The sequence below is a fragment of the Nicotiana tabacum genome, chromosome 19 (genome assembly GCF_000715075.1).
Source record: "Nicotiana tabacum cultivar K326 chromosome 19, ASM71507v2, whole genome shotgun sequence".
Lineage (NCBI taxonomy): Eukaryota > Viridiplantae > Streptophyta > Magnoliopsida > Solanales > Solanaceae > Nicotiana > Nicotiana tabacum.
This window is the reverse complement of record NC_134098.1, coordinates 84,797,366-84,869,454: the sequence shown is the minus strand read 5'-3', so window position 1 is coordinate 84,869,454 and position 72,089 is coordinate 84,797,366. Positions and strand designations below refer to the sequence as shown.

Sequence of the window (72,089 nt, the reverse complement as noted above, 5' to 3'; positions counted from 1 at the left end):
TATATCCCTCAATCACAGAGGGATATTTGTTATAATGCAGAGCATAGTCTTGAGTATGTTTCAGATATCCCAAAACTCATTTCATTACCATCCAATGTATTTGATTGGGATTACTTGTAAACCGACTCAGTTTACTAATAGCACATGTTATATTTGGTCGCGTACAATTCATGATATACATCAAACTTTCCAATACTCTTGCATAGTCCAGTTGTGAGTCACTTTCACCTTCATTCTTTTGAAGTGCATAACTCATATCAACTGGAGTCTTGGCAATCTTGAAATCCAAATACTTGACCTTATAGAGTCTTGTGAATTCTGATTCCTAAGATCACATCAGCAACTCCTAAATCTTTCATATCGAATTTGCTAGTCAGCATGCACTTAGTAGCATATATATCCGCCATATCTTTGCTCATTATCAACATGTCATCAACATATAAACAAACAATGACTTCATGACTTGGAGTGTTTTTAATATAAACACACTTGTCATACTCGTTGATTTTAAAACCATTTTGCCAATATTGTTTGGTCAAATTTAGCATGCCATTGTTTGGGTGCTTCTTTAAGTCCATAAAGCGATTTAACTAGTTTGCACACTTTCTTTTCTTTACCAGGAACCACAAAACCCTCAAGTTATTCCATATAAATTTCTTCCTCCAATTCTCCATTTAAGAAAGCTGTTTTAACATCCATTTGATGGATTTCAAGACCATACACGGCCGCCAGTGCCACTAAGACCCTAATAGATATTATCCTAGTTACTGGCGAGTAAGTGTCAAAGTAATCAAGGCCTTCCTTTTGTCTATAACCTTTAATAATAAGTCTTGCCTTATATTTGTCAATAATGCCATCAACTTTCATTTTTCTCTTAAAGATCCATTTCGAACCTAAAGGCTTATTTCCTGGAGGAAGATCAATCAATTCCCATGTATGGTTATCCAAAATTGATTAAATCTCACTATTGACTGCCTCTTTCCAAAATGTTGAGTCAGAAGATAATATAGCTGCTTTGAAAGTTTGAGGCTCATTTTCAAGCAAGAATGTCACAAAATTTAGTCCAAAGGAAGTAGATGTTCTTTGACGTTTGCTACGCCTTGGATCCTCTTCACTTAGAGTATTTTTCCTTTGGTTCTTCCCGTGGTCGTTTATTTCTTTCACTTGACGACTCACATTCAGTTTTATAAAAATAAATATTTTTAAAGAATTCAACATTATCTGATTCAATTACCGTATTAACATGAATTTCGAGATTATCAGATTTATGAACCAAAAACCAACATGCTTTACTAATTGTAGCATATCCAATAAAAATACAATCCACAGTTTTTGGTCCGATTTTTACCCTTTTGGGTAAAGGTAATTGTACCTTTGCTAAACACCCCCACACTTTGAAATATTTCAAGTTGAATTTTCTTCCTTTCCATTTTTCATATGGAATAGATTGCGTTTTGTTATGGGGTACTCTGTTGAGTATTCAGTTAGCTGTAAGGATAGCTTCCCCCCACAAGCTCTGTGGTAAGACAGAACTTATTAATAAAGCATTCATCATTTCCTTTAATGTCTGATTTTTTCTTTCCTCAATTCTATTGGATTGAGTTGTGTAGGGGGGCAGTAGTTTAATGGATAATTTCATATTCCGAACATATCTTTGCAAAAGGAGATTCATATTCTCCACCCTTATCACTTCTAATTATTTTAATATTTTTATTCAATTGATTCTCCACTTCATTCTTATATTCCTTAAATGCTTCAATTGCTTCATCCTTACTGTTAAGAAAATAAACATAACAATATCGAGTACAATCATCAATAAAAGTTATAAAATATGTTTTCCCACCACGAGATGGTCATGACTTCATATCACAAATGTCAGTATGAATTAAGTCTAAGGAATTTGAATTCCTTTTAACACGCCTTATAAGGATGTTTGACAAACTTAGATTCAACACATATTTGACATTTTGATTTATTATACTCGAATTTAGGCAATAGTTCTAAATTAATTAACTTCCACAAGGTTTTGTAATTGACATGTCCTAAACGAACATGCCATGAATCATTTGACCCCAATAAATAAGAAGAAGCTGAAATTTTATTAATACTGTCAACAACCATTACATTGAGTTTGAGAAGGTCCTCTGTGAGGTAGCCCTTTCCAACATAGATATCATTCTTGCTTACAACAACTTTGTCAGATACAAATACATATTTGAATCCATTCTTAACAAGTAGAGAAGTTGGAACTAAATTTTTCCTAATAGTAGGAACATGAAAAATGTTGTTGAACATTAACACCTTGCCGAAAGTCATCTTCAGGAATATCTTCTCATAACCCTCAATCTTGGTTGTTGCAGTATTTCTTATGGGAAGCTCTTCATCGGGACCATCAACAGAGTAAGTCGCAAATACTTCTTTGATAGCACAAACATGTCGAGTGGCTCCAGAGTCAATCCATCACTCCTTCAGATTTCCAACTAAGTTACATTTCAAAAGTATTACACACAGATCATCAATATCATCATTCTTCTCCACTATGTTGGCATGTCCCTTTTACTTGTCCTTTTTTGGGAGACGACAGTCAGGGTCTTTATGACCAGCTTATCCACAATTATAGCAGTTGCCCTTGAATTGTTTCTTGTTTTTCTCCTTAATCCGTCCAGAATCTTCCTCTTCTTACTTTTGTTGAAGATATTGATAAGGATCATGGATAGAGTTAGTGATTGATAGTGATCGAGTCTATTCTATTACTTGTAGTAGTTATACTAGGACTCTTTACTTGTGTGTATTGTAGCTTAGATAGGACTCCTAAATGTATAGAACTCCTCAAGTGTAATCTGTATAAATTGGTGCACAAGTGTGCAGATGACACATCAACAAAGCAGTCTCTTTCTTTTCGACTTCTACTGTGTTTCTCTGCATGGTATCCGCGCAGTAGTAAGCTACGCTACACAACAACCTTCCCATATACTTCTACTAAAAAACAATGGCCCCAAACTCATCCTCTACTGTCCCTTTGTCACTATCAATATCTTCACTACATCACCTTATTACTGCATGCCCAATCAAACTTAAGCCCACTAATTATCTCATATGGAGAACACAAATGTTACAACTCATGTAGGTCATAAAAGTGACCAAGTTGATCAAGGAAAGCATGTCTGAAGTAAGTAATTCCGCTACTGTAGAGGACAGTGCACTGGATGCTAAAGCCAGTAGTGGAAAAGCAGTTGATGTTGACTGGAAAGAGAAGGATGTATTGCTAAGGACTTGGATTTCAGGAACCATGACTGAAGAAATCATGTATCTTGTTGTAGGATGCTCAATAGCCAAGGAGATGTGGAAATGCTTGGAGGAAGCCTACCTTCAAGCAACTAAGGACAAAGAGGTCCAACTTAAGCAACAACTGCAAAATATTAAGTTGGGAACCAAAAAGCTTGATGAATATCTGAAGGAATTTAAGGGCACCTGTGATGATCTTGCAGCCATACACAAGCCAGTTGATGAAGACAGTAAAGTTACCAACTTTGCCATAGGTTTAGGTCCTAAATACAGAACTTTTAGGACAGTGATGCTGGAAAAGGCTCCATATCCCACATTGAATCAGTTTGTCAATAAACTTAGAGGCTTTGACATGAGAGAAGAAGAAGAAGAAATGCCTCAACAGAACTACAACATGGCATTTACGGTACAAAAAGGTAGAGGTCGAGGAAACTTTAATCAGAAGAGAGGCAGTAACAACTTCAATTCAAGGGGTAGACGTTTTAGGCCTGCTGGTCAAGGCAACACTAACCAGAATAATCAAACTGTGCAATCTGTAAATTCTAAAAAGGGAAAGGTTTTCACCGATGCTTGTCAAATTTGTGGTAGAAATAACCACATTATTTTGAAATATTTTTACATGTGGGACTATTTCTATCAGGCTGCAAAAGATCTGCCACAAGCTTTAGCAGATGTTAATCTACAAAACACTGCTGGGGAGGATGATACAATGTATGTGGATTATGGTGAAACTTTCCATATGACCAACTCAGTAGGTAATTATTTAACCTTTAGACTTACAATGGAACAAACAAAATAGTCGTCGGGGATGGCTCACAATTAGCAATCCTGGGAAATACTGTTAAGTTAGGATCGAAAGTTAAAGAAATTCTTGTTGTTCCTAATATGAAAAAGAATCTTTTGTCAGTTAGCAAACTTGTAAAGGACAATTTATGTACTCTTGAGTTTGATGATTCTGGTTTTCTTGTTAAGGACAAGAAGTCAGGGAAACCAATATCCAAAGGAGCTAAAAGAGGAGGATTATATGCACGGGAGGATAACAACCCATATGCCTTGACTGCATCACAAGATTGGAAGAAGACAGATAGTATTTGGCATTTTAGATTAGGACACCCTAGTTTGAAGTCTTTAAAGCTTTTGAGTAGCAATAAATCTATTGATGTTAGAAGTTGGAATAAATTTCCTACTATCTGTACTAGTTGCAAGTTAGGAAAGAGTTGTAAGCTTCTTTTTGAATTGAGAAATAAAATTGAGAAGGAAACTTTGCATAAATTTTATTGTGATCTATGGGGTCCAGCTCCTGTTCAATCTTCTCAGCATATGAGATATTATGTGATATTTGTGGATGATAATACAAGATACACCTGGCTTTATCCCATGAATAAGAAATCTGAGTTCTTTGAAAACTTCCTTAAATTCCAGAAAATGGTAGAAAGACAGTTTTCAAAGACTATTAAAAAATTTCAAAGTGATGGAGGTGGTGAATTCACCAGTACTGAGTTTATTAAACATCTGGAAAGATGTGGAATTATTAGGCAGATGTCTTGTCCTAATACCCCTGAACAGAGTGGAATTTTCGAGAGTAAACACAAACATATAGTGGAAACTGAGTTGACAATGCTGTTTCATGCTAAGCTGCCTCAGTTTTTGTGGGTTGAAGCTTTTCTATCGGCTGTATTTTTAATAAATAGGCTACCCTCATCAGTTCTAAAAAATGAGATCCCTTTTGTAAATTTGTATGATGCTTCCCCAGATTATAACAGCTTGAAGGTCTTTGGTTGCAGATGCTATCCTTATATAAAGGGACATAATAAGTTCTCACTAAAAACATATCCATGTGTGTTTATTGGTTACAACAACCTACACCAAGGATATAGGTATTTTCATCCACCAACTAAGAGGGTCTTTATATCGAGGCATATGGTATTTGATGAACTTACATTGCCCTATGTGCAGCCTGAACCATCTCACACTAATACTTCAACTCACTTAGCCACTTTTCTTGAATTTTTTCCTAAAGTGCAGGACAATGTTGAGACAACAGGGGAGACCATTGCTTCAGGGAAAGTGTTACACACAAATACAGAACATGATCATGTTGTTCTTGATGATGCAGCTAATGTCCACACTCCTCATGACAGTCAGCCTTCTAATCAAGACTAGTCTATAGACTTGAACAATACAATTAGTAAGGACAATGGTAGTGTTGAACAGAATGAAGACCTGGAAAGTGAGTCCATAACAAGTGCAGATACTGAGAGCTCACATAGTGAAATGCAAGAACCTATCTCAGTGTATGATCCACAAGATGAAAATGACCTCATACATGAACAGGTTTGTGCACTAGATAACACAGAAGGCCATCATATGGTCACAAGATATAAGTCAAGGAAGATGCCTATAACTCATACCTCATTAGTAGCAGTCAAGAATACAATGGACATAGAACCAAGGAATGTGAGCCAAGCACTTAGAAGTCCTCATTGGTTTGAAACAATGCATGAGGAAATTGATACATTACACAGGAACAAGACTTGGATTTTAGTCTCAAAAACTGCAGACATGAATATAGTTGGCTCGAAGTGGGTTTTCAAAACAAAACCGAAGCCTGATGGCACTATAGATAGGTACAAAGCCAGGATTATTGCAAAGGGATACTCTCAACAAGAAGGAGTTGACTTTGAAGAGACATTCAGTCCTGTGATCAATGCAACTACCATAAGAGTGATCCTATCAGTTGCAGTCAGTTTACACTGGCCTATCAGACAACTTGATGTCAAAAATGCATTTCTACATGGGCATCTTCAGGAGGAAGTTTTCATGAGCCAACCCCCAGATTTTTTGATTCAAATAACCCAAATCATGTTTTCCTTCTAAAAAGGGCACTGTATGGCCTTAAGCAGGCACCTAGGGCCTGGTTTGACAGGTTTAGTTTCTATCTACTCCACCTTGGTTTTAAGTGTAGTAGAGCAGACTCATCACTATTTGTACTGCAATGCAAAAGAGGAATAATCTTGTTGCTTCTGTATGTGGATGACATAGTAATTATAGGAAACTCTTCTGAGTTCATTGCAGAGATAGTCACAAGTCTTGGAAAGGAGTTTGCCATGAAAGACCTTGGACCTTTGCATTTCTTTCTAGGTATAGAAGTGAGATACTTCAATGGAGGTATTCATCTGAATCAAGGAAAGTGATGTTGGGCATATTTCGATATGTGTTGATGTTACTTTACCCATATTTTAACCGCTTTTTGATGCTATTTGATCTTTAAAATGCCCAACATAGTTTAATTATTGGTTTTATGACTAATTGAGTTGTGTGTGATGATTTAGGGTGTTTGGAGTGCAAAAATATGAAGAAAAGGTGCTCTAGCTAGAGGAAGAGGGGTTGGATGCGTCGCATCCAATCTAGAAAAAAATCAGATTTCGTGCACCCTTAGCAGTGAAGTCAGCCCATAGCATCTGCCTTAGCATCCGCACACGGGCAAAGCTGAGATGGAGGAACAAAGGGTGGATGCGAAGCATCCACCCTAGCATGCGAAGCTGAGAAGAGGAGGACGAGGTGGATGCGACACATCCACCCTAGCATCAATCCCTGAAGCTGATTTGGATTAGAAATAGGAGAACTTTGGCCCACGACTTTTGTACGCAATATATAAGCCAAAAACGCCTCTTTTAGGTCATCTAACATATTGGGAAGAGGGAAAAAGCCACGACAAAGCTGTGGAGGCCGGAATTCATCAAGTTTCATCTTTTTCCCACCAAACTTAGTAATCTTTATGTTTCTTTGTATGATTTGTTGTTTGGCTACCATGTCTATGTGGAGCTAAACTTCACGTTCTAGGGTTGTGGTTCTTTCATGACTATTATTATTCTGATATTGATTTTGCCTTCTTGATTTATCATATTGGTTTATTTATTCAATCTTGCGCTTAATTATTTAATTGCTTGATCACCAATTGAATACTATCTACGAATCTAGAATTGAACTCAAAAGTGGGAATTCTAGATTGCATATAGGATTGAGTATAACAAGTTCTTGAACTCGGGCATCGGGGAACGGATTCGTGGTTAGGATAGACATATACCTAATTGCCTTATTTGGTTGATTTACAGGAATTATACATGCGTTCTTGTTGATTCTAACTCCATAGACATATAGGCGTTAGGTTAGCTTGAATAGGCGAGTAAGAACTCGACAGATTCTTATGAGCAATATTAACCCTATCAACCAATAAGCTAGATAAATTAGCTGGTCAATTCAATTTAAGAATACAATATGATTGTTAGATAGCCCATAACCCTATATCGTTTTCATTACATTGATATCATAAAAAAAATATGCTCTTTCTCTGTTCAAAGTTTATTATTTATATTTTTTTATTTAATTAGTTTAGAATAAAATATTTTTAGGTTTAATTCTTGTTTAGATAATTAGGATAGTCTAATTTAGTTAATAGTTAATCATAAGTCCTCGTGGGTTCGACATCCGACTTTTAGTCACTTTATTACTTGATGACCGCGTATACTTACGTGAGTGTGTTTGGTCGCAACAGAAAGTATGCTGCATAATTGCTGAGAAAGACTGACATGGCTCCTACTAAGGCAGTCAGTACACCATTGGCACAAAAACATGGACTACAATAGTCTACAGGGAATCCAGTTGATGCCTCTGCATACAGAAGTATTGTAGGAAGCCTTCAATACCTCACACTAACTAGGCCTGACATATCACATGCTGTGAACCTGGAAAGTCAGTTCATGTAAAATCCAAACAGTGAACATCTTCAAGCTGTAAGAAGGATTCTCAGGTATGTAAAGGGAACCACTCAGTATGGGCTTAGGCAGCTTGCAAGGTCACCTCTAAGGTTATATGCCTTCTCTGATACAGATTGGGGAGGATGTGCCACAACAAGGAGGTCAACTACAGGGTATACAATTTATCTAGGTGCAAATTGTATATCTTGGGCATATAAGAAGCAACATACAATGGCAAGGTCCTATGCTGAGGCTGAATATAGGGCACTAGCCTCGACTGCAGATGAAGTTACTTGGATCACTTATATTTTTAGAGATATTGGTGTGCCCTTAAAGACAACTCCAGTCTTGTTTTGTGATAATCTCAGTGCATTGTATATGACAGTAAATTCAGTCATACATGCCAGAACAAAACATGTATAGATGGATTATCATTTTGTGAGAGAAAAGGTGGCTAGTGGATAGCTTGTCACACACTTTGTTCGATCAAAGGATCAGCTGGCTGACATTCATACCAAGGCACTGTCTAAGGAACATTTTGTAATTTTTCGGAGAAAGCTAGGAGTGGGTATTCCCCCCACACTAGCTTGAGGGAAAGTGTTGAATATATTGATAAGGATTATGGATAGAGTTAATGATTGATAGTGATCGAGTCTATCTATTACTTGTAGTAGTTACACTAAGACTCTTTACTTATGTGTATTGTAGCTTAGATAGGACTCCTAAATGTATAGAACTCCTCAAGTGTAATAGGTAAAAATTGGTGCACAAGTTTGCAGATGACACATCAACAAAGCAGTCTCTTTCTTCTCGACTTCTAATGTGTTTCTCTGTAACTTTTTGGAGCAGCCTCTTCAACAATATTCGCTCCCATAATCGTTGTATTTCCACGCGACTTCTTCTCGGCTGTTTTGTTATCTTCTTTAATTTTGAGATGAATCACAAGATCTTCCAATTTCATTTCTTTACGCTTGTGCTTTAGATAATTTTTGAAATTTCTCCACGAAGGAGGCAACTTTTCAATCATTGCAACTACTTAAAATGCTTCATTCACTACCATACCTTCAGCAATAAGGTCGTGAAAATTAAGTTGAAGCTCTTGAACTTGGGTTCCAACAGTTTTGCTGTCTAACATTTTATAGTCTAGAAACTTGGAAACCAAAGGTTTTTTCAAGCACGCATCTTCAGTCTTGTTGTCACGACCCAAAATCCCACCACAGGCGTCGTGATGTCACTTAGTCTCTAAGACTAGGTAAGCCGACTATTAATTACATTTCAAGCCCCTTTTGTTTTTGAATATGAATTGAATAGGTAATCAAAACTAACAGCGGAAACAAATATGAAAACCTCCCAAGACTGGTAGTACTGTGTCACGAACTCTAACTGAATACATAAAATGATCTCTAGGATCGAATACTCTATATTGTTTGAATAATAATTAACAGTACAATAAAATGGAAAGACTCCAAGGAACTGCGATGACCAAGCAACTCTACCTTGAATCCTTGCGATCACACTTTAACTCTGTCTGAGTCCGATAGATCCAATACATGGCTCTGCACAAAAATATGCAGAAGTGTAGTATGAGTATACCACGGTTGGTACCTAGTAAGTATCAAGACTAACCTCAGTGGAGTAGAGACGAGGTACAGTCAAGACACTCACTAGTCTAATAGCATGTGCAATAAGATATACAAAATAATAGGAAACAAATAACAATAAGTGCAACAAGAACACCATTAATAACGCTCAACAATTTATAAATATAAGTACACCCAATTAAATCAAGTATTTCAAATAAATATCTTTCACATATAATTCTTCCGAATAAATCTCTTTCAAATATAATTCCTTCAAATAAATATCTTTCAAATATACTTCCTTTAAATAAATCTCTCTCAAATATAATTTCTTCAAATAAATACCTTTCGAATGTAATTCTTTCAAATAAATCTTTTTGAATAAAAATCCTTTCAAATAAATATTTTGAATATAATTCTTTCAATTAAAAAGTCACTATGTGACACTTCATTTCATAATCATACAGCTACGGATCTTAGCCCATTTTTATTTTTTTCATAAATACGGGTCTCAACCCACTTTCATATTTTCACGGCACTTCGTGCCTATAATTAAATCATCATATTTTTCCGGTACCTCGTGCCCTCATTTCATATCATAACTGCACGAACAATTGACGTGCCAATATCATCATTATTTACTCACGACACCTCGTGCCCATATTTTCATATCATAAATTCGTCTGGCAATGGCCACAGACCCCAATTTCAAAATAAATCAGACTATTACCAATTTACCAACAACAAGACCAATTACACAAGATATAAAAATAAACACATTGAAAATCACAACATCACATAAAAATTTCCAACGCAACAACCCCACATCATCACATATCATCCCTGACAATAGCCACCCTTATCTCTCCTATAGCCACCCTTATCACTCCTATAATAGCCTCTCTTATCCTTCCGCCCTGACAATATCAATAGCCACCCTTATCGCTCTTATAGTCACCCTTATCGCTCCGCCCAGACAATACCCCAACACACATAACAACAGTGAAATGTCCCCCTTATGATCACATAATATCAACAGTGAGATGCCACCATTATATCCTCAATATGATAACTCAATTAACACAATAATTTACACGAAATATTATCACGACAACGTAACAAAAATCAATTCATATCATAATTTGCACAATGGCCACAACCAATTTCAAGATATAACAAAATCAATTAATTTCACAAAAAATAGCCCAAGGCTCCACACAATGTATATAAAACCTCAAAAACAATCAACATAGATATAATAATAATTAACATAGGGCACACCTTCATTAATCCAAATTTAGATAATTATATTAACACTTATTCTTAAGCTTGCTTAATTAATTATTTGCATAGGGAAAATTCATAATGAAATCAAATTCTAAGAAATATCAAACCATAAAACTCACGGAAATCACATAACTATACAAGTAATAATTACATCAAATTGTCATATAAAAACAAGTTCAATAATTATGATTTGAGGCATGACAATTAGATGATTAAATATATAACAACAATTATTCAATTTACTACACAATATGCCCAAGACTTACACAATAAATTTTGCACATATAAGCCCGAGTACATACTCATGACCTCGCGTAAATGGCTTTTCACATTTCACAAATGGCACATAAGAATCGATGCCTAAGGGGTAATTCCCCCACTCGAGGTTAAGTAAGACACTTACCTTTTTGAAGTTAGGCCGATATTCCAAAATGGCCTTCTTGCTTGAATTGACCTCCGGATAGCTCAAATCTATCCAAATTAATTGTATAACTTCATTAAAATTTATAAAAAATAATTTCGGATAATAAAACGTCAACTTAAAAATTTATTTTAAAAAGTCAACAAAAGTCAACACGGGGCCCGCCTCTCGGAACCCGATATAATTTTTACAAAATTCGAACACCCATTCCGATACGAGTTCAACCATACCAATTTTATCAAATTCCGATAACAACTCGACCTCCAAATCTTAAATTTAATCTTGATTTTTCTTCCATAAATTCACGGATTCATGATGTAAATGAGTATGGAATCATGAAATATAATCAATATAGGATAAGGACCACTTACCCCAATGTTTTCTCTAGAAAATTGCCCAAAAATCGCCCAAGAACCGTGCTCCAAAAATCCAAAACGAAATGAAGGAAATGACCATTTTTGGTCCTTAAGTTTATGCCCATCCGTCACTAAAAGTCCACACCAGAACTTACTTGCACCATCCTTCATTCAATCGATCATAACTTTATGTACAAATGTCCAAATAATAAATGGTTTAATTTTCTGGAAACTAGAATCAAAAGACTACAACTTTTATGTTTTGATAATTTTAATGGTTTATGAATTGCGAGATATAAGCTTCCAAAGTCGGCTCCACGCATCAGAAATTTTTTGCGAAACTATTCTACCAGCCTTCATTCAATACATCATAACTTTCTCTACAAATATCCAAAAAATGAATGGTTTAACTTTATGAAAACTAGAATGAAAAGACTACAACTTTCATGTTTTGATAATATTCCGATTCCTTATTAATTGTGAGATATAAGCTTCCAAAATCGGCTCCACGCATCAGAAATTTCTGGCGAAACTGCTCTACCAGCCTTATTCAATCCATCATAACTTTCTGTACAAATGTCCAAATAATGAATGGTTTAACTTTCTGGAAATTAGAATCAAAGGATTTCAACTTTGACGTTTTAAATATTTTTAGATTCCTTATAGCTTGCAAGATATAAGCTTCCAAATTTGGCTCCACGCACCAAAAATTTCCGGCGAACAACCCTGCAACAGAAATTTCCAGCAACCCTCTTTGGCCGAAATCCATTCCGTTTACCTTCCGAAATCCACCTGAGGCCCTCGGGACCTTAACCAATTATACCAACATGTCCCAAAATACAATACAAACTTAGTCGAGGCTTCAAACCACATCAAACAACATCAAAACGACGAATCACACCTCAAATCAAAATCTATGAACTTTGAACTTTCAAATTCTATATCTTGTGCCAAAACACATCAAATCAATTCAGAATGACTTCAAATTTTGTACACAAGTCATAAATGACATAACGGACCTATTCCAATTTCTATAATCAGATTTCAACCTCGATATCAAAAAGTCAACCCCCCATCAAACTTCCCAAAAATTTAACTTTCGGCATTTCAAGCCTAATTCTACTACGGACCTCCAAATAATTTTTCGGATACGCTTCTAAGTCCAAAATCACCATACGGAGATATTGACATCATCAGAATTTTATTCCGGAGTTGTTTGCTCAAAAGTCAACTCTCCGATCAACTCTTTCCATTTAAGCTTCAAATTAAGGATTGTTTCTTTTAATTAATTCTGAATCTTCCGAAAAATCAAACTCGACCACACATGCGGGTCATAATACTTACTACGAAGTTGCTCGAGATCTTAAGTCACTGAACAGGGCGTTAATTCTTAAAACGATAAGTCGGGTCGTTACATGCTCCACCTCTTAAACAAACGTTCGTCCTCGAACGTGCTAAGAATTATTCTGAGGTTACCAAATTGATGATTTTAGTTTTACACATATACTTACGGTTGATCCCACGTTACCGTATTTGAGATAAGCCCGACAACACCGTCTCAGTTGAGATTATTTTTTGATTTACACTTATAAGCCTAAAAACCAATTTCTTACACTCCAAACATTTTCAAAAGGCCTGATTTTCACATCAACGCACTATATTAGTCTCAACTGGCTATAGCCACTCGTGTCTACACACACATCAACTTTCTTGATAGTGTTGAAGTACTTCAAAATTATTCTGGAGTGTTACATTCTCCCCTGCTTAGGATCATTCGCCCTCAAATACATAACATAACTATCTCTTCTTTTGCACGTCTCAATCCCCCAAATTTTTACTAACTCACAAATTTTTCGGAGATTTCGGCAGAGTCTCCCCTGTAAATAGGTCTATCCACCTGCCATAGTAACACCAAAACAACTCCTAACAACACATCCACAACCCAACAAAGCACCATAATGTATATATCAATAACACTAATCTCAGCATTACATGCACCGCATTATCATAATGATATCAGGACATTAAGTACATCATATGTATGCCCATCACCACATCTCTGGTCTTAATAGTTGTTCATAATCGATTATAACATCGCCGATTAACCTCATATTAACCAAAACCTCATTTTAAATTTTTCACAACACTGACAGCAAAATGTGAGGCATGAAGACCTCATAACTATTTACCCGACTTAACGAGTCACATTTAACGCCACCTGGGTACTTACCTTGTAGGCTAAAACTCAATAACTACGGCACAATTATGGTACAAAAATACATAAAAGAATTATCACATAAGACTATCAGGCATAACTCCCTATTAGTACTTTAGTACAAATTAAACTTCACAAAGGGAGAATTTAAACTCATAAATATTTTACCACAAGGACCTCATCCTTATATAATTTCCACTACGGCTTGTAGCCCGGTTTAAATATTTCACATCATATAAAAATGCGAGAATCTCGTCCTCAACTCCGAATCACAAGTATTTTGCACATTGTGCCAACTGAAATTTCAATTTCCTTTCTTTCTTCTTTTCAATAAATTTCGTAAACATTTTTCATAACACATAATGAACCCTCATACCGGTAGGGCATATAATTCATAAAATTGGAATCAGTTATTTCGAAACACATCAAACCCACTGTAATGAATAATAAAAATTACTTTTGGACTTATAGCCCTCAATGGTGCCCAAAAATAAAATGATAGACACGGGCTAACATCTTCAAACCTCCCAACAGGGATAAACATATACGTGGTTCACAAAATTACAATGCTCACCCATAAGCGGAGCATAATAGGAGGACTCGCCTCAATATTCAGAACCGAACCAAAGTAAGGAAAAATATCCTTTTATAATAAATCAGGATCATACCTGTAACGACACCATATGGTATATCAGCCTCAGCCAAATCATAGCGATTATATCAATGGGTCGGGCCTCCACCTCTTAGGCACCCTCTACCCGTCTGTCCTCCACCCCTAACTGGCTGTGCACGTGGGGTAGTAGCTGCACTGGGGGCCAGAGTTTGAGTGTTCTGATAAAATTCACCCCTCCCAAATCTGGGATAATCTCTCATAATGTGCCCCTCTGATGTCGCGGCTGCTCGTACTGAGTCTGTGCCAGATAACTGGAATAACCACTGAAAAAATCTCGTGTCGGTTGTGCACTATAAGAACTTACTGGGGCACCCCGAGTAATCTGATGTGCGGACTGAGCTGGCTGACTGCTCGAACCTCCGCCATAATGGGTCATAGCTGAAGAGTAAAATCCATTGAACCCTCCAGAGCTTCGAGACCTTTTGGCCTCCTTATACTCCCTTTCCTCGCCAAGAACACCCTCAATCCTCTTCGCAATCTCTACTACTTGCTGAAATGGAGTATCAGTTTGCAACTCTCGAGCCATACATATTTTAAGATCATAATCGAGACCCTCAATGAATCTGCAGACTATCTCTCTTACTGTAGGAACCAAGATAGGTGCATAACGGGCTAACTCACTAAACCTGATAGTATATTCTAACACTGTCATAGTACCCTGACGCAACCATTCAAACTCTGTGCGCCACGCATCTTGGAGAGTCTGGGGAACAAACTCTTTCAAAAATATTTTCGAAAATTGAGCCCAAGTTGGTGGTATTGCATCGGCTGGTCTACCTTCTTTATAAACTTGCCACCACTGATATGCTGTGCCTGACAGCTAAAATATAGTAAAGGCTACTCCGCTCACTTCCACAATACCCATGGTGCAGAGAATACGATGACACTTTTCTAGAAATCCTTGGGCATCCTCTGAAGTTGTACCACTGAAAATAGGTGGACTATACCTTTTAAATCTCTTAAGTCTCTTTTGTTCTTCTTCTGATGCCTTTGGCCTGACTTCAGGATGAGCCGGAATAACGGGTTGTACCGGTACTACACTCAAAACCTAACCAATGTGAACTCGCTGCTCTGGAATATGGGTGGTAGGAGTCTGAGTTACTCCCCCAATCTGTGAAATATTTGGTGCAACAAAGATCAATCCCGCTTGAGTTAACGTACCAAACATAATCAAGAACTGTGCTAAAGTCTCTTGAAGTCCGGGGGTAACAATAGGTGCTTCTAGTACCTGTCCCCCAACTGGAGCTACTGGCGGCTCCTCAACTGCTGTTCTGACAGGTGCTCTAGTCGCGGCACGTACCCTTCCTCGGCCTCTACCTCGGCCTCGAACTCAACCTCGGCCCCGGCCTCTTGCGCCCTAGCAGAATGCGTGAGTGCATGCTCAGATGACTCGGTAGTGCGTGTCCTCACCATATGTGAGAGAATAGAGATACAAAGGCTCAAATTCCACAATCAACAAATCCGCACGACGGGAATAAAAGAAGTGGAAATTTCCTAACAGTTCTGTAGCCTCTCGAAGATAAGTACAGATGTCTCCGTACCGATCCGCAAGACTCTACTAGACTTGTTCGTGACTCACAGAGCCTATGAACCTAGAGCTATGCTACCAACTTGTCACGACCCAAAAGCCCACCACAGGCGCCGTGATGGCACTTAGTCTCTAAGACTAGGTAAGCCAAGTACAATTACATTTCAAGCCCTTTTTTTAAATATGAATTGATTGGGTAATCAAAACCAACAGCGGAAACAAATATGAAAACCTTCCAAGACTGGTAATACTGAGTCACGAACTCTAACTGAATACATGAAATGATCTCAAGGATCGAATACTCTATACTGTTTGAATAATAATTAACAGTACAATAAAATGAAAAGACTCCAAGGAACTGCGACGACCAAACAGCTCTACCCTGAATCCTTGCGATCACACTTTAACTCTGTCCGAGTCCGATAGCTCCAATACCTGGCTCTGCACAAAAATGTACAAAAGTGTAGTATGAGTACACCACGGTCGGTACCCAGTAAGTATCAAGACTAACCTCAGTGGAGTAGAGACAAGGTACAGTCAAGACACTCACTAGTCTAATATAAAAAATAATAGGAAACAAATAACAATAAGTGCAACAAGAACACCATTAATAACGCTCAACAATTTATAAATATAAGTACACCCAATTAAATCAAGTATTTTAAATAAATATCTTTCACATATAATTCTTCCGAATAAATCTCTTTCAAATATAATTCCTTCAAATAACTATCTTTCAAATATACTTCCTTTAAATAAATCTCTCTCAAATATAATTTCTTCAAATAAATACCTTTCGAATGTAATTCTTTCAAATAAATCTTTTTGAATAAAAGTCCTTCCAAATAAATATTTTGAATATAATTTCAATTAAAAAGTCACCATGTGACACTTCATTTCATAATCATACAACTACGGGTCTCAGTCTATTTTTATATTTTTCATAAACACGGGTCTTAGCCCACTTTTATATTTTCACGGCACTTCGTGCCTATAATTAAATCATCATATTTTACCGGCACCTCGTACCCTCATTTCATATCACAACTGCACGGACAATTAATGTGCCAATATCATCATTATTTACTCACGACACCTCGTGCCTACATTTCATATCATAATCTGCCTGGCAATGGCCACAGACCCCAATTTCAACATAAATCAGACTATTACCAATTTACCAACAACAAGACCAATTGCACAAGATATAAAAATAAACACAATGAAAATCACAACATCACATAAAAATTTCCAACGCAACAATCCCACATCATCACATATCATCCATGACAATAGCCACCCCTATCGCTCCTATAGCCACCCTTATCACTCCTATAATAGCCTCTCTTATTCCTCTACCCTAACAATATCAATAGCCACCCTTATCGCTCATATAGCCACCCTTATCGCTTCTCCCAGACAATACCCCAACATACATAACAACAGTGAAATGCCTCCCTTATGCCCACATAATATCAATAATGAGATGACACCCTTATATCCTCAAAATGATAACTCAATTAACACAACAATTTACACAGAATATTATTACGGCAACGTAACAAAAATCAATTCATATCACAATTTGCACAATGGCCACAACCAATTCCAAGGATATAACAAAATCAATTAATTTCACAACAAATAGCTCAAGGCTCCACACAATGTATATAAAACCTCAAAAATAATCAACAAAGATAGAAAAATAATCAACATAGGGCACACTTTCATTAATTTAAATTTAGATAATTATATTAACACCTCATCTTAAGCTTGCTTAATTAATTATTTGCACACCGTTTGGCTTGACGAGGCTATTGTCGTTGCCGCAACAGTCGCAGAAGGATGTCCATTTTCAAATGTCATTTCTCACTATCAACAACATAACAGTTCAATTAATGGCAGAAAATAAAACAGTAAACAATACTGTAATTATTAATAAACAGTACGTTTAATAAACAAAAACTGAAGTATTTATATATTGTTTCACAAGAAAACGATAAAGTTTTTATGTTCTTCAAATCGTTTCTGAATATTAATACTTTGATGAAGATTTTATATCTTCAAATCAGAAATAGAAAAATTCAGAAGGAGTAGAAAATCACAAAAGTTTTAATCTCTAGAAAACAGAATACAGATTAAAGTATAAAAAATAATTTCCTTAAGATTGTTATTAATGTGTATTTACTATAATATTATGAAACAGTAAATTTTCTGTAACAGAAAACAGAAACAGAAAATCAGAAGTAAAGCAGAATCTCAAAATAATCAAAGCAGAATCTGAAAAATAAATTTTGGAATGAAATCGAGCTCACTGAATGCACAGTGTGTCCTTAAAGAAATTATTTCACTCAAGTACCTGAGGTGTTAGAATACTATCCTCCAAGGATAAAACGATTTAACTCACCAAAGTACCGGTACCTAAAACGCTGGTGAACTGCGAACCACTTAATGGTTGTAAATCACACTATAATTTATTTGTGCAGAAGAAGAAGAAGAAGTTCAGAAAATTTCGTAAGGAAAAATTCTGGGATCAAGGCAAATTTATAGCCATTTTCTGGCACTGTTTTTAAAAATTTACAACCTTTCAGAAACAAGCATGGCTGTTAGAACAGGGGGAACGTTTAAAATATTCCTAGAAAAGAATTTAAAATAATCCGGGAAAAGAAACGGACTGGGTCGCGTCGCGCGTGGGTCCTGGGTTATTCCGAGTTGACTTTTCGATAATTAATTAAATTAATTAATTAAATAATTAAAAGAAATTTTTTCCAAAAAGATTAATCAATCAATCTGAAGCCGAAGCCGAAGCCGAATCCGAGCGACGACGACGGCGCGAGGCTTACCTTCTTTCCAACCCATTTAACACCAAGAGAAGTGCTTTCTTAATATAAGCACATTCCATTTTCTTTCCACTACCAATGAAGGACAATTACTCTTTCCAAAGCATAAGGGAACAACTCACTTTCCCTTCACATTTCTTCCCTCCATTTCCCATTCACCAACTTCCAATCCCAACATCTACATCAGCCTCTTGCTTATAAGCCATTGAAGTACTCATTTTTTTCAACACTAACTACTTTTTTAATAACTAGTTTTAGTGTATGTGCATTGCACGTGTACATCACGTCAATTAGTATAAAACGTGTAAAAAAGAATAAATTATTGAAAAATAGCAACTGATTTTAAACTAAATGCGATATTTGTTTAAATGATTAAAATAAATATTATTATATTAATATAATAATTGAATTCAATATCTTCAAAATATATAAAGATGATGAATTTAGTTGAATTAGTTGTATAGTATTTGGAGTTTTGAGATTTTATTAATTATTATATAGATATATGTTATGTTGTTATATCTCACGCAACATATCTTTTATTAATGTTATATTCATAATACTATAATACATGAGACAAACATGTTTTTTCCACGCAACTAAGCACACAGTCTTTCCGTTGGTATAAATGAAGTATAAAAACTTTATGATAATCATCGTGTAAGGAATAAATTAGTTTTCTATTTTATTAGACAACACAAAAATAAAATCTAATTTTAATTAATCAAGATTCTAAAAAAATATTTTATGTAGAAAAATGAGGTTAAGTTACTTTATAACAAAAAATATTAAAAGGTTAAAAATGTGTTATGCTCTTTTTTTTTTTTTTTTTTCTGAGGAGGGTCTGGACCAACTCTGCACCGCATCTATCTTCTTCGGATCCACCTGAATACCCTCACTGGACACCACGTGCCCCAAGAACGCCACTGAACTGAGCCAAAACTCACACTTGGAGAACTTTGCATAAAGCTTCTCCTCCCTCAATCGCTGTAACACAATCCTCAGATGTTGAGCATGCTCCTCCTGGCTACGAGAGTACACCAGGATGTCGTCAATGAATACAATAACGAACGAGTCGAGATAAGGCCGAAACACACTGTTCATCAAATGCATGAACGCTGCTGGGACGTTGGTCAACCCCAAAGACATCACAAGGAACTTATAATGGCCATATCGGGTCCTGAAAGCTGTCTTAAGAATATCTGAGTCCCGAATCTTCAGCTGGTGATACCCTGACCTCAAATCAATCTTGGAGAACACCATCACTCCTTGAAGCTGGTCAAACAAATCATCAATACGCGGCAAAGGATACTTGTTCTTGATTGTGACCTTGTTCAACTGTCTGTAATCAATGAACATTCTCATAGTACCATCCTTCTTCTTCATAAATAGAACTGGTGCACCCCAAGGTAACACGCTAGACCGAATAAACCCCTTATCAAGGAGTTCCTGAAGTTGCTCCTTCAACTCATTCAACTCAGCCGGTTCCATACGGTACGGTGGAATAGAAATGGGATGAGTGCCCGTCACCAAATCAATACTGAAATCAATATCTCTGTCGGGCGGCATGCCCGGCAGGTCTGCAGGAAACACATTCGGGAAATCTCGCACCACCAGAATAGAATCAATAGCAGGGGCCTCTGCACTAACATCCCTCAGTAAGGCCAGATAAGATAGACAACCTTTCTCAACCATCAGCTAAGCTTTCAAGTATGAAATCACTCTACTAGGAACATAATCTATAGAGACGCTCCACTTAACCCTCGGCAACCCCGGCATCGCCAACGTCACGGTCTTAACGTGACAATCTAGAACAGCATGACATGGAGACAGCCAATCCATACCCAAAATTACGTCAAAATCGACCATACTAAGCAACAAGAGATCTACTCTGGTCTCCAGACTCCCAATAGTCACCACACATGACCGATATACATGGTCCACAATGATAGTATCGCCCAGTGGAGTGGATACATGAATAGATGAAACTAGAGACTCACGGGGCATATCCAGATAATGAGCGAAATACGATGACACATATGAATAAGTGGAACCAGGGTCAAATAATACAGAGGCATCTCTATGACATACTGAGACAATACCTGTAATCACAGCATCCGAAGCAATGGCATCTGGACTGGAAGGAAGAGCATAGAAATGGGCATGGCCGCCCCCTGATCGGCCTCCCCTTGTCGGGCGACCCCTAGCTGACTGGGCTCCACCCCGAGCTATCTGAGTGGGTGGTAAAGAAAATGGTGCTGATGTCATAGATTGGCTCCTCTGCTGAGCCGGACCTCCCGTAAGGCGGGGACAATGTCTCCTGATGTGGCCAAACTCTCCACACTCATAGCAAATCCCCAGTGCTGGTGTTGGGGACTGAAGAGAGCCCCGAGCACCGGGATAACCGGTAGAAGGACCTGGCATAGATGAGCCCTGACCCGATGGAGCACGGGATGAACTCTGAGCTGGGAGGGCACTGAGAGATGAATGGCTCTGCTGATAACTGTGTGAACCATAGCTAGATGATGCACCACGATGAACTGGGCGAGCCGTCTGAGCATGTTTGAAAGGACGACCCCTATCGTGGTAGAACTGCCCCCAGAAAGAACACCACTAAATCCACCCTGTCCATGAGGCCTCTTGGACTCTCTCTCAACCCGCTCCTGGCTGCGAACCATCTCAATCTGAAGAGCAATGTCGACAACCTCATCAAAAGTAGCACCAAACACTCTCTCTCTAGTCATAAGCAATCGCAGCTGAAAAGTGAGGCCATCTATGAACCTCCTGATCCTCTCTCTGTCTATGGGAACCAACCAGATAGCATGACGGGCCAACTCAGAAAATCTCATCTCATACTGCGTCACAAACATATCACCCTGACGAAGCTGCTTGAACTGCATGCGCAGCTCCTCTCTGCGGGACTGAGGCACAAACTTCTCCGGGAAAAGAATAGAGAACTGCTGCCATGTAAGAGGTGCTGCGCCGACCGGCCTACGCCTCTCGTAAGCCTCCTACCAACTGAAGGCAACCCCATAGAACTGAAAAGTAGTGAACGAGACCCCATTGGTCTCCAGAATACCTGCCGTACAGAGTATCCTCTGACACCTGTCCAAACAACCCTGTGCATCCTCTCCCTCTGCACCACTAAAAGATGGAGGCTGGAGTCTCCCAAACCTCTCCAATCGACGCTGATCATCATCAGGAATGACAGGAACCATATAGTCCTGAGCAACTGCAATCGGCTGGGCTGGTGGTGCCCCTGGTGTCTGGAATCCCTGTACCACCTGCTCTGGTGTGTGGGCGGCGGGAGTCTGAGCACCTCCCCCAGCCTGAGAAGTGGATGTTGTGGCCGGAACAGAGACCGCCTGAGCAAGACTGGTATACGCGGTCAGAATCTGAGCTAAGGCCACATGAAGGCCTGGAATCACAATAGGCACAGGTGGTGCCTGAGCTGGTCCCACAAGCTCATCCACAACTGGTTGCCTGCTCCTGAACTGGGGCAACTGGTGGGTCTGCAGGTACTGCCCCAACTGTTGTGCGGGCTGCACCTCTGCCCCTACTGCGACCTCGGCCTCTCGCGGCCCTGACTGGTGGTACTGGTGGCTGTCCATCCTGCCTCGTAGTATGCGTCCTCACCATCTGTGAGAGAATTAGAACAACAAAAATTTAGTTACCAGAATCAAAAGATTCGCACGACAAGAATTCAAGAATGTGAAGTTTCCTAATGGTTCGGCAGCCTCTCGAAGATAAGTACAGACATCTCCGTACCGATCCGCAAGATTCTACTAAACCTGCTCATGACTCGTGAGACCTATATAACATAGGATCTGATACAAACTTGTCACGACCCAAAACTTAACCCGTCGTGATGGCGCCTATCGTGATACTATGCAAGCCGACATCTCCAAAATACTTTTAACATTTAACAGAAATGAATTAATATATTTAAAAATAACCGGAGTCTTTCATAAAAACGGGGTAAAACCCAAAGCATAAGTGCGAAAACAAAAAAATAGCCCGACATCGGGGTATCACTGAGTCATGAGCATCTAGATATCCAGTCTAATACAAACAGTGTTTAAGTATCAATACAGAAAAGAAAGAAAAGATAGAAGGAGAGACAGGGTCTACGGACGCCCGGCGGCTACCTCGTAGCCTCCGGTACTTGATCGCGCACGAACTCAACGACCTCCGTGATCAAACACACCTGGATCTGCACATGAAGTGCAGGGTGTAGCATGAGTACAACCAACTCAGCAAGTAACAGAAATAAATAAGGAACTGAGAAGGTAGTGACGAGCTATACTATACAGTTCATTTTCAATAATTTCAGCAAGGAATAGACATGCTTTCAAATCCGGCGGTTCAAATCAAATCAATTATATTAAGTTAAAGTGCAGGTAAATCCGGATATGGAATCTTTCAGAAATTTCACGACAATGACAGATAGCAGCTAAGTGCATCAACAAATGAAAAAGCAAGTACAGCCTCTCAGGGCAACAATCACTCAACTCGTTACAACAGCTTAATCACTCGGCTCTCAGCCCTCAGTACTCACACTCAATAGGTACCTGCGCTCACTGGGGGTGTGCAGACTCCGGAGGGGCTCCTTCAGCCCAAGCACTATATCGCTGCGGCGTGCTGTCCGATCCCATATAAATAGCCATAAGACTCGTTGCGGCATGCAGCCCGATCCCATATAAATAGCCATAAGGCTCGTTGCGGCATGCAGCCCGATCCATATATACAGCCCTAAGGCTCGTTGCGGCGTGCAACCCGATCCATATACATACATATAGCTCACAGCTCGTCACTCAGGCCCTAACTCAGTCACCAACCTCTCCGGTCTTTCGAGCTCTCAGAAATCATAAAAATCAGCCCAAACAAAGATAATATAATGTATCAGCAAAAACAAGAAGAGACTGAGATATGATATACAAGTAAACCGTGACTGAGTACAAAACAACAATTAGCAATTAATTCAACGAGTACACGACATCTGCGGTTCCCAACAGTGTATCCCATAGCCTAAGCATGATTTCTAACATGATTGCAGTCAAATTTCTATAACACATAGACAACATGTAATTAACGATAGCTATTTGACTTTACAGTCTCACGGGACGGACCAAGTCACAATCCCCCAGGGTGCACGCCCACGCGCCCGTCACCTAGCATGTGCGTCACCTCTAAAATAGTCACATCATACCAAAAATCTGGGGTTTCATATCCTCAGGACCAGATTTAAAACTGTTACTTACCTCAAACCACGTAAAATCCTACTCTGCAATGCCCTTGCCCCTCGAATCAATCACCAAACGCCCCGAATCTAGCCACAAGAAGTACGATGTAATTAATATAAGCTAAAAGAATCAATTCACAAGAAAAATACGAAATTATAAGCCAAAAATCCGAAATCGGCCGGAACCCGGCCCCCGAGCCCACGTCTCGAAATCCGATAAAAGTCACAAAACTCGAAAGTCCATTCACCCACGAGCCTAACCATACCAAAATTACTCAAATCCGATAACAAAATCTCATTCAAAACCTCAAAATTCTAACTCAAGAGTTCTTCCTATTTTTCCCCAATTTCTCACCCCAAATCACAAATTAGATGATAAAATTAAAGTTGAAATCATGGGATTTAACCAAAATCAAGTAGGAATCACTTACCCCAATCAACTCCACAAAAATCCCTTCAAGAATCGCCCAATTCCGTGTTCTCTAGCTCAAAATATGTAAAATGGGTTCAAACCCTCATTTTTTAAATTATTACTGTCTGCCCAGATTTCCTTCTTCGCGAACGCGGTCATCCTCTCGCATTCGCGTAGGCCAACTCAGACTGCCTCCCAGTTTACTCTTCGCGAACACGATCAACGCTTCGTGAACGCGAAGCTTTACAGCTCAACTCATCGCGAACGTGGCCCGTACCTCGCGAACGCGTAGACCAAAGACCTGGGGTCCCCAGCTGCCTCACTTCTCTTTGCGAACGCAACACCACTCACGCGTTCGCGATGCACACGCAGACCACACCTTCGCATTCGCGTCCTCTTCTTCGCGAACGCGAAGAACAAAATCTTCCCAGCTCCCATTAACCCTTAGCGAACGCGTAAGAGGAAACCAGAAAATATACACCATCAGATATCAACCATCAACCAAAGTCCAAAAATGATCTGTTAACCACTCGAAACTCACCCGAGGCCCCCGGGACCTCAACCAAACATACCATCAAGTCCTAAAACACTATACGAACTTAGTCGAATCCTCAAACCATCTCAAATAACATCAAAAACACGAATCACTCTCCAATCCAAACTTAATGAACTTCGAAATTTTCAAATTCTACAAACGATGCCGAATCATATCAAACCACATCCGATTGACCTCAAATTTTGCACACAAGTCATATTCAACATTACGAACTTATTTCAACTTCCGGAATCGGAATCCGACCCCGATATCAAAAAGTCAACCCCCCGGCCAAACTCCCCAAAAGTTCGACTTTCGCCATTTCAAGCCTAAATTAGCTACAGACTTCAAATTCACAGTCCAGACACGCTCCTAAGTCCAAAATCACCCAACGAATCTAACAGAACCGACAGAACTCCATTCCGGAGTCGGCTTCACACAATTCCGACTACGGTCAAAATCTTAAGACTTAAGCTTCTATTTTAGGGACTAAGTGTCCCAAATCACTCCGAAACCAAAAACAAGACCTCCCGGCAAGTCACATAAGCAGAAATAGATACGGGAAAAATAGTAAATAGGGGATCAGGGCTAATACACTCAAAACGACAGGTCGGGTCGTTACAACTAACTCACACATAAATCATGGTGGTCGAAAAATAAATTTTCCGGTAGTATTTTCTTATTTTATGTTTTTTATTATTTTTTTATTTTCAGTCTAATAAATAATTACCCAATTAAAATAGAAGAAATATGAGTATTTTTTAGCCGCTCCTAAAAACAATAGCCGATAAAATATTTTTTATATATATGTGTATTATACACATATAACATACGCATTATATATATATTTTTTGACTAGCAAATGTAATTAGTTTCGGACGGCCGGTTAATTTTATATTTTTCTCTTAAAATAGGAACGACCCAACCCAACCCGACCAAATACACATATACGTAAGTTAAAATAAAACTAAAAATGAATTCTTCCCCCATAAAAAATTTAGTTCGGAATGCATGAAATTCTGACAAAAAAATAAATAAATAAAAGGTATAATTAAAGAACACTTGAAATAAAAATGCTATCAATTTGAATAAAAATCTTGAAAAAAAAATAGAAGTGTCATATTTTGAAGGATTTACCATTCACTTTTAGTATTATTTTAATTTATATATATGAGTATTGGATCGGGTGGGCCAGATCGGTTGAGTCATTCCTATTTTAATTGGATTATTATTTATTAGATTGAAAATAAAAAATAACAAAATCACAAAATAAGAAAATACTACTAAAAAATTATATTTTTCGATCCTCATGATTTTTGTGTAAGTTAGTAAAAGTTTTATGATTTTTGTGTGAGAAAATATAGTTATGTGACTTTGATGAAAAAAAGTTATAGTTATATGATTTTTGTATGAGAAAACAAAGTTATATGACTTTAGTAAAAACAAGTCATATTTATATGAATTCCTTTAAGCCACAGAATTATGTTAACCTCAACGCAGTAAAGATTGTTTCATAGATATCAAATCAAGAAAAGAGTCTTAGAAATCAGAGTTTATGTGTAAAACGTGTGTCCTAATTATAGCAAATCAAGTAATCCATATAGACAAATGAGTGATACATGATAGCCTTGCTATCAACTCCTTTCCAAGCTTGAAATAGACATCTCCAAGTCTAAAATTTCCAATAATCTGGCATATGTTGATCATTTCAACAGTCCAAGCTCACAGCTTTGAAACAGGTAAGCCTGCAATAGTGAACCAATTCTATTTAGTGAAACCCCTCAAGCATATTGGATCAAATTTTGCAGCTCTAAGGAATTTGCATATACGCGTTACCTAAAGTTTTCGAGTTAACAATGCTTGGACATGCAGCAGGAGGTTGAGAATTCTCATTTAAGAATGCATCTACACTGTTTGGATTACCCCAAACTGGGTAGCCTTTAATTTTTCCCTGTGACATCAAGAAACATACGCATCACTAAAAATCGAAAGCACCTATTTTGTATAGCCTGAAGCCCTAACACTCACTATCAGTAGTTCATGCATTTTAGCAAAATAATATCTTTAAGTTCAACGTGATACGTGGAAAACGATCTCTCTTAAAAATTGCATACCAGGACATTCAGAGCAGCTAGTGTAGCCATTCCCTCACGAGTCCACTGCATTAAGAATCAGGAGAGTTAAAACTATTTTAAACAAGACGGCAACCCCATGTAAAAGAGAATTGGTGAATTAGATGGGAAATAGCTGTCGCAGCAGGAACATTGCTTCTTAGATTACAGGTTAAGGACAGATAATATACAATTAAGTGCATGATTACCTTAGATGCAGAAGCTATGTGGGGTACCACAACGGCGTTCTTCATGTCCGCAAGACCAGGTTTCATGTAGGGCTCATCCTAACACAACATAATAATTAAAGAAGGGCATTACTTGAATGTATAAGACAAAGGAAGCATCCTATACTCTACAAGAATAGATTATTTGCTAGCTTTTCCTTTGCTAGAAATGGTGCATAATACACCAGTTTCTCATTGACCATCGGATACGCCTTTTACATGTTCATAGCGGGAGAAGGGAATCACCAAAATAAATATACTACTATTGTGATTACCTCAAAGACATCAAGGCCAACACGGAACATGGGATTTTCCCTCAGATGCTCAACAAGAGCTACCTCATCAACCACAGGCCCCCTACTACAGTTCACAAGTATTGCTTCCTACAGGATCAGATGGAGTAATATCAAGATGTCGCATTTGTATAAATCAGCAAGCATAATAGATATTCTTGCAACTGATTTTACCTTCTTCATCATTGCAAGCCGTTCTTTGTTTACAAGGTGGTACGTTGTTTTATCAAGGATTGGATGTAGACTTATCTAGAGAAACATTTTGGCCAGAGATTAGATCTTGAATGAGAAATCCACTACTATGTCCAGATAGGTGAATAAGAGATCTAAAAATGCACTCTTGACGTAGAAAATAATTACCACATCAGCCTCTCGGAGCACCTCCTCCATGGATGCAGCTCTTTTCCATGTCACAGGCTGTTCACCACTGGCTTTAAGGAACTGACCATAGGCTGCAAAGGCAAAAGAACATAAGCAGATGAAAATGTGCTTGAGAAGTTTGTCAATGTAGTAGACTGATCAAAACATGCCTGTCACAAATTTTTCTAGACGAGTAGCTTGGTACAGGTCGTAGTAGATCAAGTTCATCTTGAAGCCTTCAATCTGTTCCAACAAAAAAACAAAGTTGCTCAAATTAACATAGCAAATGTACATACATTTATTTGATCTTGATTTCCGGTGAAGATGAAGTTTGAAAGTGAAGCTCGTCCTAAAATAAACATGTAGAGCAGAGAATAGCCCTGCCTTTAAATTGTTTTCAGCCAACAATTTCAGAAAACAAAAAAGTTGAGATCAATATTTGTCAACCAAAAAGCACAAAGCAAACCTAGTTTCACAGAAAACTTAAGAGGATAAATCTTAGTAGCTGATTATTACCATCATTCTAGCATAAGCAGATCCAATACGACCAGCCCCTATTACACCAACAGTTTGTCCTTTAAGCAAGTTCCCCACAAACCTGGAATAGACCATTAATTTAGTTATAGACCTGAGCCGACACAAGAAATAGAAGGTAATTGAGATTAAACAGTTACATACAAATGTGGAAGCCATCCTTCATATTTGCCAGCTCTCATGAACTCATCTGCCTCCACAATCCTTCTCGCTGCTGCTAAAGAAAGTGAAGCTGCTAACTCTGCTGTAGTCTCGGTCAGTACTCCCTGGACATCAGAACATTATGTGAGAAGAGAGAATTATGCCTTTACAGATATGCAGATATCAATTGTCATTGTGATCACAAGCAATATTTCTTGCATCATTTACCATATCGATCAGTCTATATGGTCCGACAAAATCCCTCCTAGGGCAATTTAGAAGCTACAGATTACATTGATACACATGTCGCAAGTTCAGGATAACTTTTGTGTCTTATTTTACTAAAGAAGTGTTTTACCAGTTTCAAATTCAAAGTGAATTGGAGCATTCCCTCATAACTGAGACTCCATGTAAAAGACCTCTCACGTGAAAAAACAAAAACTTGTTGTTAAGAGGAAATATAACCGACTATAACTTCCATAATATACTATATGTGTTGTGTTGTGTCAAATGGCAATTGTCAGTGTATCGACATAGATTCAGTGCCTCTGATAAGTCCAAACACTACTGTAGACAACCTCAGACCAATCTATTGAATATTGATTAATATAGTAGATCAAACACTATATGATCAGGCATGATATGCATTTAAAATTATCAGCTAAGATGTCTTATACAAAGTTACTGATTATTTCAGTACCAAAGAAACTGGATTACTACAAATCAAAAATGAAGAAGTATAAACTTACAGGTGTGTTTCCAACAGCAACACCGTACTTGTTAGCAGCTTCAACGTCAACATTGTTGTATCCTACAGCCATGTTACTGAAAGCTTTCCCTCCAGCCCTGCTTAATGCAGAGAATAGTGTTTCTCCCCAATCCTCTGTCAACTGAATATTACAAAACCCAAGAAAATGAAAGTATTTAAGTTCAACTTTCTGATAGTGTAAAAGTTTTTTTTTTATAAGTAGGTCACTAAAAAGATAACAAGAAATAACTAATTCAACCTAAAAACTAGCTCGCGGGGTGAGGATGTCTAAACCATGTAAGGAGACAACAACTAATTCTTTCTACCAATATTGGACAGTTGACATCTGGCGCGTGGACAATATAATATGGGAGTTCAACATTGGGTAAACTAAGAATTCAGATGAGTCTGATAAAAATGGACCTTAGGATTAACTCACCAAAAGCTAACTCACGAGGTGAAGATTGCCTAAGACAATATAAGGAGACGACAACTAAGTCCCTTAGCTAAAGTTAGACACTTAACACTTAACATAACCATCCAAAAATATTCTATTGTAAACTGCCACAATAGAGTAAAATAGTTAAATCTAGATCATTTAGAAGAAAACAGGAGGCAAAACTCGAAAGCAAATCACAAGCCATAATGCATGTAGGATCAATCACCTGTCCAATGACTCCATCGCACCTATCTCCAATAAGAGCAAGAATGTCTTCAACCGATAGAATAGTTTTCTTCTCAGTGCATATCTACTCATAATTACAAAATCAAATGCATTAAATCAAGTTAATCAAACCCAAAAAAGAATGAACAACTTGAAAAGAACTTGAAAAGAAATATGGAAAAAGAATATATATGTTACTTCAAGACGACAATCTTGTTCAATTAGAAGATTAATCCATCTAGTTCCCGGCATAGATTTTGTGCTGACAACTCTGTATTTCCCATTTGGATTCCACACTTCAATTTGAACTGGCTTTGCCATCTTCAATTCTAACGTTTATGTCTCTGCTCTCTGCTTACTCACTCACCACTTTATTTCCTTCTTTAAATGAAATCTTCTGGTTTCTATTATACCTAAATATATAAATAAAATTGCAGGAAATTATCAGGTGCATTGCAGAACACTACAAAATTTTCTATCAGTAATAAAAGAATGGGAGTAGAGAAAACATATGGTACGTGTCGGATTATGGCTTGTTGATGCATAGAAGAATGATATGTTGGAGTTGCAGGGAAACTTGTATGGTTGAATTATTTGTGATTTTAAGCTGAGGACCTCTCATTTTGGCAGAGGATAATGGGACTCTGGGTTTACGCCACGTAAGTTGGCTGCTATCTTTATTGAACGACGACAAAATTTAGCCCTTTTGCTCCAAAGAATTGTGAATCACCAGTTTTAGAGACTATCTGCTACATATAATATGAGAACACACTGCAACTAGTTGTTGGTTACAATTTTTGGAGGTTGCAATTGTTATGAATTTTAGAAAAAATATGCAAGCAACAATACGGTTGAAAATAGGATTGAAAAATTATCTCTAAAATTTTATTAATCATAAGTCTTTAAATAGTCAAATAAATAAAATAGTAGACTCCTCCTACAACTAAATTACTAAACTCTTACTATAATTAAAATGCTGAATCTTCTAGCACACTTATCCTAAAACTAAACAACTAATTATTCTAGAAAACAGTAGCAGTAACAGATGCAAAATCCTTCCTTCTTATGCTATTAGTGCTTGTGCATGAGCATTTTTAAACTTGCACACTTTTGTAACATGACCTTTTTGTTTGCAATTTTCACATAATGCATCAAGTCTCCACCAACAAAATTTTTCTAAGTGTGCTTTCTTTTTGCAATATTTGCAATAAGGATAATCAACTTTTTCTTTTTGGTGTTTCGCATAAAAAATACCCTCAGTAACTTTGTCTTGTCTGAAGACCCTTCTTTGCTCTTGTGCTTGAAGAGCACTTATTAATTCTGCAACAGAGATGGTAGAGAGATCTTTAGACTCTTCCAGAGAGGAAATTTTGGATTCAAATCTCTCGGGAATTATCACAAGAATTTTTTAACTATCCTGTCATCTTTGAAATCCTGGCCAAGTAATCTGATTTTATTGACAATTAAAGAAATTCGGTCAGAATATTTAGCGATGGTCTCATCATCTTGCATTCTAAGAGATTCAAAATCTCTTTTCAAATTTAAAATCTGATTTTGTCTGCCTCGTTCACTTCCTTGATACTCCTGTTTGAGTGTTTCCCAAGCCTCTTTTGATGTCTCACATGCAATGATTTTAGAGAAGATTGAATCTGCAACTAAATTTTGAATTATAGTTTTGGCTTTGTATTTTTGGGTTTTCTCATCTGAATGAGCTTTGATTTGGGCAAGGGTAGGATTTGCAGGAAGTGGTTGTATAAGTTTGTCTTCCATTACAACTTCCCATAGATCATAAGCTTCAAGATAAGATTTCATCTTCACTGACCAAATCTGATAGTTTTCACCAGTGAAAGTTTGTGGGGTATTCAAAGAGAGACCGTTGCTTGCCATTGTTAAAAATTTGGTTAAAAATCGGTATGGGTAAAAATGCGTATGGTTTAAAAGTGATTGAAATTGGTTGTTTTTCAGCGAATTCAGAGATCCGTCAAGATCAATGGAGGCTCTGATACCACTGTTATGGATTTTAGAAAAAATATGCAAGCAACAAGAAGGTTGAAAATAGGATTAAAAAATTATCTCTAAAATTTTATTAATCATAAGGTTTTAAATAGCCAAATAAATAAAGTAGTAGACTCCTCCTACAACTAAATTACTAAACTCTTACTATAATTAAAATTCTGAATCTTCTAGCAGACTGCTCCTAAAACTAAATAACTAATTATTCTAGAAAACAGTAGCAGTAACAGTTGCAAAATCCAACATCAATTTTATCACACACAATGCACATGTACTATTTAAATGTAGACTTTCATTGACCAAAAAAATGTAAAATTTCAATTCTATAATAGTAAAACTTTACTTCTATCTTCCCTTCTCTTAGTATGATGGGTAACTTTTTGTTACTACATTAAAAAAAAATTACCCAGCACACAACTAAGCTTTCGTCGTGCCTGGAGTTTGAGTAAAGACTACTAATTACATTGAGTTATTGTACATAACTCTATCTTTTATATTTGCAGACTACAAAAAGTTGTTTATACGATTTAAACTCATGATATCCTAGCGGAGTTTGAGGAAAGGCTACCAATTACATTGAGTTATTGGACATAACTTTATCTTTCATGTTTGCAAATTATAAAAAATTGTTTCTACGACTTAAATTTATGACGTCCTAAACATACCGGCAAGGTTGTATTATTTATCAATGCACATGGTTGAAATATCTTGAATATGTAATCTGTACTAAATTTGCACGTGCAGTAGTACTCTGATCTTACACCCTCTAACTAAAGATCTTAGATTCGTATTACATATATATTTTACGCTTATATTTGCAATTTGAACATTCATAGACTATTTTTTTTCTTTGTTCTTATTCATAGACTTCTACGCACTAATAGTCCGTTGGGATCAACTGATTGTAAATTGCTGATATGTTTGAAGTGCTGAAAAGTATTTTAGTGCTGAAACTGATTTTTTAATTAAGCATTTACGTGTTTGAATAGACGTGCTGAAACTAATAATAAACAGTTGATGTGTTTTACAGAAAAGTGTTGATAAGCTGTTCTTTTAGTAAAATGACTAAAATACCCTTAATTATTTTTTTTATAAAGTAAAAAGTTTTTTTGTAAAGAAAAGGATAAACGACGAATATGGAATAAAGAGAAAGTTATTTTGAGAAAAGTATTTTGGGAATTAAAAAAGGAAAAAAGTTCATTATTGCCCATGTACTATTGTAAATAGTATACGTTTGTCCTCTGTTTCACTTTATGTCAAAAACCCACCCTACCGTTAGCAAAGTAAGTGGAACTGCCCCTAACCCTAACGGATGGCCAATGTGGCAGCTGACCCACTCCATTTTTTCCATGTCAGTTGCCAAGTCACTTATTTACTCAATTAAAAAAAATATATCCCCCAACCCGAATCCGGAACCAAAATAATGCATTTTTGGACTCAAGACACAAAAATAGGTGAAAAACAAAGTTAGTGACCAAAATACATATAACGCCCTTTAAAAGGGCGCTATACCTTAACGATCGTTTCCCCGTTAAGGTATAGCGCCCTTTAAAGGGGCATTATATTTGAATATGAAAAGACGGGCAGGTATAGCGCCGTTTATTATAGCGCCTTAATAAACGACGCTATATCTACATAAAATACCGTCCCCTTCCCTTCCCCACCAAACCAGAACCCTTCCCCCATTAACGACCAAAAAAGCTCGAGTGGAGCCGACCCGTCCCACAAAAAGTAAATATTCTCGGTCTCACATCCTAGCTAAGGCGTTATCTCATTGTGAGTTGCTCGTTTCGGCTCCAAATCGCCAAATCTTCAACTTTTTAAAAACCTTAAATCGAGGTATTCCGACTTATTTTTTATTGAAACTCGTATAAAAAATGCATATTAGTTGTTTTAATGTGATCTATGTTATTTTGTGATTTAACTATTTTGTTATTTTTATCCGGACTATGATATTAGTGTGCTAAAAAAATTAGTAAAAATAGAGAAATTATTATTAGTTGTTAAAAAAATGTTAACTAGATACTTTTTACTGTGATATATGTATTTTCATGAATGTTTTGTGATTAAATTATTTGTTGTTTTTATCTGATTTAGATTATTTATTGTCTTAAAGACTAGTAAAATAGATAAATTATTACTTTAATTTCCTCTAGTGGTACTAGTGGCCTAATGTAGTACTTGTATTTGTAATGTAGTGTCGTTTTAGCTTAGTAAAATGTAGTACCATTTATTGTAGTATCCTTATAGTTATTGAAATTAATCATTTAAGTATCTGTTATACCCAAAAATACGTCAAAATAGATGATAGTTCAAACACAAACTCTGTCCAATTCTAGTCAACGATCGTAAGAAAATAGCATGAGAAAACAACAATATTTTTCGGATACCTTGGTGTGACTGGGCCTCAAATATCGAGCCTGGAACCCATATGTGAATATTTAATAATTAAATCTTGTATAATTATGAAAATTAATTATTTAATTTTATTATAGTCAAAAATAAGTGAGTCATAAACAAAAATATATAATAATGAAACTAACATATACAATATTAAACTAACATATGAATAATAAACTAACATTTAAAATAACAGACATCTTGAGTGATAAATCGAGAAAATTTTCTCATTATGAACACAAGAATTCAGGATATCTTGGTGCTACAAGGCCTCAAATATCGAGCCCGGAACCCATGTGTAAATATTTAATAATTAAATCTTGTATAATTATGAAAATTAATTATTTAATTTTATTATAGTCAAAAATAAGTGAGTCATAAATAAAATATATAATAATAAAACTAACATATAAATTAATAAAACTAACATATACAATATAAAACTAACATATGCAATATTAAACTAACATTTCAAATAACAGACATGTTGAGTGATAAATCGAGAAAATTTTCTCATCATGAACACAAGAATTCAGGATATCTTGGTGCTACTGGGCCTCAAATATCGAGCCCGGAACCCATATGTGAATATTTAATAATTAAATCTTGTATAATTATGAAAATTAATTATTTAATTTTATTATAGTCAAAAATAAGTGAGTCATAAACAAAAATATATAATAATAAAACTAACATATACAATATTAAACTAACATATAAATAATAAACTAACATTTAAAATAAACTAACATATAAATAATAAACTAATATTTAAAATAACAGATATGTTGAGTGATAAATCGAGAAAATTTTCTCATCATGAACACAAGAATTCAGGATATCTTGGTGCTACTGGGCCTCAAATATCGAGTCCGGAACCCATATGTGAATATTTAATAATTAAATCTTGTATAATTATAAAAATTAATTATTTAATTTACAAACAAACATATAAAATAATAAACTAACATATTAAAGTAAAATAATATAATTAATCTTGTTTAATTTACAGTAGACGGCATGGAAGTTCCGCCTTTGCATCACGGACCTGCCAGCCTGGAGCTACTGGCATTACAGGGCGATCATAGGTCATCCCACATATGGGAGGGATAGTTACTGGCCCAGACTTTCCGTGCCAGGAGAGTAGACGATATGTGGGGCTTTCTCAAGGACCGCGCTCTCCATCCCCGTATAGTCAGACGCCTCCAGGATACGGGCTTTTATAAGATTATGGAGATCGGCCGGCTGCAGCTCCATTGGTTGTTGATCACGGCCCTGATAGAGTGGTGGAGATCGGAGACGCACACATTCCATTTGCCCATTGGCGAGGCCACCATCATGCTGCAGGACGTGGAGGTCATGTATGGGCTGCCCGTTGATGGACACCCTGTTGCTCTGCCGCATGCCATGAGAGAGCAGACAGGTTTGCAGTACCTGGACATGCTGCAGCGGCTCACCAATTTACAGCCACCGAAGGAGACTGCACTGGTTGGGGCCAGTCGTCTGCAGTTGATGACTGTCCGACATCATTTGGAGGCATTGCACCCTGACATCACAGACGATACACTAGAGCTTCATATTCACTGGTACACGAGGTTGCTGCTACTCCTTATGTTTGGAGGGGTTTTGTTCCCAACACTTCGGGGAACCTAGTGAACTTGAGATTTCTTCATCATCTTGAGCGGCTAGATGATTTACCCCAGTACAACTGGGGTGTTGCTATTCTCGACTACTTGTATAGGCAGATGTGCCGGGTGAGTATGGGCACCCAGCGTGACGTTGCTGGATTTTTGCCGCTGCTACAGGTGAAAACATATTCGAATACTCTATTCATTATAACATACCCAGTAAAAATATACCTTAAATTTTACGTCCACTTTGTATGTTAGGTCTTGGCTTGGGAGCGGTTCCTGCAGTTATAGCCACCTCTACCTCCATTAGCTCCGGTTGCACCATCTCCGTTTCTCCCTCTATCTAGGAGGTGGGTTGATAGGCGGGGATATGGACGAGAGTACGAGGCTCGACATAATCTCCCCTTGTGCAGGGATTTGTTGGATTTGCTGGAGAGCGCACACGTAAATGTATACCTAAGTTTACTTAGCCTGGCTTCATATGTGTTGCGTATACTCACGTTTTCTGTTGTTACTTAATAGTTCATTTGGAGGCCATACAGGGATGAGCTAATAGCCAGATTGCCCGATTATTGCTCGGCCGATAGAATTATGTGGATCTCTTCCGTCCCGTTGATGTGCCTTGATATTATAGAGCATCATGCCACCAAGCGAGTACTTTGCCAGTTTGGCTGCCCGCAGCTTGTACCGACACCGCCCGACTGGCATATCACACATTACCAGCGGGATGATCGTTCCAGGGTGAACCAGACATATATGGCATGGCTAGAGGCGCAGATCAATACTTGGGACCTGCGACATGACCTGATTCCAACCCCCCTCCACCTGACCGGATGGAGACTGATCATGATTATATGGGTTGGTACCGGGTTACCCGACTTTTCGTCGGGAATCCCATTTATCGCGCTGGCGGTCGATACGTTCCATACGCCGGGAGGCACGAGGCACTGGTATGTTATTTGGTATACTTACTTATAACGTTAACCTAGCGTTCTGTAATTTATATTTTACATATTGTGCAGGCTATTGGCCTACATCTGTTCCACCAGTTAGGACTGTAGATGCAATAATATACTGACGAGGGAGAGGCCGCTTTGCACGAGTATGGCCGACAGGTTATCGATCTGGCTTCCCGGACATTGCAGCGAGCCCGAGATGATGAACGCTTAGGACACGAGCCTCATTATGTGGTGCCAGAGCAGTACCATCGTAGGCACCAGTGGCGTCGAAGCGTGGTCAACATGGTAGGCGTGCCCCACGAGGTAGGGGTGTCCCACGAGGTCGTGGGGGTCGGTGAGGAGGTGGTCTCCAGCAAGGGGGCGTTGAGGCACCTGTTGAGGATGTTATAGTTGATCAGCCGGGTGACCTCCATGAGCTAGGCCACTCTCACATCAGCATGTAGTCATTTAGCCTTCAGCTTCAGCTCACTCCAGAGACTTCGCAGGTGACCCCGTCAGCTCCATTGTTGATCACGGGCATTGTCATTACGCGAGAGGATTGGGATTAGTATTTTCATGATCTTCCAGGCCCATCGAACGTTGCTGATGATCGGCCGACACAAGATGTGGATAATGGGCGCCGGCTGAGTTATGGCTCATCATCGAGGGATGTTGGGGATCTCTCACAGGCGCAAGTATGTTTGTATTACTATTACATTTAAATTTATTTTTATATCATTGATTAGCCATAAATATCTTTATGTTTTCTTTTATTAAGGCTTCATCCTCGCCCGTCACAGAGGCCACTTTGTGCGATACTGACCTGGTTGCGCCAGATGATTATATTCAGGAGACCGACGAGACCATGGTAAGACAATTTAAATTTGTGTATCTTAACACGTACATTACAAATATATATTTTCATATACTGAAATATCTTATTATTCTGTAGGTTACTGCTGGACAGACGACCCCTTCTACCGAGCCTGCCAGCCCTATTGATGATCATATTGCAGCGCATCCTCCGATAAAGAGGCGACGTGATGAGGATGATCCTGATAGTGTAGCCGAGCGAGATGGGATGCACCTCAGGCTAACAGTTGCATTAAAGCATACATGATATGGGACGCATTGATTTTTTTTGTATTTTATGTACATATGACATTCAGTAAATAATTGCAATGGATTTTATTGTTTACATTATATGCGCATTATGTTTTTATTTCTTCGGTTTTTCGTTATTTTAATACTACAACACAAGCACAAACATAGCAACTTAACATAATTTAAATTCAGTACAACTGATGAAAATATATGACACGAAAAACATAAAGATAAAATACTATACTCAACACATTCATGTGTTTGTTTAGTCACTACCGCCTATTATTCTCTGCTCCAACCACTTAAATTTCTCTTCCATTTTATTTTTTTCTTCTTCCGCCTCTTTTAGTTTCTCCTGCAATGTCGCAATTTCTCGTTGCATTTCAGAGATCTAGCCTTGGTATTCACTGTTCATATTCCAAACATACTACAAACATGATTTATAATATTCCTGGTTAATGGGTTCATCATACCATTCCTCAAACATACAATGATTTCCGTCATTGCGTTCAAACCTGTATAGGCACATCTTGTATCTGCACCCAACATTACCATCGGACCAACATGCCTTCATAATCGCACGTTTGCCACAATAGCACCTTGGTTGGTCATTGCGTCTAGACATTTATTAATGCAAGAAAAATAAAAAATGTATGGAAAGTTTTGCTATTTATTTTGGTTAAGCGCAGATAATAACTAAAATGCGCTAGTTATTTATAGGCAAGACAACCCACATAACGTAGTATTTTACCGTGCTATGCTTCGTGTGTTAAAGATTCTTTCGGGTACAATACAGCTTTTTTAGAAGATAGCTTTTGCAGGCGAGCAGCTTTTCAGGTCGACAAGACAACACACATAATGTAGTATTTAACCGCGCTATGCTTCGCGTGTTAAAAATTCTTTCGGGTATAATACAACTTTTCCAAAAGATAGATTTTGCAGGCGAACAACTTTTCAGGTCGACAAGACAATTGTTTTTAAAAAAAAAAATGGGTTTATGTTAGATTGTTGTACTAAAGTATTAATGTTAAATATCAATAAGATTTAACAGCAATGGAAACATAATTTTATTTTATACATTCTGCAAGATAAACAAGTACATACACTTATTACAACCACATTACGGAAATAAAACACTATGTGTATCCTTGATAGTTTGGCACATTAGATGAACTTCCACCAGGAGCTGGATTACCACCGCTACCCAAACTAGTTGAAGGACATTTACGACGGCCGTGCCCTGTTTGTGAGCATATGCCACATTTGCGTGCATAAACGGTATCACCAACATCCATTTAGTTTTGTATACGCGTTCTTTTTTGCACTTGTCGCTGACGCAAAAACTCCTTGTTACACACCATTTTAAATGGTTCCGGTGGCCAATAATACTCAGCACCCACTGGCTGCAACTGCCTACTATAGGTGTTTAAGTATGCAGCAACACTATATTTTTTATCAACGTAGTTAGTTGCCCCTAAACCTGTATGTTGAAAGCACTTGATGGCATGTGAGCACGACATGTGGTAGATGGACCATTTACCACAAGAGCATAACCTTCTGGATTCATTTACGGTGTGTGTATTATTCCCCCGATTGTGATGGATAGCGGTGCGAACTTCAAAAATATTTCGCTCGTTGCAATACTGTAAAAATGAATGCCAATGTGCTCGCTTCCTGTATTTCTCAAATCTTTTCATTGGTATTGACATAAACTCAATACCTCTTTCCATCAATGACGATGCACCTGTAGCCCTTTCAACAAACCTCTCCACCATCAGCTTGAATGACATCCATACCATGGCAGTGACAGGCAATCCTCGTGCAGACTTCAATAACCCGTTGAAAGACTCTGACACATTTATAGTCAGAATTCCCCATCTTCTTCCACCATCCGCATGCAAAGTCCACTTGTCAAGATCATGTCGCATCAACCAACGATAGGCTCCCTCGTCTTCCTGCCTGATAGATTCCATGCGCCTCCTGAATTTACAATGTTAGTGATTTATTGCAGCCATCCACATTAAATCATGCAAATCCTTGTTGGGATATGCCTTCTGGAAATTGGCCTTCAGGTGCCTCACAAAGTAATGGTGGTAGGCATACGGTTCCTGCCATGCACGCAAATTCTATACAGAACTTAAAATACCACCATGCCGATCAGATATTAAACAAATACCTGAACGCTATTTGATAACGTGCTCTTTCAAGTGGTTCAAAAATAGTGTCCATGTCTCTTGGCTTTCATTGGCACAAATAGCAAAAGCTAAGGAAAATATACTTCCATTAGCATCTACTGCAATGACAATCAACAACTTAATATCATACTTTCCATAGACATGAGTGCCATATATGGATATTACTGACCAGCAATGCACAAAACCATCAACTGCTGGTTTAAATGCCCACAACACGTATCTGAATATATATTTTGGTATTTCCGGACTTTGCTCAAGCTTTCATTCAACAATAGTCCCGGGATTAAAGTGTTGCAATACGGCCATGTACCTGGGTAGAGATGCAAATGACTTATCCCAGTTACAATAAACAATTTCAAACGCACGTTTGCGCCCGAGAAATGCCTTTCTTTTGGTAATGGTGCACCCATATTCCTGGTGAACGGATGTAATACACTCTTTGATCTTATACCTTATGGACGCTTCAATGTGTGGAATCAATACAAGAGAAATCAAGTCAACATCCAAGTTGAAGTGATTCCCACTGAATATGTCCATTTCATAATTGTGGGTGCCAATGTATTTTCCCACAACCCACATATTTATTTTCTTCTTCTTCTTCGCACGCAGCATCCAATTACAACCCGTAAACCATCTACGACAAACAACCTTGTATACATCCGGAGTTGACTCCCATACCGTCATCTCACGACACTCTTTTACGCTGTACATTTTCACCGCCCTGCTTATGCGCTCTTTATCAGGAAAAAGCATGCCCTTTGACAGCAACGTTGGTCTAGACTCATCCCACATTGCTGTCTGAATTTCGTCAGTATCCCTTGTGAGGGCATCCACATCCGGCATACTTGGCAAATGATCAATGTAGGGAATCTCCCTTGAATGAAACGACACGTGGGACTCGTACACTCTTAGTCTAATGGGGGTGGAGCATGCTCCCTCGTCAAATCAGGTCCAGCATTCTCTTCCTCCTCATCATCACCCTTATCAGGGAAAGGTGTGTCATCTACGGACTCATCGACATTGTTGTCATAATCATTGTTCTCTTCCTGACTCTGTGCATATGCTAGATCCTGATTAAATATGTCGTCTTCGGACAATTGAGTCAGGACAGGACGTTCAAGTCACACATTTTCACTGCACAACCAACAAAATAATGAGTTACTCAAATTGATAAATACTTTACATATAGCTATATCACTTCACTTACAAATCGTAATGTGTTGACATCCCATGATGGACATTATCCTATTGGTGATGACTCCCGGATGGACCACCATGATCCAACACACCAGAACTAGGCATATTCCAACTGGGCGTTGGTTCATAACTTGTAAAATTCATATCTGGCCGATACCCCCAGTGGAATATATGAGTGTTAATACAAATTCAATACAACAAAAATAAATATCGTAACACAAAGAAAAATTGAAGTTTACCACTCGTCTTGTGGATCATGTAAAGTAGGAGAGAAATTATTTCCTCGCTTCTCATTCACCCGTGGAGATAAGTTTAGATCAGGACAAACTCTTTCAGCCGGAACCTATTCGGCTAAAATTGCTCCAAAATAATCACCCGATGATTGAGGGATATCCCTGTTTTGCGCAACCTCATTATAGCGAATGTCTTCAGCCTTGACGTACATTTCCAATATTTTTATCAAAAAAAGTTCCCGGTATTCATCCGGAGTCCTCAAAAAATCACTCAGAGATTCATCATCATCGATGTTAAACTCAGCATAACAAGCAACCCCTTGCGGAGTGACAGAATACAGATATCTTCTGGTTACTTTAAGGTTCACCGAACGTTTGCTCACACTCATTTTTTTTACATAACAACGATACCAATCTATCATACTCCATTGTAAGTGGCAACTTAACATGACACAGTAGAGATAAACTATAGCTTACTGAGTTATTCACCACCACAACCTCACCCCATCCCCCACTTCCACCAATATAATGAAACCCTAATTCTTCGCTCTTCAGACATTATGACAAAATGCAAAACAACTTAACGAAGAAAAATTTAACAAGACTTGAGAATTTTTCTGAATGAATTTTTACAAAATCCTTAAAGTCTTTAAATAAGGCAATGCCCAATCCGGGGGGTCGAATTTTTTGAGGTATAGCGCCTTAAATAAGGGCGCTATACCAATTTGAATTATTGTTATGTCAGTTAAGCACATAATAATTATTGGTGGGCCCACAAAATATGTATAGCGCCTTAATAAAAGGCGTTATACCTGCCCGTCTTTTATATAGCGCCATTATAAAAGGCGATATATGTATAACGCCCTTTTAAAGGGCGCTATATGTATTTTGGTCACTAACGTTTTTTCCACCTATTTTTGTGTCTTGAGTCCAAAAATACATTATTTTGGTTCTGGACTCCCCCCAACCCCACCCCCTTCGGGCTCCCTACTTCTTCTTCCATGAGTTCTTCATCTTTGCTTCAAATTTTTCAATCCAAACTAGGCCAAGTTTTTCATCAAATTGACTCAAGTTGCAACCATAACTTCTCAACATTAATATTCTCAACAAATTCAAGCTAACACTATGATTAAACTTCAGCAAATTAGAATATCCATTTTATGTTCTCAAGCATTCTTACAAGTCGTTCAATGGTGATTTTTTTTTCGAATCTATAAACATCAGTGTTATTCTTCCCGTTTCAAGCTCCAATTTTTACTTTTTTTACTCGATTTCAGTAGGAAACAAGCAGAATTTCAGATTCTTGGGTCTTTTTTCAACTTCAAATTTCGGCAACCCAAAAAATGGAGTACAAATTTGTTCTTCACTTAAATCTACGAAATTAATGTTTGATTTACGATTTTAAGCTACAAACAACAACACCGACAAATCGAATTGTCAATTTCAATTTTTCGACACACAAATAACACACCATAGTGGGTTTCGAGATTCTCACCATAATTTCCAAATTTTTCGACACCCAAAAAACACACCAAAGTAAATAACATTGTGCAATTGGTTGGCGCATAGAAATGTTGCATGTGGCCGTTGTACACATTTCATTTAGACAATTCTAGAATGAAGTAACAGTTTAACTAGCACTCTATCAGTGGCCAAAATGCTTAAAATCAACATTTTCTCGTATCTTAGCTTACATATTCATATGGAATAACAAATTGATAATAAATTTCTTGATTAGCTCGTTTATTTTATGAAGATATTATAGAATTCTGAGTCAGAAACTAATAATATCACGTCCTAAACAAAATTATCATCATTCATTTGACACTATCATGATTCTGATTGTTTGAATAAGTGATTATTAAATAATTAACGTAATCAATTTGATTGAAGTGATATAGAGTTTTGTTAACTCTTAAAACTTACTTTGACTGACGAAATCAATTTAAACACAATTTATCCGCTAGAAGTTAAATCATTTCGCTCGTACTAATTTATATGTTCTGTGTGAGAAAATTGACACACATATAAAGAATTTAACCTACTGGCTCTAACTCTAAATCATGAATTGATACATAACTGCAATTTTATATGCAAGTAACTTTCTTATTGAGTAGATGACAAACACGGACGAAATTAATTAGATTGGAATCATTCATGTGGATCCGTGTTAGAAAAGTGAATATTTACATATGATTTAATAATATAAAATCAAAAAGGGAAAGAAATATAATATTATGACTCTTCCTGAACGTAAAATTCATGTTTATGACATGTGAATATATTGTTGATTAGTGAAACAAATAATGTGATTCCTGCGAACTGTGTTCAATTTTTTCTTTCACTACCTACATTTGAAAGAAGGCTTTGACTATTGGATTTTCAATGCAAGTGAGTTGACTTGTATCAATTTGGCTTTGATGAATTTTCAATGCAAGTGAGACGGATTCATCGATTTGGAAAATCGTCAAGAGAGAGAAAGACTACCCTCTCTCTAACTTCCACTAACCCATCTTAACCCAAAATGCCCACATGCCCACATCCGATAACCGACCCCACACTCCAAAACCTACTGGAATCCCCTAATATTTCCCATGTCCCCCATCTACGGGATATGGAAGAGGATATGCCCCAAAAGAACTCCTTTAAGAAAATCCTTCTTGAGGCAAACCAATTCTCATCTACCATGTACCAACTACCGCACCAATCACCCTCCACTCCCTTGTTTGAACTAAATGCTGGGAACATCCCGATCCCACTAACGAATGAAGACAACATCAGACTCTACCAACCTTGGAAAAATTCCCTAATTATCAAAACTTTTGGGTGGAAAATTCCACACCAAGTGCTGCGAGCAAAGCTAGCACACTTATGAAAACTAATAGAACCCCACATCCTCATCGATTTGGGCTGGAATTTATTTATAGTCAAATTCAATCTCGAAGAGAGCATGACTAGGATCTTGACAGAGGGCCCATGGTTTGTAGCGGGACATTTCTTATCGGTTCGCCGATGGGAACCAAATTTCGTCCCAGTAGAATCTAAGATAGCCATAACAGCTGTGTGGATCAGGCTACCCTAGTTGCCGACAGAATTCTACGATAAAGCCATTCTGGAACAAGTTGGCAATAGAATCGAAAAACTCTTAAAGATCGACACATGTACCTCCTCGACCCTAAGGGGCAGGTACGCAAGAATTTGTGTTCAAGTGTCATTGGAAATCCCAGTTACCACTAGAGTAACCATAGGTACTCACACCCAGCCCATAATGTATGAGGGAGAGGAGATTGTTTGCAACGCCTGTGGAAGGATTGGGCATACAATTAGGTTTTGTTCCTTCAACGCTAAACCCCCAGACCTAAACTCACAACCAGATTCCCACACAAATACTCCCCTCCTCCCTCCCCCCCCCCCCCAACAATCGGAGAAGAAATAGTTTATAACGGAGATGGTCAATGAAAAAGTGTCCATTTCCGGAAAAACAAGCATCTACAATGGCAGCAAAAGGGAACAACGACAACGGCTACCCAAACGCAGGTAAAGCGATTCAATCCGGTGTCAGGTACGTTCAAGTGTCATTGGAAATCCCAGTTACCACTAGAGTAACCATAGGTACTCACACCCAGCCCATAATGTATGAGGGAGAGGAGATTGTTTGCAACGCCTGTGGAAGGATTGGGCATACAATTAGGTTTTGTTCCTTCAATGCTAAACCCCCATCCCTAAACTCACAACCAGATGCCTACACAAATACCCCCCTCCCCCATAGTTAAGAAGAAATGGAGATTGTCAATGGAAAATTGTCCTTTTTCCCGAAAAACAAGCATCTACAACGGCAGCAAAAGGGAACAACAACGGCGGCTACCCAAATAGAAGTAAAGCGATTCAATCCGGAGTTAGGTACGTTCCTTGCCCTGAACCACAATCCTACCATGAGCTCCTTAAATGTCACTCCCCAAAACTGAGAAGCGCGACCGGCGCTCAACCGAGTGAACCTGACCGAGCAAGCCTGTTAGATTTTCTTCTACCCAAACTCATCCACAAATGGAGGTAATACATATTTTCATTAATTAGACAAAAAGGTGTTCATGTCTACAATACTAATTCATTACCAATAGTTTTATCATTTTTAAAGTCTCAAATGGACAAGTAATACAACCACAACATAACATATTTTGACTTTTCCAGCACCAATACACAACCTACATTATGTATATGGAGCCTCTATAGATAAAGAAGAGTACAATGATAATGCCGGCAACAAGGCCCCGGCTATACCTCAAACAGAATACAGAAAGTACAAAAGATTCATGACCCCGGGATGAAGTGGGGCTCACCAAATCAGCTGGGAAGAAGGTGTACTGTTATCACTAATCAATATCTCCTGCTGTGGAACCACCTACATCCATTTAAAGATGCAGCGCCCCCGACAAAAGGGACGTTAGTACTGTTGAATAGCACTAGTATTTATAACTAAACACCCTATCAATAGAATGACAAATAATACAAACAAGATTATCATAATGCTAATGAAAGCCTTAATCAACATCAAACCTCAATTTAGGATCAAGACAGTGTTTCAATCAATTTCCATATCTTACATTGGGAGATTTTTAGTATAGATATACCATTTCCACAATACCATTATTCACAATACCAGTACCACCGTACTCTCAGCACGGAGTCCATCACGACCCGATCGGCTAGGATATCTCATTAGAGACATCAACCACAATTTCTCTCAATGTCAATACCACCGTCTTTAACACGAAGTCCGATCACGACCCGATCGGCTAGGCTATCCAATAAGGACATCAACCACAATTACCATTTCAATTACAATTTCCAGCACAATCACCACCATGTGTGCGGCATGGTGTCCGATTACGACTCGACCGACTAGGATGTCTTATTCGAGACATCAACCTTTTTATATCAATTATCGCATTTCATACTTTTTTTTATATCTTTTCATCTCATTGGCACTAGTGGCCAAAATTATAAAATCATTCTTGGTACGTTGGCCGTATTTAGTATTTCATGCTCACCTTTTCAATTTCAAATATCATCATCATCAACAACAACAAATACAATTCAAATCAAGGTATGTATTATACATGTGAGCAATTTAGAGTCTAAGGCATATAAAGATATTTCACAAAATTTGGCATAATAGCCTTTGTTTGAACTTGACTTGAAGTCGAAACATTATTAATGCACAGACCATATTTTAATGCATCCTCAATTGATAATATAACATGAATAAAGCATTTGAGATACTTGTCGAATATATATCTTTCAACCCAATCTTACTCGGAATAGACAATTTTATAATGAACCACTCGGGACTTACATATTTTTCATGAATATCGTGTGATTCAATTCTAAGAGAAGAGTTTAGCCAACATACCTCACTTGAGCTTCCTTACACTCTAAATGTTTCGGAATTTTTAGCAACTTCAATCTATTTTAGAAATATAACAAATTGAACCAAAATTAGGAAGATGATCATGGTTCTAGCTCATTTGAGTATTTTATCAAACACTAGGTGTGCATAAGGTTTCAAGGTCCTTTTATGGAGAATGCCACCATCCCACAACCCAATCTTTACTATTTTTAGCTCAACAATCTTCCTACACCCTTTGATAATACATGTATGTAAAATAAACAACTCTCATACCCAAAAATTATCTTGCTAATTACCCATTTTCAGAAAATTTAAAATTAGGGGTTAGGATGTAGAATCTTACCTCTAGGATGAAGACCTAGTGCGTTTACCTTCTTAATCATCCAAAACATGGGCAAGAATTGAAGAACAATTATTGAAGAATACCTTTTCACTCTAGGACACTCTCTCACACTCTAAAATGTCAGATTATAGCTCAAAATGGCCCAAGACTATATTTAACCAAATAAGGTTGGGTTTTAAAAACTCAAAAATGGAGCTCCGGAACAAGGTATGCGATCGCATAATCAATATGCGAACCGCATTTCGGTCGTATAATTGTTGGCCAAAATGACCAAAAATCTGCCTATGTCTGCGGTCACTATGCGATTGGCATAACTGTTCTGCGGTCGCATAATGAACTGCAGAATAGTTATGCGGTCGCATAGTCGACTGCATAATTGCATCCCAGCTGACCCTCTTCTGCCTCACTTCTGCGGCCATTATGCGGCCCGCAGAGTGATTCTGTGGTCCCATAATCGATCGCAGAAATGCGTTTTTCCCCCAAAAAATTTTCTTTACTTTTCGGTGCATTGTTCAACCCAAAGAGTCTGAATACTCAACAAGTAAAATAAATTCGGCACCACGAAATATTATTTTCTTTTGCAAAATTTTACGGGGCCTTACATTAAATTTGGGCCGCATTGAAAATGACCTAGTGAGTCAGTTGGCCCAAAAGGGGCGATCTCTCGACCCAAAAGGTCTAGATACCTCCCCAATGGCCTCTGTGGACCATAAGCAAATTAGCCAAAATCATCAATTAGGCACAAGTAGCCCACGTGACCCATCACACGCCAAACTTTCTGGCCATAGAAGGTACCTACCTAACATACCAATAAAAGATGCCTTTTTGGGCATAATATCTGACACCCGTACTCACAAATTTGATACTAACAAAGTGGAAGAAAATACCTTAAGTGGACTTCTATATGTACCCCCTAAATAGGGTATTCTTACACAAATAAAAAATACCCCAGTCTCTCAAAGAGATATGCTCACTGCCCAATCCCACTTGTCAGTGGGCCAACCCACCCTAAGGGACCTAAACATTGATCCCATTACACTCCCCCCCCCCCCCCAGCCCCCTCCCCCCCCCCCTCTATCCTCCGATTGTGTCACCCTCTCTACTGGTAATCGATTACCTACTTCATATCAATATCCCATAGTTACCAGTGAGAAGACCTTGCTTGTCAATCTTCCAAGATTGACTGCTCAAGCAAAATCTTCAGACACAGACATGGATTATAGCCGTAGTCCCAATAATATGACTCATTCTTCCCAACCCCTCTCTTGCGGATCTTACAAGGCTGAGTTCAGTAATGGAGAACTCAAACTCAAATACCCAACCCGCAATCACCAACCCACTAACACCTTCCTCTACCCCACTACCACCAGAACACACGCCAGACTCATGGCTAGAGCTGGCATTATAGGAGACCAGTCAAAAAATGCAATAGATGGTGGGGTCAGTGATCGTGTTCAATTGCACACCTCAAAAGAAGTATGAAACGATTGTTTGCAATAATAAAACCTAACTAAGAGTCGGGGTCGAATCTATATGGAGCTAAAATGGAAGTTAGGGGTATATATTCTAATGCGTGTGATTGAATTATCTTGATTTGCACTTCCACAAAAAGTTTTTGTTTCTATTTCTAATTTTACACTCAAGATTGCAGAATAAAGAAAGAAGACTAGGAATAGTTGTTTTTGAGACTTTTTCAAATTGGTAAAAAGCCTAGAGATGTGACCATTACCTAGGTGTTTGCCTAATGGGATAAAGACCTTAATACTTGTTTTGTTGATCAGGGTGTACTATAGATATCAACTCTCAATTACCCACTTAATACCTCCCGGTCAGAGAGAGGTTTTGCCCAATTTGGCTTTCTCAAGTCCAAATGGATATCACACAAAACAGTTGATAAAAGCTCAAGTCGGGTTATTACTATCTCTAGGTTGAACCCCTTAATTGGGTTAATCAATCTCTCGATTGACCCAATTCCTTGTTAGCCAAGTTTTCCTAGACTAAGACTCTCTTTCTCAAGTAGAGACTAAGTCAAATAGGCATGAACTAATGTTTGCAACTATTAATTTCACAAATTAAAGCATGAAATAGGCTAAATAATAAACACACAATCATAAACAAGTACTAAATTAGACACCCGTAAGGTTTACACACTAGGGTTGGGTCACAACCCTAGTAAAAATCTAGCTACATATGCTTGGGTTTGAAGAAAAAGAAGAAGAGAGACTAATTAAACTCATAATGTAAGCTTAAAATAATAAAATCTATAGTAAATTACACCACAATATAGTAAACTTCCAAAAGAGGCAAAGAAAAATGACTACAGTAATTGCTGATGTCAAAAACTTGACCTAATTTTGTTAAACTCTTCTATTTATACAAGTCTAAAAATCTCAGACAAAAATGCCCCTCAAGATGTTCTGCAGCCGCACAATTCCATGTGCGGTCCGCAGACTTCTTCATCTGGCAGAAGCTGGGATTCTGCGACCACATAATTCTGAATTGCGGCCGCGAGGCAACATTTCTGTGGTCTCAAGGCACTTCTTTTGTGGCCGCACAATTCTTGTGCGGTCCGCAATTCACAGGGAATTGGGACTTGGAAATTTGCACACTTTCTGAACTTGAGTCCTAGCCCAGCTCTTGCGGCCGCACAATTAATGTGTGGTCCGCAATTTGCACAAATATCTGCTGAATTTTGCTACTATTTTTGCGGTTGCGAGTGGAATTCTACGGTCCGCAATTGCTTCTCTGGCAGCAAAATTCCTTCTGCGGACCGCACATTGTATGCTTTTGTGCTGTTTTGTTGCCTTGTGCTTGGACTACTCCTCTTTGAGCCGGATTTCATCTCGGGAGTCCAACTTCTAGCATTCTTGCATTTTGCACATTTCATTAGTTTCAGGAACACAATTCAATAGTTTTAGACTAAAACAAAAGCTAAAAGGTGCTAATAAGTAGTCAAAATCCCCACTTATTAGTCAGTCCCCATGAAAATCAGAATCCAGGACCCTCGATACTTAGTGAGACTAGCCACGCAGCTACTCCATCAGGACCTGGCAAACTTTGGACACCAGCTGTGGATGTCCACCCTGCTTCAGGCATAATACATTAGGACACATCAACCATTGTCCAAGGAGGAGATCAACAGCCTAATGGGCCACCTGTGCCAGTCCATGCCTTTCTTTCCTCTAATGAACCTAGAGACTCCAACCCCATTACCCAAATTTACCCTGTGGCTACCAATAGTCCCAGTACCCCTCCCCCCCCCCCAATACTCTTGTCCAGTATCTCCCATCAACCAGATGAGCAGGGGACTCAACAACACACTAAGTTACCTTAGAGAATCCAATGTGGATCTGAAAAATCTCATAGAAAAGCTGGTAGGTCCCAAAAACAAAAACATTCATCATGCAAGAACCATTAGAAATAGATTTCAAAGAGCCCTTGGGGGAAATGCTTATTGCTCTATGATATAGAAAGCTAACAAGCTGCTCAATAGATCTCTGAGTTCCCTTATCTCAAGGCTCATGAAACTCAGCACTATCCCTAAAACCCCTGTTGGGTGTGATGAAGCCAACCCTTGTGGCCAAGGGGAAGGGAACCAAGAGGAAGGCCCCCACTCAAAATCCATTATTAATTAACTTCATAATATGGAATGCTAGGGGTGCTAATAGTGCTGAGTTTCGTAGGCACTGTGCCTCCATGGTTAAGCTTCACAACCCTGCTCTGGTGGTTCTTCTTGAAATTAGGATGGCAGATCATAGGCACCTCACTATTGAGCTCCAGTTTGATGCTCAATTCCAAACCCTCTCTATTGGCTAGTCTGGGGGCATTGTGCTAATGTGGAAGGAGGATTTACTGAAGCTGGAGGAGGTGTCCACCTCACCCCAAGGGATCCATGTCATGGTGCAGGTAATTCCATCTTCCACAAAATGGCTATTTTCTGCTATTTATGCTACTAACTGCTTAGCTTATAGGACTAGACTGTGGGAGCTCCTAGAAGACTTAGCTTATGTTTATAGGGGCAATTGGCTAGTTGGAGGTAACTTTAATGAAATTCTGAAAGCTAGAGATAAGTTAGGAGGTAACTGCTTAAACTTCAATAGCAGTAATAGATTATGGCAGTGTCTCAATCAATGTAAGCTAGTAAATCTAGGATTCAAGGGCTCTAAATACACCTGGACCAATAAAAGATATACTAGGAGGCAGGACCTGATCCTGGAAAGACTAGATAGATTCCTTGCTACTGATAATTGGATAGAACTCTTCCCTGAAACCATTTTCACCCACCTCCCTAGGACTCATTCTGATCATTGCCCTCTACTCCTCAACCTCCTAAGCAACTACCACACTACACACAATAGACCATTTAGGTTTGAATCTATGTGGTGTAACCACCCTGATTTTCTGCCCATTGTGCAGCAAAGTTTATCCCTTGAGTATAACATCCATAAGGCTACTGAGATCTTCAAAAGTAGGGTAACCATCAGGAATAAACATGTGTTTGGCAACATATTTCACAAGAAATAGCATATCCTTGCTAGATTAAATGGTATTCAAAGATCCAATAACTACCCATTTAGCACTTTTCTCCAGAGTCTAGAAGCTAATCTTCAATAGGAGTTTAATGTTATCCTTAAGAATGAAGATGACTTCTAGAAGCTCAAATCTAGGATTAACTGACTGAGTGAAGGGGATGCCAACATCAAGTTTTTCCACACCTCAACCCTTAACGTAAGAAAGAGGAACATAATCTTTTGTTTGAAAGATGACGCAGGAAACTGTAACGACCCGACTTGTCATTTTAAGAATTAATGCCTCGTTCAGTGACTTAAGGTCACGAGCAACTTCGCAATATGTATTATGACCCGCGGGTGTGGTCGAGTTTGATTTACGAATGATTCGGAGTGATTTGGGATACTTAGTCCCTAAAACGGAAGCTTAAGTCTTAGGATTTTGACTGTAGTCAGAACTGTGTGAAGATGACTTCGGAATGGAGTTTTGTCGGTTCTGTTAGCTCCGTTGGGTAATTTTGGACTTAGGAGCGTATCCGGACTGTGAATTAGAGGTCCGTAGCTGATTTAGGCTTGAAATGGCAAAAGTCTTTTGGAGATATGGACCGGAAGTGGACTTTTTGATATCGAGGTTGGAATCCGATTCCCGAAGTTGTAGTAGGTCCGTAATGTCAATTATGACTTGTGTACAAAATTTGAGGACAATCAGACGTGATTTGATAGGTTTCGGCATCGATTGTAGAAGTTGAAGTTTCAAAGTTCATTAAGTTTGAATAGGGGTGCGATTCATGATTTAGATGTTATTTGATGTGATTTGAGACCTCGAACGAGTTCGTGTTAGGTTATGGAACTTGTGGGTATATTTAGACAGGGTCCCGTGGGCCTCGAGTGTGTTTCGGATGGGCTACGGACCATTTCCTTCTATTTTTGAACTGCTGGTTCTGGTGTCTGATATCCTTCTTTGCGATCGCAAAGATTCTTCCGCGTTCGCGAAGTGTCTCTGCTGATTGCCTCAATTTCCTTCTTCGCGTTCGCGTAATACTCCTCGTGATCCCGTAGCTCTGCACATTTCCTTCATCGTGTTCGCATCAATTGCCCCGCGTTCGCGTAAGCTCCTGCCCATTGTTCATCGCGTTAGCGTCCCTTTACTCGCGATCGCGAAGGGTCTTTCTTGGAAGCCTCAATTCTCTCCTCCGCGATCGCGACCCAATCTACGCGATCGCGATGCATAGTCAACTGGGCAGAATTAAAAGTCTCAAAAATGGGGTTTGAGTTCATAACACAAAATCAAATTGGGAGCTCGGTAGAAGGCGATCTTTGGAGAGATTCTTGCGTGGGTGTTTGGGGTAAGTGATTCTTATCCAGTTTTGGTTAATTTCCATAATTATGCCTTTGAATCCAACATTTAATTTGGATTTTAAAGGAGAAAAATAAAGATTTTTGTAAAATCTTCCAAAAATAAAAATTTAAGATTTGGAGGTCGAGTTGTTATTGAAATTCGATAAAATTGGTATGGTTGAACTCGTATTGGAATAGGTGTTTGGATTTCATGAAAATTATGTTGGGTTCCGAGGGGCGGGCCTCGCATTGACTTTTGTTGATTTTTTGGAATAAATTTTTAAGTCGACGAATTATTATCCGGAATTGTTTCCGATGAATTTTAATGAAGTTGTAGTAAATTGGATAATTGTTGGCATATATTTAATTATCTAGTTGCCATGCCTCAAATCACATTTATTGAATTTATTTTTATATGATAATTTGATGTAATTATTACTTGTATATCTATTTGAATTCCGTGAGTTTGATGGTTGATATTCTTGGAATTTAATTTTCATTATGAATTTTTCCTATGCAAATAATTAATTAAGCAAGCTTAAGAAGATGTGTTAACATAATTCCCTGAATTTGGATTATTGAAAGATTTGCTTTATGCTGAATAATTTCTATCTTTGTTGGTTGTTTTAGTGGTGTTATACGCATTGTGTGGAGCCTTTGGCCATTTGTTGTGAAATTAATTGATTTGGTTATATCTTTGGAATTTGGTTGTGGTCATTGGGCAAATTGTGATATGAATTGATTTTGTTATGTTGTCGTGATAATTTCCCGTATAAATTATTGTATTGTGTGAGTTATTATTTTGAGGATATATGGGTGGCATTTCACCGTTGCTATTATGTGGGTATAAGGGTGGCATTTCACTGTTGTTGTGTTTGTTGGAATATTGTCTGGGCGGAGTGATAAGGGTGGTTATAGGAGAGATAAGGATGACTATTGATATTGTTTGGGCGGAGCGATAAGGGTGGCTATAGGAGCGATAAGGGTGGATATTGTCAGGGACGATATGTGATGATGTGGAGTTATGGTGTTGGTGATTTTCATGTGACGTTGTGATTTTCTTGTGTTTATTTTTATGCCTTGTGCAATTTGTCTTATTGTGGGTAAATTGATAATAATCTGATTTATGTTAAAATTGGGAGCTTGTGGCTATTGTCAGGCAGATTATAAAATAAAATGTGGGCACGAGGTACCGTGAGTAAATGATAATGATATATGGCACGTGAATTGTCTGTGCAGTTGTGATATGAAATAAGGGCACGAGGTGCCAGGGAAATAATATGATTTGATTATGGGCACGAAGTGCCGTGGAAATATGAAAAATGGGCTGAGACCCGTGTTTACATAAAATATGAAAATGGGCTGAGACCCGTATTTTTATGACTATGAAATGAGGTGTCACATGGTGACCTTTTTAATTGAAAGAATTATATTCAAAATATTTATTTGGAAGGATTTTTATTCAAAAAGAATTATATGAAAGAATTGTATTTGAAATATATTTATTTGACGAAATTATATTAGAAGAGATTTATTGAAAAAAATTTATATTCGAAAGATGTTTATTTGAGGAAATTATATTTGAAAAAGAGTTTTATTCGTAAGAATTATGTGTGAAAGATATTTAATTGAAGAACTTGATTTAATTGGGTGTAATTATATTTATCAATTGGTGAGCGATATTAATGGTGATTTTATTGTCTTACTGTGCACATCACTGGTTGTTTTATGTTGCCCTTATTGTTATTTGTTTTCTATTGTTTTGTATACTATATTGCATAGGTTATTAAACTAGTGAGTGTCTTGACTGTAGCTCGTTTCTACTCTACTGAGGTTAGTCTTGATACTTACTGGGTACCGACCGTGGTGTACTCATACTACACTTCTGCATATTTTTGTGCAGAGCCAGGTATTGGAGATATCGGACTTGAGCCGAGTTAAAGCGGGATCGTAAGGATTCAAGGTAGAGCTGCTTGGTCGTCGCAGTCCCTTGGAGTCTATTCATTTTATTGTATAGTTAATTTTTAATCAAACAGAATTGTATATTCAGTCCTCGTGATCATTCCATGTATTCAGTTAGAGTTCGTGACTCAGTACTACTAGTCTTGGGAGGCTTTTTTTTCATATTTGTTTCCGCTGTTGATTTTGGCACCATTATTGAATTAAAAATATGGCTTAAAAATGTAATTAAAATCGGCTTACCTAGTCTTAGAGACTAGGTGCCATCACGACGCCTGTGGTGGGATTTTGGGTCATGACAAGTTGGTATCAGAGCTCTAGGTTTATAGGTTCTACGAGTCACGAACGAGTCTAGTAGAGTCTTGCGGATCGGTACAGAGGCGTCTGTACTTATCTTCGAGAGGCTACAGAACTATTAGGAAATTTTCACTTCTTTCATTCCTGTCGTGCGGATTTGTTGATTGTAGAATTTGAGCCTTTATATATCTATTCTCTCACATATGTTGAGGACATGTGCTACCGGTTAGCTGAGTAGGCATCTGCACATACCGCTAGGGCTGCAAGAGGCCGAGGCCGAGGTAGAGGCTGAGGTCGAGGTAGAGGCCGAGGAAGGGCACGTGCTACGACTAGAGCACCTGTCAGAACAACAGTTGAGGAGCCACCAGTAGCTCCAGTTGGGGGACAGGTACCAGAAACACCTGTTGTTACCCCCGGACTTCAGGAAACCTTAGCACAGTTCCTGAGTATGTTTGGTATATTAACTCAGGTGGGATTGATCTCTGTTGCACCAAATATTTCATAGATTGGGGGAGTAACTCAGACTCTTATCACAACTCCAAAGTAGCAGGTTCATGTTGGTCAGGTTCCGGGTGCAATACCGGTACAACATGTTATTTCGGTTCGGCCTGAGGTTAGGCCAGAGGCATCAGAAGAAGAACAATAGAGGCTTGAAAGGTTTAAGAGGTATAGTCCACCTACTTTCAGTGGCACAACTACAGAGGATGCCCAAGGATTTCTAAAAAATTGTCACAGTATTCTCCGCACCATGGATATTATGGAAGTGAGCGGAGTTGCCTTTACTACATTTCAACTATTAGGCGCAGCATATCGGTGGTGGAAAATCTATGAAGAAGGTAGACCATCCGATGCAACACCACTTACTTGGGCTCAATTTTCGGAAATGTTCTTGAAGGAATTTGTTCCCCAGACTCTCGGAGATGCGTGGCGCACAGAGTTTGAACGGTTGCGTCAGGGCACCATGACAGTGTCAGAATATGCTATCAGGTTCGGTGAGATAGCCCGTCATGCACCTATCTTAGTTCCTACAATCAGAGAGCGGGTCCGTAGATTCATTGAGGGGCTCGATTATGATATTAAAATATGCATGGCTCGAGAGTTGCAAATCGATACTCCATTTCAACAAGTAGTGGAGATTGCAAGGAAGATTGAGGGTGTTTTAGGCGAGGAAAGGGAGTCTAAGGAGGCCAAAAGGTCTCGAAGATCTGGAGGGTTCAGTGGATTTTACTCTTCAGCTAGGACCCATTATAGAGGAGGCTCGAGTAGTCGGCCAGCTCAGTCCGCACATCAGATTACTCGGAGTGCTCCAGTAAGTTCTTACAATGCACCACCGGCACGAGATTCCTATAATGGTTATTCCAGTTATCTGGTGCAGACTCAGTATGAGTAATCACATCCTCGGAAGGGTTGTTATGAGTGTGGTGACACTAGGCACATTATGAGATATTATCCCAAACTTAGGAGGGGTGGATTTATCAGAACACTCAGGCTATGGACCCCAATGCATTTACTACTCCACGTACACAGTCAGCTAGAGGTGGAGGACAGGCGGGTAGAGGGCGCCTAAGAGGTGGAGGCCCGACCCGTTGATGTAATCGCTATGATTTAGCTGAGGCCGATACACCAGATGGTGTCGTTACATGTATGATCCTGATTTGTTATAAAAAGGATATTTTCCCTTAATTTGATTCGGATCTGAATATTGAGGTGAGTCATCCTATTATGCTCCACTTATGGGTAAGCTTCGTAAATTGTGACCCACTTATATGTTTATCCCCGTTGGGAGATTTAAAGATGTGAGCTTGTGTCTGTTATTTTATTTTTGTACACCATTGAGGGCTATAAGTCCAAAAGTAATTTTTATTATTCATTACAGTGGGTTTAGTGTGTTTCGGAATAATTGATTCCAATTTTTATGAATTATATGCCCTACCGGCATGAGGGTTCGTTATTTGTTATGAAAAATGTTTACGAAATTTATTGAAAAGAAGAAAGAAAAGAAATTGAAATTTCAGTTGGCATAATGTGCAAAATACTTGTGATTCGGAGTTGAGGATGAGATCCTCGCATTTTATATATGATGTGAAATATTTAAACCGGGTTACAAGCCGAGGTGAAAATTATATAAGGATGAGGTCCTGGTGGTGAAATATTTATGAGTTTAAATTCTTCCTTTGTGAAATTTAATTTGTACAATAATATTAATAGGGAGTCATGCATGTTAGGCCTATTTGATAATTCTTGTATATTTTCTGTGCATATTCAGCCGTTTTCATGCTATAAACATTGAGTTTTAGCCTACGAGGTGAGCGCCCAGGTGGCGTTAAATGTGACTCATTAATCCGAGTAAGTAATCATGAGATATTCATGCCTCACATTCTGTTGTCAATGTTGTGAAAATTCAAAATGAGGTGGGGGTTAATATGAGATTAATTGATGATGCTGGAATTAATTATGAACAGCTTTTAAGACCAAAGATGTGGTGATGAGCATACATATGATGTGCTCCATGTCATGATATCATTATGATAATGCAGCTCTTGTAATGCTGAGATTGGTGTTATTGATATATACCTTGTGGATGTATTGTTAGGATGGTGTTACTCTGGCAGGTGGATAGGCCCAATTACAGTGGAGACTCTGTCGAAAATTCTGAAAATTTTGGGAGTTAGTAAAAATTTGGGGGATTGGGACGTGCAAAAGAAAAGACAAATTATGTTATGTGTTTAAGGGCGAATGATCCTAAGCGGGGAAGAATGAAATACCCCAGAAAAATTTTGAAGTACTTCAACTCTATCAAGAAAGTTGATGTGTGAGTAGGCACGAGTTGCTATAGCCAGTTGAGACTAATACCGTGCGTTGTTGTAAAAATCAGGCCTTTTGAAAATATTTGAAGTGTAAGAAATTGATCTTAAAGTTTACAAATATGGATAAAAGAAATAATCTCAAATGAGATGATGTTGTCGGGCTTATCTCAAATACGGTAACGGGAGATCAACCGTGAGTATATGTGTAAAAGTAAAATCATTAATTTGGTAATATCAGAATAGTTCTTAGAACGCTCGAGGACGAACGTTTGTTTAAGAGGTGGAGAATGTAACGACCCGACTTGTCGTTTTAAGAATTAATGCCTCGTTCAGTGACTTAAGGTCTCGAGCAACTTCGCAATATGTATTATGACCCACGGGTGTGGTCGAGTTTGATTTACGGATGATTCGGAGTGATTTGGGATACTTAGTCCCTAAAACGGAAGCTTAAGTCTTTGGATTTTGACCGTAATCGAAACTGTGTGAAGACGACCCCGGAATGGAGTTATGTCGGTTCTGTTAGCTCCGTTGGGTGATTTTGGACTTAGGAGCGTGTCCGGACTGTGAATTTGAGGTCCGTAGCTGATTTAGACTTGAAATGGCAAAAGTCAATTTTTTGGAAATTTGGACCGGAAGTGGAATTTTTGATAACGAGATCGGAATCCGATTCCGGAAGTTGGAGTAGGTCCGTAATGTCAATTATGACTTGTGTGCAAAATTTGAGGATAATCGGACGTGACTTGATAGGTTTCTGCATCGATTGTAGAAGTTGAAGTTTCAAAGTTTATTAAGTTTGAATTGGGGTATGATTCATGATTTAGATGTTATTTGATGTGATTTGAGACCTCGAGCGAGTCCGTGTTAGGTTATGGAACTTGTGGGTATGTTTAGACGGGGTCCCGGGGGCCTCGGGTGTGTTTCGGATGGGCTACGAACCATTTCCTTTTAATTTTTGAACTACTGATTCTGGTGTTTGATATCCTTCTTCGCGATTGCGAAGATCCTTCCGCATTCGCGAAGTGTCTCTGCTGATTGCCTCAATTTCCTTCTTCATGTTCGCGTAATACTCCTCGCGATCGCGTAGCTCTGCACATTTCCTTCAATGCGTTTGCATCAATTGCCCCGCGTTCGTGTAAGCTCCTGCCTATTGTTCATCGCGTTCGCATTCCTTTACTCGCGATCGCGAAGGGTCTTTCTTGGTAGCCTCAATTCTCTTCTCCGCGATCATGACCCAATCTCCGCGATCGCGATGCATAGTCAACTGGGCAGAATTAAAAGTCTCAAAAATGGGGGTTTGAGTTCATAACACAAAATCAAATTGGGAGCTCGGTAGAAGGCGATTTTTGGAGAGATTCTTGCGTTGGTGTTTGGGGTAAATGATTCTTATCCAGTTTTAATTAATTTCCATGATTATGCCTTTGAATCCATCATTTAATTCGGATTTTAAAGGAGGAAAATCAAGATTTTTGTAAAATCTTCCAAAAACAAAAATTTAAGATTTGGAGGTCGAGTTGTGGAATTCGATAAAATTGGTATGGTTGAACTCGTATCGGAATAGGTGTTCGGATTTCATGAAAATTATGTCATGTTCCGAGGGGTGGCCCCCGCGTTGACTTTTGTTGACTTTTTGGAATAAAATTTTAAGTCGACGAATTATTATCCGGAATTATTTCCGATGAATTTTAATGAAGTTGTACAATTAATTTGGATAGATTTGAGCTGTCCGGAGATCAATTCAAGCAAGAGGGCTATTTTAAAATATTGGCCTAACTTCAAAAAGGTAAGTGTCTTGCTTAACCTCGAGTGGGGGAATTACCCCGTAGGCATCGAGTCTTATGTGCTATTTGTGAAATGTAAAAAGTCGAGTACGCGAGGTGACGAGTACGTACTCGAGTTTATATGTGCAAAATTTATTGAGTTAAAGTCTTGGAAATATTGTGTAGTAAATTGGATAATTGTTGGCATATATTTATTTATCTAGTTGCCATGCCTCAAATCACATTTATTGAATTTATTTTTATATGATAATTTGATGTAATTATTACTTGTATATCTATGTGAATTCCGTGAGTTTGATGGTTGATATTCTTGGAATTTAATTTTCATTATGAATTTTTCCTATGCAAATAATTAATTAAGCAAGTTTAAAAAGATGTGCTAACATAATTACCTGAATTTGAATTATTGAAAGCTTTGCTTTATGCTGAATAATTTCTATCTTTGTTGGTTGTTTTAGTGGTGTTATACGCATTGTGTGGAGCCTTCGGCCATTTGTTGTGAAATTAATTGATTTGGTTATATCTTTGAAATTTGGTTGTGGTCATTGGGCAAATTGTTATATTAATTGATTTTGTTATGTTGTCGTGATAATTTTCCGTATAAATTGTTGTGTTGTGTGAGTTATTATTTTGAGGATATAAGGGTGGCATTTCACCGTTGCTATTATGTGGGTATAAGGGTGGCATTTCACTGTTGTTGTGTTTGTTGGCATATTGTCTGGGCGGAGCGATAAGGGTGGCTATAGGAGAGATAGGGGTGGCAATTGATATTGTTTGGGCGGAGCGATAAGGGTGGCTATTGTCAGAGACGATATGTGATGATGTGGAGTTGTGGTGCTGGTGATTTTCATGTGATGTTGTGATTTTCTTGTGTTTATTTTGATGCCTTGTGCAATTTGTCTTGTTGTTGGTAAATTGATAATAATCTGATTTATGTTGAAATTGGGAGCATGTGGCTATTGCCAGGCGGTTTATAAAATAAAATGTGGGCACGGGGTGTCGTGAGTAAATGATAATGATATTTGGCACGTGAATTGTCTGTGCAGTTATGATATGAAATGAGGGCACAAGCTGCCGGGAAAATAATATAATTTTATTATGGGCACGAAGTACCGTAAAAATATAAAAAATGGGCTTAGACCCGGGTTTACAAAAAATATAAAAATAGGTTGAGACCCATTTTTTTATGACTATGAAATGAGGTGTCACATGGTGACCTTTTTAATTGAAAGAATTATATTCAAAATATTTATTTGAAAGGATTTTTATTCAAAGAGAATTATATGAAAGAATTGTATTTGAAATATATTTATTTGACGAAATTATATTAGAAGAGATTTATTGAAAGAATTTTATATTCGAAAGATGTCTATTTGAGGAAATTATATTTGAAAAAGAGTTTTATTCGTAAGAATTATGTGTGAAAGATATTTAATTGAATAACTTGATTTAACTGGGTGTAATTGTATTTATCAATTAGTAAGCGATATTAATGGTGATTTTATTGTCTTACTGTGCACATCACTGGTTGTTTTATATTTCCCTTATTATTATTTGTTTCCTATTATTTTGTATACTATATTGCATAGGTTATTAGACTAGTGAGTGTCTTGACTGTACCTCGTCTCTACTCTAGTGAAGTTAGTCTTGATACTTATTGGGTACCGACCGTGGTATACTCATACTACACTTCTGCATATTTTTGTGCAGAGCCAGGTATTGGAGACATCGGACTTGAGCAGAGTTAAAGCGGGATCGTAAGGATTCAAGGTAGAGTTGTTTGATCGTCGCAGTCCCTTGGAGTCTTTTCATTTTATTGTACTGTTAATTTTTAATCAAACAGTATTATATATTCGGTCCTCGTGATCATTCCATGTATTCAGTTAGAGTTCGTGACTCAATACTACCAGTCTTGGGAGTTTTTTTTTCATATTTGTTTCCGCTGTTGATTTTGGCACCTGTATTGAATTTAAAAAAATGGCTTAAAATGTAATTGAAATCGGCTTACCTAGTCTTAGAGACTAGGTGCCATCACGACGCCTGTTGTGAGATTTTGGGTCTTGACATAATCCAAGAACCCCAGCTCATCAAAGAAGCCATCATTAAGTACTTCTCCCATATCTTCACCACTGAACACATTCATTCCAGTAGGACCCCCTCATATAATGAAGATAGACCTCGTGTCTTTGATAACATAGCCAAGCTAACTTTGGATTCCCCTCTAAGGTTGTTTGAGATTAGTTGTGCCCTAAACTCCTTTAAGCCTATGAAGGCTCCAGATCCTGATGTGCTCCAACCCATCTTCTACCAAAAACATTGGCATATCCTGGACAACTAGATAAATAACTATTGCATGCCAGTGTTTTCATCTGGCATCATGCCCTATGAGATTAACAGAACCTACCTTTGCCTAATTCCCAAATGTTCTAATGCTACTATGCTGAGAAACTTCAGACCTATAGGACTGTGCAACACCGAGTACAAGATTATTACCAAAATCATTATTAACAATATCATTGGCCCCACTCAAGCCAGCTTCCTCTCCAATATAAGGGTTGTTGATAATGCCATTATGGTTCAGGAATACATTAACCATTTCCAGAAAATGAAAGGGAAAAATGCTCACATGATCTTAAAAGTAGACCTCGAGAAATCATATGATAGGTTGGAATGGTCCTTCATCAGGGACTTCCTACTCTTCTTCAATTTCCCTGACACACTAATCACCTTGATTATGTCTTGCATCACTACCAGTTTCATCGTTGTTCTTGATAATAGTGACAAGACCAAAATTCTTCAACCCAACTAGGGCCATTAGACAGGGGTGTCACGACCCAAACTGTAGGGCCGCGACAGGCACCCAGTGCCTAACTCAACCGAGTACCAATGTAACATATCCTTCTTATCATACTATCATGGAAAAATGAACCAAAAATGTCATCATGAGATAACTAGAATTAAACATAAGAGAATACTCGACATGGGATGACCCAACATGATATAAAAGCTTATGCATGCGACATACGGGCCTATAAGGCCGACATGATTATTTGTATATCCAAAACATAGGCTGACAAGGCCATACAAGTATCCATATACATGACATCTGTCTACAAGCCTCTATGAGTACATAAATGTCATAAAATTCGAGATATGGCCCCACCATACCAATCAATACATGTCCAAATCATACTAACCAGATAGGCAACTCCGGAGGAAGTGGAGTGCACCAACACCTTCCGCTGAGCTGATAGCCTACTAGGAGGACTCTCAACCTGTTTATCGGGACCTGTGGGCATGTAACACAGTGTCCCCAGGAAAAAGGGACGTCAGTACAAATAAAGTACAGAGTATGTAAGGCATGACAATAGTATATAAAAGACATGAATAAAACATGAAGTAAAGAACTCAACCTGTAATTCTGAATAGCTCTCTGAATCATGAAAAATTTATAATGTCATGCATGTGCGTATAAATGTTATACCATGCATAGGTATATGCGTACATAACATCATCAAGCCTCTAAGGGCATCCCATCATATCATCTCAGCCACGGTGGACGAAATCATCAACGTATATCAGCCGATCAGGTGGTAGTGTGTATATAACGCCATTACATTTTACCATATCCCATATACATATAATATACGCGTATATAATGCCATCTAGTCATGGGTCAATGTACATGTATAAATGAATGCAATGCATAATGAAGTAAGTCAGTAAGATTTCTCGGAATGTCATAAGATCAATATGCCTTCGGATTAACTTTAGCAACTTACGTATTTTTCTGATACCCATGAACAGAAGATATAATAATAGGACACATGGGAAATCAAAAACATAGGCACCCCTAGTACTTCTATGAATAGAGTCATTTATCAAAGTTTCGCGTTTGCACGTTTTGTTTGTATCATATAGATCATGCCAAAAGAAAAAAAAGGATAGCCTTAACATACCTTAACTCCATTGAATCCTTAATACCTTCCAAGCAATTCTTCAAACAATTCAACTCAATCAACCATAGCATAAAGAGATTCAAAATCAGTGTTGAGTAAAGGCTAAGTCCGCAACTTAAACTAGTAGCTCGTTTATGTAAATTTGGGCAGCATCTCCCCTGTAACAAGAGCCTCCTCCAATACCATATACAAACAACAATGACCAGAGAAATCCAGCAATACATAATTAGCAATAACAAGACACAATATAACAACAACAAATCACAACTATTTCACGACTAGCTACAAGCCGAATTAGAATCTGTATACCCCATATCACCTCTTATAGACTTCTTACTTTAACTTACTAGTATTATTAACATGATAATGAAGTCATTCATCAATGATTCCAGCCTTATACCATATATTTATAACAAAGAAAATAATCCACAACTCCAATTATCCTCAATTAGCAACTTTATTCACTAGTTCATGTCTAGTCCATCCATTTAACTTAATCAATGTCAAGATAACCTTAAGCACATGCAAGAACACAATATACATACCTCCTACAGTAGCTTCAAGTTGAAATCCAAGTTATATTTAGCTTACAACAGCCCTCAATGGCAATACAACACCATAGAAGTGACTTAAGCTAATCTTCACTTCCAATCTCAAGTTTCGTATGTTTCTTTCACCAATTCACTTGATAAATATATAGGCATGCATAACAACAGAAACAATATCATAATCAAGTTATTTTTCCCATTTTCCAGCCATTTATAGTTCATGGAAACAACCTTTCCAAAACAGTCCATTAAAACCCATAGCATCTCAAACTATTTCAAGAGTCCTCTTGTAGTATTTTGCTCAAATAATGCAACCAACACACAAACAACTTCAAGTACATGTAGTAGGATTTTATACTCACCTTAAACAGTAGAAACAATATGAAATTTCAGCCAAGCACAACCCACAACTATCCTCAATAACACCACAACACTATAGGTGTTATATTCTCTTCTTGAATCAACTTTTGGTGTTCAAGTTGGTGTATAAACACTAGTAGTTCGCCTTGAAAATCTAATATATATGAAGTAGGGGATGATTATTACCTTAATCAACAAGAACAATATAAAATATGAGGTTACTTACCTTTGAATAACCCTCCAAAATAGCCACAAGATGAAGAACTACGATCTAGCAAGCACCACGGGATTTCTAGCATTGGATTCATGTTTTCATCTTAGGTTCTCACCCTAGAATCATGGAGGAACCATTGGAGAGAATTTAGAAACTGTTTTGGACCAGAAAAATGAGTTAAAACGACTGATAATTGACTTAAATACAAGCTGGAACTTTTCCCCGACTTTGTGGGTCCCATGGGTGTGCTTGCATAGTCTCACAAAAATGCGAATATCTCTCTACTCCAATATCTTTTCAATGAAAGGTTAAATGCGTTAGAAACTAGACTCAAATACCTTACAATTTGGTATATAATATGTCCTAAAAAGACATCATAAGCCTTACGAAATGTATTGCTCAAAAAACTTCATTACAAGGAAAATCCTTAGTCGGTTTTTCCGCAACTTAAATCCGATTTTTCCCAAACTTTATATTTCATATCCAAACATCCTATATAGTAATATTATGACTTTAAATGCATTTAAATCATGATTAACAAGTCTCATATTTATCTTAACTTACTTAAGACTTTGGTAAACCTTTCTTATCCTTGTAGAAGGATTTCGTCCTTTTTGAGCTTACATTAGATAATCCTATAATGACAGTGACATCTGAAGTACGGGGTGTAACAACATGTACCCTTAGAAATATTTGTCCCTGAATGATAACTCTTAAAGGCTTGCAAAAATGGGATGTAACATCAGTAAATCACTTTATATACTTTTAAAGATGATCTCATTTTCAAGCTTACATCAATTGACTTACGACGTACTTTCACGTACAAAAATATGGGGTGTAACATTACTCCCCCCTTTGGAACATTCGTCCTCGAATGTTGACTGATGCATTTTTATCCTTGTATGTGCGCCTATGCAACTCTTCTCTCATTTTCCTCCGGCTTTTAACCAATTTCTAGGACTCACTTTGTGAACATATACAGGACTACGATAAGCTGTCCCTATGGGCATCTATAGGTATACTGAAGGTCTTCGCTTGGTACTTTGTTGAATGTACCACTATTGCTATATTTTGTTTCCTAGCCTTGGTTATCTGTCCTTATGGCTTTAGTGCATTTAGGTAGGTCATACCGTACTATAACACTTACTTCGGTTTATTATTACCGAGGTCTACTACCCAACTCTAGGTTACTCTCTCACTGCTTATCCCATATGTATAAATCTAAGTCCTTTAATGCTTCCTTATTATTGTTCGTCTAAAGAATGACATCATAACCTCCTCCTATACTTTGGAATTTTTATCCCTCTATTGTTGATTCACCTTAATGTTGATCCATAATCTACCATTGATAACTTGAAACTTCTTACATAATACATTATCAATAAGGCTCACGTCTTATCGGGGAATATTTGAAGTGATTTGCCTGATCCACCTAGGGACGATACTATACTTCAATAACTGTATTTCATAGCATCCCAACGTGATTCATCATATGGGTTCTAATCCCATGCAACTCATGAAATCCCTTTTCTCAAAATTGTTACTCAATCAAAGGCCTAAACGTCATCCTCTTATCTATCACCATTACACCCTTATTGTACTACCAGGGCAGCATTTCATCTCTTCCAATTGCTCATAGTCTTAGACTCATATGAGTCAATTCAAGCTATACTGGGCTTTTTATAACTTACGGAAACTATCATCTCTCTTATTTTGATGGGCTTAATCCCAATGCCTTACCTATTCTTGTCACCTTCTCACTCATCTTTACTTATCCTTACTCCAATCTATCTAAACCCTTGTCGTTCTATGATACTTTATCTTGCGATCTACACATATCTATTCATACTACTCGTAACCTTCCTTTAACTTGCTAGCACCATAGATTTCCTTTCGTGCCTTCTCAGTTGTATTTAAATGTAAGCAATGACTTTTCCTGGTCGTTCTGCCACTTGTTGCATGAATACTTGACTTATCTTAGTGCCCACACATATTGGAATTTCATGCAACCCATATGATCTTGAATATCAATTTTTGAGTTTTTCCCCCTTCATTAGCCACGATAGGTGCCACTTTCTTATGAAGTGCATACAATGTTGATGTGAGATTGTTGTTACAAAACTATTTCTTCTTTATGTCACTATGCTTAAGTTGAAGCCTTCTTCCTTATTTTCTCAGCTAGTCTTTCTTTGTAGTACTTAGGGGAGACCCTTTGACTCATGTAAAGCTGCGAGCTTATTACATCGTATACCCAAAAGAATTTTTTTGATGTTCTTACTCGCCTATAATTATCCTTAGTTACTTACCTCTGTGACCTTGTACTCGTAGGGTTACTTTTGAACTCAAATTTTGATTGTCTCCTTAGTGGCACTCTCTCTTATTTCCATAACAGTTATATGGTACCTTTAACTACCCCAACTCCTATCTAAAAAATTTTCAACGATTGCGATCTCGTATAAAAGAGACTAAATTCCCTATGCTGGGGTTCACTACGTTTATCTTACATGATATGCTGATTTGTTTATGACCTCTTGTCTAACCATAACTAGGCTCTTCCTGAATCAACTATAGACTACTCGTTGGTCCATTCTCATATCTACGTTATGTGTAACACCTCTTGGGTTATGTCCTTTGTCTTAACTTACCTCTCGTACGGGCTCTTTATGTATCAAGTGTTCATTCCCACTTATTTATCAATATCATCGGGTGCGGAACCCTTACTGCTTATCCCCGGCATCATGCTTGCATAATGTTTTGGAGTCATATCATATCTGTAGGATCTGAATAAATGTAATCTCATTCCTTTCACCGTTTTACCGCATTCTTCCTTTACTATTCCATAGTTACCTCTTCATCTTTGGCTTTTTTTTTTCACATCTTCACTAACATCTTACTCGCCTTGCGGTAACCCTTCTATACCAGGGATAATTGAATTTCTTACGCACAAGGGTGACACGTAGTATAACTAGCACACTTAGTCCCCTAAGCTTAACTCTGCTCACCGTGCTTGCTTTTGGGAAGCGTCTTCCTAAATGAACTTTAAAGTTTATTCTTTTGTTGTCCATTCTATTATTGTCAGAATGCTATCTTTGAAATTCTCACGATGCCGACTATTATAAAATCCTTTGATCCCTAATTCATGTTCAGTTTATCTTGTTCACCCGCTCATACTGATTTCTATTACTCTGGGGTCTAACTTTCCCTTCTGGTAATCACGTTGGAGTCACCAACTCATTTCTCGAAATGGGAATATGACTTTATGGCTTATACTCTTTTATTGCCTCAAGCATTGTCACCTCTTGTCTTTTCCTTCACTTGACTATAGAATCTGTAATCCTGTCATATTTTGATTTACCGTTATTATCCATTTATCACATCTACTCATAATTCTTTATTTACTCTCTTCTTATTCTCCTACTAATATTTTTGTCCATCACTTTATTTTGAAAACTTCGACAAAATGTTCTTTCACCTTTAGCTCCCCTTGCTTCATCTCACTGGTTCTTCGGGACGCCTAACATTCTCCTTTTTTTTACTAGGGGCTGGAGTCATACTAAGGTAAATATTTATCTCTTCTAGGATTCCACTGCCTATCTTCTGAAATTTCTGAACATTCCGGTATTCATATCTGACTATACAATTCTAGAGTGCACCATCTGGATGTCTCGCAAGGAGAACTATTATCATATTTTGCACTATCCTTCATAAATGTTAGCTAATGATAACAATCCATCCACCATTTTTGGATTACTCTAACCCCAGCTGGATCCTTATATTCTATCCTTCTCTAAAATTATATATGTTGGCTCCCATAGGGCATAATTGAGATGAGTGTGGTCAATTGTATATACCTTTGTTACTGTTGAAGGTAACTCAAAATGCTTATATTTCTCTACCTAGATTGTAAATACTGATAATCTTCATTAACTAGGTACCTCGTACCCTTCTTCATATTGCTTCTTTTATTTGCTGAAACTTGTGTCTACCTTCCGATTCTCTTATTCCTTTTACCATATGAGTGGATATATATTCTTGCCATAGGGCTCCTTATCAAGAAGCTTACACATCTTAGTATACACATGATCTGCTGAAGACCTCATATTTACTCATCATAAGCATGATGCAAAATCGAGTTCCTCTTACTCAACTCTTCCACAGCCATATTCAATCTCTTACCAACTATCTTTCTAGATGTAGACATCGTTGTATTATGAATAAAATAAAATTTAAGAGTTTGAATTCTTACAACTGAGCTCTACCACACGATCTAGAGTAAAAAGAAAGAGTGACAGTCTTAAATGCCCTGTAGCCTCATGCTTATAAGTGTGGTGCACGACACACCCATAAACAAGACTCTACTAGACATGGCTTGTAGACTCCCTATGACAGAATTGCTCTGATACCACTTTTGTCACGACCCAAACCGATGGGCCGGAACGGGCACCCGGTGCCTAACTCAACCGAGTACCAACGTAACGTATCCTTCTTATCATACTATCATGGGTAAATGAACCGGAAAGGTCGTCATGAGATAACTAGAATTAAACATAAGAGAATACTCGATATGGGATGACCCAACATGATATAGAAGCTTATGCATGCAACATACGGGCTTATAAGGCCGACATGATCATTTGTATACCCAAAACATTGGCCGACAAGACCATACAAGTATCCATATACATGACATCTGTCTACAAGCCTCTACGAGTACATAAATGTCATAAAGTTTGAGATATGGCCCCGCCATACCAATCAATACATGTCCAAATCGTACTGACCATATTGGCAATTTCGGAGCAAGTGGAGTGTACCGGCACCTTCCGCTGAGCTAATAGCCTACTAGGAGGACTCTCAACCTGTCTATCGGGACCTACAGGCATGAAACGCAGCGTCCCCAGGCAAAAGGGACGTCGGTACAAAAAAGTACCGAGTATGTAAGGTATGATAGTAGTATATAAAAGACATGAAAGAAATATGGAGTAAAGAACTCAACTTGTAATTCTGAATAGCTCTGTGAATCATGAAAAATTTATAATGTCATGCATGTGCGTATAAATGCCATACCATGCATAGGTATATGCGTACATAACATCATCAAGCCTCTGAGGGCATCCTATCATATCATCTCAGCCACTGTGGGCGAAATCATCAATGTATACCAGTTGATGAGGTGGTGGTGCGTATATAACGCCATATTGTCACGACCCCAAATTCTCTCTGTAGGATGTCGTGATGGCACCTACTCTCTAAGACTAGGTAAGCCTAACAATTTGCGGAATAACTGAATATAAATTTGAAATTAAATCCTTAACAACTGAAATTAATAAGTACTGCAACTTAAACAAATTACAACTCCCAAAACTGGGTAGAAATAAGTCACAAGCTTCTAAGAATTTATTCTAAGTATCTCTATACATCAGAGTCTAAAGAAAATAAGTAAAATAACATAATAGGATAGAAGGAGACTTCGAGGTCTACGGACGTTGGCAAATATACCTTGAAGTCTTCGCGTACGGCTTGTTCATTAATGTCTGGTCTGATAGGAAGTATCTGGATCTACACAAAAAGATGTGCAAAAGTGTAGTATGAGTACACCATAGCGGTACCTAGTAAGTGCCAAGCCTAACCTCGGTAGAGTAGTGACGAGGTCAGGTCAGGCCCTACTGAAAATAATAAAAGATAGGGTGAAAAGTGTGACAATATAAAAATAATAATAAAATGACAATCGGAATGAATCAAGTAAGTAGTATGTCACAATTTAACTATACAGAATAAGGGCAAATAATACCTCGCTGAAGGAAAACCGAAATTTACAACTTTAAGGAACACAACAAAATAACAAAAGGCAAATGCAGCCATAAAGAAATATCAACAAGGGCACTCCCGAGGTACCGCCTCGTAGTCTCAAATCATAAATAAATTCACAATATCTCATCTCCTTATATCACCGCGGGAGCCTTCACATTAAATTTTAAAGAAAATATTTTTTCCGAAATAGCATCCTGCGTTTTAGCCACCCTTATCACACCGCATGACTTCTAGTAGTTCCCCTACTAGCCACGCGTATCAAGCCACCCTTATCTCACCGTATGCGTTTCAACACCAGACCTTATACCACCGCATGCGTATCAATATCACAATATATCACAATTTGCACCTTAAGTGCCCAAATATTTCAAATTGCCAAAATAATTCAACAACAACATTATTTCCACAATAAGGAGCTCACGGCTCAATCACAATGAATACAAAAACTTACAAAATATTCGAAAGTGAATAACTCAACAAAAATAATATTTCACATATTTAACACCTTACATCAATACCAAATTTTTAATGTCAAATATTTCATATTAATAATAATTCAATTAAGAAATTCAACTTTCAAATAATGAGCACCGAATAAAGGAAACAAAGTTTCAACTAAACAGGTAAAGCAATTAGCAGGAAAAATGTCAGGCAAATTTAAAATATAAAAATGGATCAATGATGATGAATATAACTGGATAGGATAATTTAATTAATGTGTAACAGAAATCTACACAATTTAAAACCAGAGTTTTCCACATTCAGCCCGTGTACGCACTCGTCACCTCACGTACACAACTTTCAACACATCAAAATAATCATATCAATACCAATCCTAAG

General features: G+C 37.9%; 2 protein-coding genes and 1 long non-coding RNA gene across 4 annotated transcripts; all 3 read right to left on the bottom strand.

Moving 5' to 3' along the window:
• Window positions 1-22,855: 22,855 nt before the first annotated feature.
• Window positions 22,856-24,333, bottom strand: LOC142173251 (uncharacterized). Its single transcript, XR_012702834.1, has 2 exons — window positions 24,204-24,333; window positions 22,856-23,155 (listed from the first exon to the last, which is right to left on the bottom strand). It is a non-coding gene; the product is annotated as an uncharacterized LOC142173251 (long non-coding RNA).
• A 2,283-nt stretch (window positions 24,334-26,616) lies between these two features.
• Window positions 26,617-30,932, bottom strand: LOC107805344 (glycerate dehydrogenase). 2 transcript variants are annotated; one of them, NM_001325770.1, is given in 16 exon segments: window positions 26,854-26,876; window positions 26,968-27,082; window positions 27,246-27,290; window positions 27,452-27,529; window positions 27,745-27,848; window positions 27,937-27,947; window positions 27,950-27,964; window positions 27,966-27,981; window positions 27,984-28,011; window positions 28,123-28,214; window positions 28,293-28,365; window positions 28,639-28,720; window positions 28,801-28,922; window positions 29,547-29,687; window positions 30,211-30,294; window positions 30,408-30,530. In NM_001325770.1, coding segments are annotated over 16 exon segments (1,152 nt in total).
• Window positions 30,933-31,604: 672 nt separating this feature from the next.
• Window positions 31,605-32,096, bottom strand: LOC107805317 (uncharacterized). Its single transcript, XM_016629333.2, has one exon. The coding sequence runs from the start codon at window positions 32,094-32,096 to the stop codon at window positions 31,605-31,607; it is 492 nt and encodes a 163-aa protein (XP_016484819.2).
• Between the last annotated feature and the right edge of the window lie 39,993 nt (window positions 32,097-72,089).

Bases quoted from the DNA above. Each gene is read 5' to 3' on its own strand.
- LOC107805344 (XM_016629378.2), bottom strand. From the start codon at position 30,530: ATGGCAAAGCCAGTTCAAATTGAAGTGTGGAATCCAAATGGGAAATAC. The intron at 28,215-28,292 runs GCATGTTTTGAT...TTGCCTTTGCAG, and splicing joins TCTAGAAAAATTTGTGACAG to CCTATGGTCAGTTCCTTAAA. The intron at 27,083-27,245 runs GTATGCAATTTT...TTGATGTCACAG, and splicing joins TAGCTGCTCTGAATGTCCTG to GGAAAAATTAAAGGCTACCC.
- LOC107805317 (XM_016629333.2), bottom strand. From the start codon at position 32,096: ATGGCAAGCAACGGTCTCTCTTTGAATACCCCACAAACTTTCACTGGT.